Source organism: Rutidosis leptorrhynchoides, chromosome 9, assembly GCF_046630445.1.
Source record: "Rutidosis leptorrhynchoides isolate AG116_Rl617_1_P2 chromosome 9, CSIRO_AGI_Rlap_v1, whole genome shotgun sequence".
Lineage (NCBI taxonomy): Eukaryota > Viridiplantae > Streptophyta > Magnoliopsida > Asterales > Asteraceae > Rutidosis > Rutidosis leptorrhynchoides.
Window position 1 is genome coordinate 329,272,041 of NC_092341.1, and position 72,089 is coordinate 329,344,129.

A 72,089-nucleotide genomic window follows, 5' to 3' on the forward strand; every position below is an offset into this window, starting at 1 on the left:
TAAGGTTCACACCATGAAACATCATTTTCTTTATTTTTTATTTCTCCCCCTAATCTAGGAAACAATGTTTCATTAAAATGACAATCAGCAAAACGTGCTGTAAAAACATCACCTGTCATAGGTTCAATATACCTTATGATTGAAGATGTTTCATATCCAACATATATTCCCAACCTCCTTTGAGGACCCATTTTTGTACGTTGTGGTGGCGCAATTAGAACATATACTGCACAACCAAATGTTCTAAGGTGGAAAATATTTGGCTCTTGACCAAAAGCAAGTTGTAGGGGGGAATATTTATGACTTGCACTTGGTCTGATGCGAATCAATACAGCAGCATGTAAAATTGCATGACCCCATATAGATACAGGGAGTTTTGTTCTCATTATCAATGGTCTAGCGATTAACTGTAAACGTTTAATCAGTGACTCGGCTAAACCATTTTGTGTATGCACATGAGCAACAGAATGTTCAACAACAATTCCTATAGACATGCAATAGTCATTAAATGCTTGAGATGTAAACTCACCAGCATTATCAAGTCTCACCTTTTTAATGATGTAATCAGGAAAATGTGCTCTCAATTTAATAATTTCGGCAAGAAATTTTGCAAAAGCCACATTACGGCTTGATAACAGACAAACATGAGACCATCTACTAGATGCGTCTATTAGGACCATAAAATATCTAAATGGTCCACATGGTGGATGAATTGGTCCACAAATATCACCTTGAATGCTTTCAAGAAACATTGGTGATTCTTTCTCAACCTTAAGAGGTGAGGGTCTAGTTATCAATTTTCCAAGAGAGCAAGATATACATGGAACCATTGTATCATGAAGGATTTTTCTATCCTTCAGTGGATGTCCATGTGTACATTCAATAATTCTTTTCATCATTGTTGATCCTGGATGGCCCAATCTGTTATGCCATAAATTAAATACACAAGGATCAATATACTTTTCTTTAATCACCATATGTGCTTCTGGTACATTTATATGTATATAATGTAATCCAGAATTAAGTCTTGGCAGTTTTTTAATCACGTGATTCTTGTTAGTGATATTTAAATATTTCTCATTTTCTGCCGTTACTGACTGATAATCATATCCATTAAGGTATATGTCAGAAAAACTCAATAAATTTTTGATTGACTTAGGAGAGAATAAGGCATTATTAATTAAAAATGTTGTACTGTTTGGTAATATGAATTTTGCCTTTCCTATCCCTTCTATCAAGTTAGCAGCACCTGATATTGTATGTATAGTTCCTTCCGTTGGTTTCAAATCAATGAAATATTTTTTAGATTTAAGTATAGTGTGTGTAGTACCACTATCTGCTATACAGAGATCTCCACTACTTGATTGATGTTGTGTTCCAGCAGAATTCATATTAAACTTCATATATAAGAAACAAACAGTAAGTATATAAATGTTACACAAAATGTTTATTACACACAAATAGATAAAACTGAAACATTTGACATACATAGAATTGAAACATCAAACATAGAACTGGAACATTTAATAAAATATATAGAACTGAAACATTTGAGAAAACATGATGAAAAAGGTTAAATCGTTTTATTTATAAAAGAAACATATTAATTTAATTCAAGAAATCTTCATATAAATCAGATGGTTGCTCAGTGACTGTTGGATCAATATTATCCACAAAATTTACTTCCTTTTCTTTACCTTTCAGCGAATCCTGATACATCTTAACAAGATGTTTAGATGTTCGGCAAGTATTAGCCCAGTGGCCCATTCTACCACATCTGTAACAAGATTCTTCAGAATTTTTAGAAGAATTTTCTTCAACATCTTGTTTAGTGGGCTTGTTTTGTGGTTGATATTTATATTTTCGTGGATTATTATTTCTTTGACCACCACGGCCACGTCCACGCCCATTCCCATTACCATAAGGATGGTTTCTACCATAGTTATGGCTTTTGGCATGGTGATGGCGATGGTTATTATAACCACGACCTTGCCCGCGTCCTTGTCCCTGTTTATAATTATTTGCAGTATTTGCTTCAGGGATTGAAAGTGTACCAGTAGGACGGGATTGCTGATTTTTCATTAATAGCTCATCATTTTGCTCTGCAACCAAGAGATATGAATTAAGTTCAGGATATGTGTTGAACTTTAGCATTCTCAAATTTCTTTGCACTGTGATGTTGGCAGCATTCATTGTGGAGAAAGTTTTCTCCAGCATGTCTGCATCACTTATTTCATGTCCACAGAATTTAAGTTGTGAGACTGTATTATACAGAGCTGAGCTGTATTCATTTACTTTCTTAAAGTCTTGGAACCTTAATGTTCTCCATTGATCCATAGCAGCTGGAAGTAAAATTTCTCTTTGATTATTGAATATGCTTTTGAGACCTTCCCATAAAACATGGGGATCTTCTACAGTCACATAATTATTTTGTAAGCATTCATCAATATGTTGATGAATAAAGCAACATGCCGTTGCTTGTTCTTTTTCAGAACAAGTGTTGTTTTCATTTATGATTTCAAGAATGCCCATTGATTTAAGATGCATTTTTTACTTTTATAACCCATGGCATGTAGTTATTTCCCGTTGATTCTAAAGGAGTAAATTTAAGCTTTTCCAGATTCGACATTTTCTATTATCAAAAATTAAAACAAACAACATGATAAATTAGAGTCAATTTATATTCATAAGTATATAAACATTAAACATAAATTTAATATAACATAAATGATAAGTAGGCGACAGTATCGACCATATGTAAGCAATCATAAATAAATGTTATATAACATAAATGATAATTAGGTGACAGTGTCGACCATATAAATGTTAGATAATAGAAATATAAATGTTAGTAATATAAATGATAATTAGGCGACAGTGTCGACCATATATTATTCAGGTGGTATAATCGACCATATATCATTTAGGTGGCAGAGCCAACCATAATTAGTATTAAGATTATCGTGCTGATAACGTGTTATAATTCAGTAGGCTTATAACTACCTTTAGTGGTTTGATTCTTGATGTTATAATTCAATAGGCTTATAACTACCTTTAGTGGTTTGATTCTTGATTAAGAATGCTAATAATGAAGTGTAAGAACAAAGATGATAATGGAGAGAAAGAAAGAAACACTTTGTAAGTGTGAGAAAATGGTGCAAGTTTAATGCTTGCATTCATGGTTATTTATAGCAAAAATATCACAAGTTTAGGTAATACAATAATATTACTTTTGTGTATCAATAATTGACTATCCATTTATATATATATTTATATATTATAACAAGAATGACTATTGCCTTGTTTTCGTATGTGACCGTTAAAACCCTTTACCCCCAACTTGCATCCGTTCCAATTTTACCTCCTCTAACTTCGTATATCTATCTTAACGTAAACTCACTTTACCACGCAAAAGTCTCAAACACTTGTAGAATTAGGGTTCGCGATTTGATCTTGATTGATCAATCAATCGATCAGCTTTATAATCTTGAAAACAAAATCGACACTATATTAAATCAGATCCTATTCTCCGTACTTAAATCATAGATGGTTTTATCACAAAAGATTCACGAAGCATTCAAAACTACTGTAGAAAGACTTACAACTCATAGAACTGAATCTGCTTTCAAAGAAAAAGGCGTATTGACTGTCGATGAATTCGTTATTGCCGGCGATAATTTGGTTTCTAAATGCCCTACTTGGTCATCGTAGTTTCAATTTTCCTTTTTTTTTCCATTTAATTGTACATCTAGCTATGTATTGTTACTTGTAGCGACCCGACAAAATCGTCATTGACGGCGCCGTCTACTTAGGTCCCGTTACGTGGTCATAAGTCTTTAAAACAACGTTTGACCAAAAGATGTGTCGCATTCATTTCAAATGTAAAGATTGTTAAAAGTTTACGAGAATAGTTCCACCACAAGTTACGTTACAAAGTTATAAGTACAAATGAAACTTATGCGACACAATTTAAAAGTAGCCAAAAGACGCTCCATGTATGCATATATATACTCGACATCCAATGCAAGTATCAAAATAATGAGCAGAAGCATGTATCATGTATCGTTCAAGGACCTGAGAAAAACATAGAAATCTGTCAACGAAAACGTTGGTGAAATCATAGGTTTAAGTAAGTAAGTACAAGTGAACCACAAGATTTGCAACAATGAGATAATAGTAATACATTCCAAAAGTTTGTTTCACGAGCACCCAATTATCAATGCTTAACATTCCTTCCATTGAACCCCATCACTTAGTGCTAGAACATACACTGTTTCTCGAAAATATATTTCATTCGTAAACGGTAGCGAACCGTTTGAATGAGGGTTTGTCAAACCCATATGGATCCATACAACATAAGTTCTCGCTTACACCCGGCAAGTGTAACTAATGATAATCGAATTGAGGATTTTGTTCTAAACTCGTATGTAGAATGTTTGTTTTCCTGTACTTGTGTTCACTTAGTAAAGAAATGTTTATGTTTTCTCATCCCAAATGTAAGTTCAAAAAGAGTAAAAGTGGGACTATGATCTCACCTTGAGTGCACGAGTAGTAAAGTACTTCAACAAGTAAACGTGTGCAAAGAACAATGCTAGTCTTGACCTAAACAATAGGTTGTATCAATAACGGTAAACACGATAGGTCAAAGATGTTCAATTAGTCCTATGGCTCGTTAAGACTAGATCATAATAGCATGTGAATCAAATTGTCATGTTTCATGCAAGGTACAAGTATAAAAACATGTTAGAAAGGTTGCATAATCATTTGGTTAAGTTTGACAAAAAGTCAAACTTTGGTCGGTCAAAGTCAACGAAAGTCAACACGTTCGGGTCGGGTCCCGAACTATTTTTCTGAGGTTTTTATTCATATATAGGCATGTTAGAACAAGTCTCATGTGAATCGGAGGTCTAGAACGGGCCAAACATTTTTCACATTTGGGACAAGGAGGTCAGAACCTGGCCCCCTTATATGTCGCGCCGCGACAGGAAAGGGCCGCGCCGCGGCAAAGGCCGGGTGCTGGTGCCTGGCCAGTCCCAAATGTTCAAGTCTCAATCCAAAACCTTTTTGTGCATAAAACACAAACCGCTAACACTTAGGACTCGCACCTTATATCGTTGGAAAGCTCTTTTGACGTAGAATGCAACTAAACATAATTCATCAATCAAAACCTCATTTGTAACAACCGAGTTTTCAAACCAAGTGATCATTCAATGCACACATTAATGCTTCAAACTCACCAATGCACATTTAATGATTTAGGCATTCAATGCATACATATGACATGCCATTTTGTAGGTAATTGAGCATACAATACAACTAACAACTTACTAACAACAAATCATGGCAATCAATGCATCAAATAATCATTTCAAGTTCATTAAACCCTAGCTCAATTCCACCAAAAATCACTAAACAAGTTCTTAGAGTTTTCTCATGCAACCTATACATCAAAATGAAGCTAGTAACACTAGGAACACATTTAATACATGCATTTATAACATTTAACAACATTTAATCATCTAAAACTCAAGATTAAACACACCCATTTTGCTAGTTCATGCAAGTTACTTCCAAACAACAAATCAAACAATTCAAACACATAATCTTGTTAGACTAGAGCCATAGACACTAATTAACAACCTTGTAACTCAAAAAATCTCAAGAACACAAAAATTAGTGATTTTAGAAAGTTACCCAAATGCAATTAGATTGGTATGGAATCGAAGAGGAGATCACGAGGAGTTCAAATATGTAATTTGTTTGGCTCGAAGCTTGATCGATTTAGTATGGATGATGATTTGCTTTTTGATGAATTTAAAGAAAATATGAAAGTAGAGAATGAAAAGAGAAAAGAAAATGAAAAAATGGAGGTGGAAGATGGTTGACTAGTCAAGTGCTAGTCACCATTTTGGGGTTTTGGCAAAACAAGTCCCTCAAGTTGTAGTCGGGTGCGTTAAATTACCTGAACGAGATAATTTGAAACGCGTATTAACGGGAGATGTTATAAACATATAACGGAGTTTAAAATAGTTAAACGGAAAAGTAGACGGAAAAAGGCGGGATGTTACATTACCTACTCCTTAAAAGAAATTTCGTCCCGAAATTTAAGTAGGCGTAGTAGTCGTTGTTTCTTCCTCGAGATCTTGCGTTTCTGAATTCACGAATAGATGAGGATACTTCCTTTGCATTTGATCTTGTCTTTCCCAAGTAAACTCGGGTCCCCTTTTGGTGTTCCAACGGACCTTGACAATTAGAATTCGGCTTTGTTTTAACGTTTTGACGGAGGTGTCCACAATTTCAACCGGTTCCTCCACAAAATGAAGTTTGTCATCAATAGTAAGTTCCTCGAGAGGAATGACGATATCGGGTTCGGCAAGACACTTTTTCAAGTTAGATACATGGAAGGTAGGATGAACGGAGTTTAATTGAGGCGGAAGATCTAAATGATAAGCAACGGTTCCAATACGCTCCAAGATTTCAAAAGGACCAATATACCGCGGATTTAGCTTCCCGCGTTTCCCAAAACGGATTACACCCTTCCAAGGTGCGACTTTTAACATTACTCGGTCACCGACTTGAAATTCAAGATCGTTGCGTCGTTTGTCGGTATAGCTCTTTTGACGACTTCGGGCCGTCCTAAGCCTATCTCGGATTTGAACGATTTTCTCGGTGGTTTCGTGAATGAGTTCGGGTCCGGTGATTTGCACGTCGCCTACCTCGGCCCAACAAAGAGGTGAACGACATTTGCGGCCATATAGCGCTTCAAAAGGTGCGGCTTTAATACTCGCGTGATAACTATTGTTATAAGAGAACTCGGCGAGAGGTAAGTGCTTGTCCCAAGCTTTTCCGAAATCAACCACGCAAGCTCGTAACATGTCTTCCAAGGTTTGAATTGTACGTTCGCTTTGTCCATCGGTTTGAGGATGATATGCGGTGCTCATGTCTAAACGCGTTCCCAACGCTTCTTGCAATGTACGCCAAAATCTAGAAACGAAACGGCCATCTCGGTCGGAGATAATCGATAAAGGTATACCGTGTCGGGCTACGATCTCCTTAATGTAAAGTTGTGTAAGTTTCTCCATTTTGTCCGTTTCTTTCATGGCAAGGAAGTGTGCGGATTTGGTGAGACGATCAACAATAACCCAAATGGTATCATAACCGCCCGTCGTTTTTGGTAGCTTGGTGATAAAATCCATCGTTATCCTTTCCCACTTCCATTGCGGGATCTCGGGTTGTTGAAGTAGTCCGGACGGTCTTTGGTGTTCGGCTTTGACTTTGGAACATGTCAAACACTTGGAAACATAAGTAGCTACGTCCCTTTTGATGTTCGGCCACCAATATAGTTGTTTAAGGTCGTGGTACATCTTATTGGCACCGGGGTGAATCGAGTATCGTGACTTATGGGCTTCATCTAAAATAAGGCTTCGTAGGTCCCCATAACTAGGCACCCAAATCCTTCCAGCGTAATATCGGAGTCCGGTCTCCCTAATTTCGAATCGAGAGACGAGAATGTTCAAGAGCTCGTGTGAAAGGTTTTCATCCTTGAGGGCCTCATCTTGGGCTACACGAATTTGACTATTGAGGTTGCTGTGAATGGTGATGTTTAAAGCTCGGACACGAAGAGGCACCGCTCTTTCTTTTCGACTTAAGGCATCGGCTACTACGTTTGCCTTCCCGGGATGGTAACGAAGTTCGCAATCGTAATCGTTTAAGGTTTCAATCCACCTTCGTTGTCTCATGTTTAGTTGCTTTTGATCGAAGATGTGTTGGAGACTTTTGTGATCGGTAAAGATAGTACTCTTGGTTCCATAAAGATAGTGTCTCCACATTTTAAGTGCAAAGACAACGGCTCCGAGTTCGAGATCATGCGTCGTGTAGTTTCGTTCATGAATTTTGAGTTGTCGGGAGGCATAAGCAATGACTTTCTTTCGTTGCATCAATACACACCCAAAACCATGTTTCGAGGCATCGCAATATACAACAAAATCATCATTGCCTTCGGGAAGTGACAAGATAGGAGCGGTGGTTAGCTTTGTCTTCAAGATTTGGAACGCGGATTCTTGCTCGGTCGCCCAAATGAATTTCTTTCCCTTGTGAGTTAATGCGGTTAGAGGACGTGCAACCAAAGAGAAGTTTTCGATGAATCTACGATAGTACCCGGCGAGACCCAAGAATTGACGAATGTGAGTAGGAGTAGTAGGAGTCTCCCATTTACTAATGGCTTCGATCTTCGTGGGATCGACTTTAATACCTTGATCACTTACAACATGACCAAGAAATTGAACTTCCTTCAACCAAAATTAACACTTAGAGAATTTGGCATAAAGTCGTTCTTGTCTCAAGAGTTCAAGCACAAGTCGGAGATGTTGTTCGTGCTCTTCTTCATTTTTAGAATAGATCAATATATCATCGATGAACACAATAACGAATTTATCGAGATACGGTTTGCACACGCGGTTCATAAGATCCATGAACACCGCCGGTGCGTTAGTGAGACCAAATGGCATGACGAGGAATTCGTAACTACCATAACGAGTCCGGAAAGCGGTTTTGGAGACATCTTCCCCCTTAACCCTTAATTGATGATAACCCGAGCGGAGATCGATTTTCGAATATACACAAGACCCTTGTAGTTGATCAAAGAGGTCATCGATGCGAGGAAGAGGATATCGGTTCTTAACCGTCAATTTATTTAGTTCACGATAATCAATGCACATTCGTAGGGATCCGTCTTTCTTTTTAACAAACAAAATCGGAGCGCCCCAAGGTGAATGGCTAGGTTGGATAAAACCACGGTCAAGTAGTTCTTGGATTTGACTTTGCAATTCTTGCATTTCGGATGGAGCAAGTCTATACGGTGCACGTGCTACGGGTGCGGCTCCCGGAATGAGATCGATTTGGAATTCAACCGGTCGATGAGGTGGAAGACCCGGCAATTCGTCGGGAAATACATTGGAAAAGTCATTAACAATTGGCACATCATCGATATGCTTCTCATCGGATTCGACTTTCTTAACATGGGCAAGGATCGCAAAACAACCCTTACGGAGTAGTTTTCTAACTTTAAGGCACGAAACGAGGTTGAGTCTGGTGCAACTCTTATCGCCATAAACAATCAAAGGTTCACCATTTTCGATAGGAATTCGGATTGCGTTAAGATCACAAAGGATGTGAGATTTCATTTTGACTAACCAATTCATTCCGATTATTACATCAAAGCTTCCTAGTTCCATGGGTATCAAGTCAATTTCAAATTCCTTACCCAAAATGTTTAACGTACACCCCCGGTAATATGTGTCGGCACTTAATAGTTTCCCGTTAGCCACTTCAATGGTATAAGTGGTATCTAATGGAAGAGGTGGAGTGCTAAAAGAATGAGTCAAAGTCTTGGATACAAAGCATTTATCGGCACCCGAATCGAATAAGCAAGAGACATAAGAATTGTTGAGAAGAAACGTACCCGTGACTAGTTCAGTGTCATCCCGGGCTTCCTCGGTGTTGATGTTGAAAGCTCGGCCGCGCGTATTGGGGTTATCTTTCCTCTTCGGGCATGCATTTCTATAATGGCCCGTTTGGCCACATTCGTAACAAGTGCCCGTCTTTGGTGCATTGGGCCACTTTCGAGCGACGGGAGTGGCACTTTTACAATCGTTGGCCTTATGACCAATTCCTTGGCACCGATGGCAAATTAGCTTACTACATTCACCAAAGTGATGTTTGTTGCATTTGTTGCAAAGAGGTAGGTTCCCGGCATAACCTTTCTTGCCGTCGGAGGTGTAAGGCTTCTTAGCAAAGTTGTTGTTGCTTGATTGGGAGGGTTCCCACTTTCTTTTGTTGCCGCCCGATTTATCCTCGGCCTTAGGTGCCAGAACTACGATTTCGTCAACCGTTTCTATCAATTTACGGGCCATGTTCAAAGCTTCTTAATGATTATTGGGTTTGGATGACATTACTCCGTGTTTGATACTCTTTGGAAGACCATCCATGTAAAGTTCAACCCTTAAAGCTTCGGGGTTCACAAGATTTGGGCACATCAAGGCTAGTTCGGAAAATCGTTGATTATAAGCCTTGAGATCATTTCCGATCGCCTTTAAAGTTCTTAGCTCTTGTTCGAGCCTTCGGGTTTCCTCACGAGGGAAATATTCGACAATCATCTTTTCCCTCAAGTCGGCCCAAGAGAGGGCGTGAGCTTCATCGGTACCCACCGATTGTACATAAGTATTCCACCATGTAAGAGCGACACCGGCAAAGGTGTGAGTGGAGTATTTGACCTTGTCTTGGTCCCGACAACCGCTTATGCTAAAGACGGCTTCCGTTTGCTCAAACCATCGGGTGAGCACGACCGGTCCCCCGGTTCCATCAAAAGTGTGAGGTTTGCACCCCATGAAAGCTTCATAGGAGCATCCCTCGTTTGAGTTTCCGGCTCCATTGTTGTTGTTGTTGTTGTTGTTGTTGTGGTTGTTATTATTGTTGTTGTTGGATGAGTGACCGGCCATGGCCGCATCTACGGCGGTGGCTATCATCCGTTCGAGAGCTTATTCGGGAGTTTCATTGCGGCGTACACGACGAGGAGCCATTGTTCCTTCAAGACACAAGAATATCATTGATTAGTATTCTCAATAATACTAACCGTGATATAGAATAAAGATAAAGAGAAATTTTCCCCGACTCGCCTTAAATTCTTTATGTCATAATGTCGGAACGTTCATATGAGTCGCCGTAATATAATCCCGGAAATTATATTACCCTGATTCATATGTGCATTCGACATCATTTCATATAGTCAAGGTGGCGTGTCAATCAAATTAAACAACGTGAGATTAAGATGAACTAAGAGTAGATATGAGTAGAAGCGTTCGAGTATAAATGCACAAGTAGTCAAGTAATTCCTACTTCAAGTCTATATGCCGGTTGTAGTCTAGACTCACCAATGTACCCTATGACTCGGGGTCAACACCAATGAACTCTAAATCCCTACAACCAATGCTCTGATACCATCTGTAGCGACCCGACAAAATCGTCATTGACGGCGCCGTCTACTTAGGTCCCGTTACGTGGTCATAAGTCTTTAAAACAATGTTTGACCAAAAGATGTGTCGCATTCATTTCAAATGTAAAGATTGTTCAAAGTTTACGAGAATAGTTCCACCACAAGTTACGTTACAAAGTTATAAGTACAAATGAAACTTATGCGACACAATTTAAAAGTAGCCAAAAGACGCTCCATGTATGCATATATATACTCGACATCCAATGCAAGTATCAAAATAATGAGCAGAAGCATGTATCATGTATCGTTCAAGGACCTGAGAAAAACATAGAAATCTGTCAACGAAAACGTTGGTGAAATCATAGGTTTAAGTAAGTAAGTACAAGTGAACCACAAGATTTGCAACAATGAGATAATAGTAATACATTCCAAAAGTTTGTTTCACGAGCACCCAATTATCAATGCTTAACATTCCTTCCATTGAACCCCATCACTTAGTGCTAGAACATACACTGTTTCTCGAAAATATATTTCATTCGTAAACGGTAGCGAACCGTTTGAATGAGGGTTTGTCAAACCCATATGGATCCATACAACATAAGTTCTCGCTTACACCCGGCAAGTGTAACTAATGATAATCGAATTGAGGATTTTGTTCTAAACTCGTATGTAGAATGTTTGTTTTCCTGTACTTGTGTTCACTTAGTAAAGAAATGTTTATGTTTTCTCATCCCAAATGTAAGTTCAAAAAGAGTAAAAGTGGGACTATGATCTCACCTTGAGTGCACGAGTAGTAAAGTACTTCAACAAGTAAACGTGTGCAAAGAACAATGCTAGTCTTGACCTAAACAATAGGTTGTATCAATAACGGTAAACACGATAGGTCAAAGATGTTCAATTAGTCCTATGGCTCGTTAAGACTAGATCATAATAGCATGTGAATCAAATTGTCATGTTTCATGCAAGGTACAAGTATAAAAACATGTTAGAAAGGTTGCATAATCATTTGGTTAAGTTTGACAAAAAGTCAAACTTTGGTCGGTCAAAGTCAACGAAAGTCAACACGTTCGGGTCGGGTCCCGAACTATTTTTCTGAGGTTTTTATTCATATATAGGCATGTTAGAACAAGTCTCATGTGAATCGGAGGTCTAGAACGGGCCAAACATTTTTCACATTTGGGACAAGGAGGTCAGAACCTGGCCCCCTTATATGTCGCGCCGCGACAGGAAAGGGCCGCGCCGCGGCAAAGGCCGGGTGCTGGTGCCTGGCCAGTCCCAAATGTTCAAGTCTCAATCCAAAACCTTTTTGTGCATAAAACACAAACCGCTAACACTTAGGACTCGCACCTTATATCGTTGGAAAGCTCTTTTGACGTAGAATGCAACTAAACACAATTCATCAATCAAAACCACATTTGTAACAACCAAGTTTTCAAACCAAGTGATCATTCAATGCACACATTAATGCTTCAAACTCACCAATGCACATTTAATGATTTAGGCATTCAATGCATACATATGACATGCCATTTTGTAGGTAATTGAGCATACAATACAACTAACAACTTACTAACAACAAATCATGGCAATCAATGCATCAAATAATCATTTCAAGTTCATTAAACCCTAGCTCAATTCCACCAAAAATCACTAAACAAGTTCTTAGAGTTTTCTCATGCAACCTATACATCAAAATGAAGCTAGTAACACTAGGAACACATTTAATACATGCATTTATAACATTTAACAACATTTAATCATCTAAAACTCAAGATTAAACACACCCATTTTGCTAGTTCATGCAAGTTACTTCCAAACAACAAATCAAACAATTCAAACACATAATCTTGTTAGACTAGAGCCATAAACACTAATTAACAACCTTGTAACTCAAAAAATCTCAAGAACACAAAAATTAGTGATTTTAGAAAGTTACCCAAATGCAATGAGATTGGTATGGAATCGAAGAGGAGATCACGAGGAGTTCAAATATGTAATTTGTTTGGCTCGAAGCTTGATCGATTTAGTATGGATGATGATTTGCTTTTTGATGAATTTAAAGAAAATATGAAAGTAGAGAATGAAAAGAGAAAAGAAAATGAAAAAATGGAGGTGGAAGATGGTTGACTAGTCAAGTGCTAGTCACCATTTTGGGGTTTTGGCAAAACAAGTCCCTCAAGTTGTAGTCGGGTGCGTTAAATTACCTGAACGAGATAATTTGAAACGCGTATTAACGGGAGATGTTATAAACATATAACGGAGTTTAAAATAGTTAAACGGAAAAGTAGACGGAAAAAGACGGGATGTTACATTACTGTTATAAGTTGATATTATGTAAATGAAGGTCAAATATATTAAATTTGAATCTTGATTTTTTTTTTTTTTAAGATGTATGTTGAATGAATGTTGAATGTTGATATTGAATATTTGATTGATTTAGAGGAACAGGAAATATAAATTAGGATTTTGGTTTGAATTATGCTATATATGTTTGCTGTTCATGAAAATAGGTGACATGTGCACATTTACTCTATGTTGTCCAAGTGATGTGTGGATGTTAGATGTTAATATAAGTTGTTTATATTTATAACACACATTGAGGTATTACTTTCGTTACAACCTCTTTTTTAACTTCTTAATGTTGTGTTAAACGGATAAACGAATGTTAGCGTACTATTTTGATATTTTTTAATTGGTATGAGCAAACGCTGTGTGGTACTACAGTTCATTCAAGTGATGAAGGATTTGAGCAACATATGCCAATCTTGTCTTGTTATCGTTGATTTGTTTCTATTTCACCATCTTTACATGAAATGTAATTACCTGATAGACATCTCGCTTCATGTACACATTTCAATCTGCACTCTTTGACTAGATCGACTTGGATTTTGTTCAGCCTTTTGTTTCTAACTGGATTTTGCCTGAAAGTAATTTTCAGTGAACTTTTACTCCGAGTTGATAATAAGAATGACTAACTTAGTAACTTGTGAAGTTACACACATTATACATTATACCCTATAACCCAATTCATTTGGATTTATATTTATATATTTATATAAGGTCTTAAATTAGGATTACAAACTCTCTGACCAGAAGTTTGTCAAAGTATCAATGGGCTTTTTTTCTGCGTTATAGAAACTAGAATGAGTGAACACAAGCTGATCTGATTGTGGCTAAACAGGACTCATTAGAATGTTGGGGTGCAAACCTATCCCACATAGGAGGGAGACAAAAAAACAAATGTATGTATATAAGTCTAAGGGAAAGTCCCTCTAATACCAATTGGTTTTAGAAAAGGATGGACTCTTGGGCTTATATTGCAAAACATTGTGTTTGGGCTATGCGATCTTACAAATGGTATCAGAGCTAGGCTATAGCCCGATGTGGTGAACAACACAGTGGTGGTGCACCCCTAAGTGCACGGTGCGACATGGCACACCCCTCAGTTTGCCAACGATAATGGAGCCATGGTGCCTTATATCGAATGTCTTCCTTCCCAAGGCGTGGAAGTGCGACGTGTCCCGATGGTGAAAGAAAAGTGAAAGAAAGAGATCGGCGGTATAAGAGGCGTGTCCCGGTAGCAGGGCCGGCCCTAGGGTAGGGCCGGGGGTGCGACCGCACCGGGCAACAACCAACAAGGGGCATCAAGTTTTCCATTTCGAACCTGAGATTTTGTAGTCGAAAAAATGACTTTAAGTGATTAAATCTAGTTATATGAACGTTTATAGGCATATAATGTAAGGGTATATTGTTCTAATTTACAGAAGTTTTTGGAAGTTTTAAAAGTTATGGTTGTTTGAGAGAACATTTTGTTGAAGGTGATGCTATGAGGAAGACGATATGTGAGAATATTTTTAATTAGTTACCCCTTTATGTTATAGGACTAGTATAGTATAGGTCCTTAAATTTTTATGCTTAAAACAATATAGGTCCCTATAAATACTGGACAAGATGCCCCCTATAGATAGTCTACCTCGTAACATACGATTCGAAAGGATTACTCCGTACAATTAAAGGGTATTGATTTGATTAAAGATATATATACGTACTTAAGTATAACACAATTAAGATGCCTACTCCAATTGAAATTTCATTTTATCCTCTGTATCAAGCAACTATATCGCACGCCACCTTAAGCACCTTCTTTCCACGCTTTTCAAGTATCTTTTTATTATTATTAATCGTTATTGTTATTATCAATATTAATTATTATTATTAACAAACGAGTATAATATATGGACATGAAACAAGTAGCTTAATTAGATTTTAATTTTAAAAAAAGTTGGTTGACTTCTTACAAAAAATCATAGGGCATATTTTCTTTTATCTCGCACCGGGCATCAATAAGATCAGGACCGGCCCTGCCCGGTAGTGAAAGAAAAGAGACCGGTGATATAAGATAGCGAGAGTATCGTTGAAGGGGAGGCTCGGTGATGTGGTCTTCGGTTTGAGGGGAGGATTGTTGGGGTGCAGACCTATCCCACATAGGAGGGAGACAAAAAACAAATGTATGTATATAAGTCTAAAGGAAAGTCCCTCTAATACCAATTGGTTTTAGAAAAGGATGGACTCTTGGGCCAATTGGTTTTAAAAAAGGATGGACTCTTGAGCTTATGTTGCAAGACATTGTGTTTGGGCTATGCGATCTTACATAGAAGATGAGAGCATTGCTAACTACGGCGTTGTTTTTTGTTTTTTAATAGGGAGTCAGGTGATCCAAACAAGAGGAGGTCATATTTTCCATCTGATAAGCAGTTTTTGATCACTAGAAATGGTAAGCTTTTTATTTCCAAATTAAATGAATTATTCTTTTAATGTGAATAGTTTTATTAATATTAATTCGTACTGCATTCGGGTTTTTTTTTTTTTTTTTTTTTTTTTTTTTTTTTTTGTACACAAGCTCTTCAACTTTTAAGACTGTAGGGCCGCTTAAGTACATAACTCACATTTATGCTTACCAAGTATACAAAAATAAGGATAAATGAATACTTATAGTTAACATAAACTCCCTTTCCTATTCAAGTTTCAACATAATTGCAACGTTGAATTTGTCATCTTGCAAAATGTGTGGAGGGTTTATTTGTACCAAGACAAGCCCCATCCGCCGGCTTGGTTCTCACTTTGATATCGAGTTTTCATCAAATTTTAAAACTCTTTTTCGCTTTGTTCTGTTCATTTATGAAATGTCGTTTTTTCATCTGTTTTGGCCAAGTTACTAAATAACAACAGTTTATGTTAGTAATCGTCTCTTTGATTTCCCTCGGGTCTGTTCTTTTCATCTTCATGTATTCTTATCCTTATGTATGAATACTATATACTATATTTACATAAATTTATGTGCCTTTAATTAAGTTTGATAAGAACTTTATCCAGTTCCTTGTTTGCGAAGAGTTGCATCAATACAAGAAGAATATGAAGCAGCTGGAGGTGAGATTTTGCTTGATGATGAAGAAAATGATGGTTGGCTGGCCACTCATGGGCAGCCAAAAGGTATGTAACTATATAAAAATCTAATATAAAATGTCTCTCTCTCTGTTTTTTTTTTTTTTTTAAGTTGGTTTAACTATCTGTACAGATTCCAAGGTTGATGAGGAGGAAAATGTTCCTGCTATGGAAACTTTAGAAATAAGCACGAAGAATATCATCCAGCCAATTTCTTCGCATTTTGGCACTGAAGAGGAGGAAGACATCCCAGACATGGAAGAGTTTGAAGAACCCGACAACATTATTGAATCGGACCCTGTAAGATATTTACATCTATTGGTTATTAAATATGGTATAGTTTTTGTTGAATAATCAAGCGATATGTATTGAAACAACTTTATAGGCCACCCAAGTGGCCAAGTATGCATATAATATCTTCCATTGATAAATACATATATTGTGATATTCAGGCAACCCTTCAGCCTGCATATCTTGTTGCTCATGAGCCTGATGATGACAATATATTACGAACTCGAACTTATGATGTCAGCATTACGTAAGTTCAACTCCAATATATTATTCTATAGTGGATTTTAGTGTACAATCACATTTCATTTGTTATAGTTTTTTTTTGGATTTGTTGTTTATGTTGAAACATTTCATTTGTTAGATTTTTTTATTATTCTGCTTGTGATGTGATTTTTTACTCTCCTTCTCTGTCTTTTTTTCCAGGTACGATAAGTATTATCAAACTCCTCGTGTCTGGCTTACTGGTTATGATGAGGTTAGAGACATTAATCATATTGTGCAAATTTTAATTTAAATTTGCAACTTTTTTTGTTTCTACTACATTTTTATGCTCGTATAGTACAAGTTTATTAGCTAACATTGCTTGTACTTGTTTATTGATTATCATAAACTGATATTCTAGAACTGTGTACCTTTTTACAAATATGTGTATATGACATCCATTGAAGAGTAAATGTGCATTGATTATTTGAGTTTACTTTAATATATATTTGTTTCGTAATATAAAACAAAATTACCAATTTCCTATTACAGTCAAGGATGCTTCTTGAGCCAGAATTAGTTCTCGAAGATGTCAGTCAAGATCATGCTCGCAAAACAGTAAGCGGTACATGCTTTTGACATCTCGAATCTTTATGTTGATATGGTTAAGACAATTGCCACAGTCAGACATTGAGGCGGTAAAATGGGCGGGTTGGGTAACAGGTCAAGATAGTTTGCTAACAAGGTTTGTAACGGGACATGGTTTGAGTTGACTTGACTTGACTGCAGTACCGTTTTTCTCTAAACCACTTCACAATTAACTAATTAACTAATGTATAAAAAAATAACTTAATTTATAAAGTAATAATATGTAATAAAGGTAGTTTATATATATCACACTCAGGTAACTATTGAAGATCATCCGCACTTACCTGGGAAACATGCATCTGTGCACCCATGTAAACATGCTGCTGTGATGAAGAAACTAATTGAACCCCTAATTGCTGGAGGACTTGAACCGCAAGTTGACAAGTAATATTTTTCTTCCATCTTTACTAAATCAGTAATAATGCATAATTTTAAATTTAGAGATTAACGTCTACCTCAAATAATAACTAAAATCGGAATGATGTTTGTGCTTCTTCTTTCTTGTTGATATCAAAACGGTTTCTGCTGCAGGTACCTTTTCTTATTCTTAAAATTTGTAGCCACTGTTATCCCAACTATCGAATATGATTACACCATGGACTTTGACCTAGGGAGCTCCAGTACCTGAATTGAAGGAAAACCCATCTACTACTACTACTACTCTGCCGCTGCCGCTGTTATTATTATTATTATTATTATTATTATTATTATTATTATTATTATTATTATTATTACTATTACTATTACTATTACTATTACTATTACTATTACTATTACTATTACTATTACTATTACTATTACTAGTGAAAAGACCCGTGAAATCACGGGAATGTTTAAATGAAACAGTTGAATGATATGTTTTAGGCATTAAGCGAATATAAATGCTAAAGTCGTATAGTTAAGATTACGTTGACAATAAGATACACAAAAACATGCTAAAATAGAATTGAGTATTACATATTACATAGAGATTTAATTAAAGAGTGTAATTAAACCTAAACACATGAAAATGGTTACTTTCTTAAAACTAATAGCAGATGAGATTGAAAACGTGAAAAAAAGAATTTCATATGCTATCTTAGACAATAAAATCACAGAAAGCGAAGATTAGAATTCTAATCATAAAATTACGGGTTTGTTTAATATACTAACAAATAGATGTCAATTGATTAATAGATATCAATGCATTCGTAACACTTGATAGTGTTTCAGGAATAAATTGAATTTCTCTGTCATATGCATACTAAATACTAAAAATAAAAAATAAAATTACCAATAATTCAAATAAGTCACTCATATCCATTTAGACCATTCAGTTTTAAGTGAATTTCTAGAAAATATGTTCAAGATCAAAGCTTAAGTGAGATCTTCCTTGATGGAATTACATTTAGTATCAAAACTTGATTGGTAAGGATCTCTAACCCATTACATTTGGACACAAAGGTACTGTAATCATAAATGTTCAAGACATATAAATCAAACCGTTTGTCATTTCATGTAATGTCTTTGCAAATATAACCATTGTAACTTAAAGTGTTAGAATTATACATACAATATATAACCAACAAATAGAATATCATAAATAGATGACATACTGAAACACATTTTGAAGTTTTCTTCATATGTAAATGTCATTGATGAGTTTTCTTTATCCTCGTTACATTGTGAATCCTTGCATTTTTTTACTTTTGAGAAATCTTTCTTTATTCTCGTTACATTGCGAATTCTTGCGAATTTTACTTTTTAGAGATCTCATACATTATTGCATAGCGCCTTTGTAGTTGTACGGAATCACATCATCTGCATTAGAAAGAACGGGTCATAAACATATAATTTGGTCAAACTATATGTTTAAAGAAGTGAGGCGTGGAAACACAAAAAGTATTTAGAAGGTATAAATACATTAATAGCTGATTCATTTAAATGAGTCCAATGTAAATGGATGGGTCAACATAGAAAAAACGTAATAATCCATACAAAAAATGAAAATGGGTCAAAATAGAAAAAGGTCAAATCCAATACATGTTCACACTAAATATTCAAATGGCTAATTATACATGATTCAAAAGTTGGACAATCAATATATACTTACTTGTATAAGAAGTTGAACAATAAGAATAATCCACAAGAGCATTTTAAGGCTTTCAGGTGCATTGAAGCATTGATTAAACGAAACCAATAACATTTAGTTTAACTCACATTTTATTTTTACATCTGTAGAAGCATAATTAGACACAATTCAAAAACTTATAGAAGCATCATAGAATAGACACTACCCAAAAACGCACCGTGAAGACATTTGTGTTATTTGCTCTGAGTTGAGACTTGATATGTAGATGACTACAAAAAAACATGTTTTACTTGCTTACTCTCTAATTTTAATTGTATATTGGACCTATAAGTTACTGCAAAATAGACCATCTACCAACTAATTTCTAAAGATGACCCACTTCCATGCTCTTGGAAGCTACCAGATTTATAAGAACGGAAATTATAACAGCACCAAATATAGCAGCAACAAATACAATAATCAACAATGGATGTAATAATGAAGTAATAACGAATAATGAACTAATAACGAATATGTATTTAATTTTGTAAAGTAGAAATATAATAGAGTAATCAACAACGGATGTATCAACCATAAGTTGAAAAGGTTGTTCCGAACCTGAATAAGACAATCACATTAATCGAAACCTAACTGTAGAAGAAGTGAGGAAGCAAGGTGTGCCAACGGCTTCAAATGCCATACATGGATGAAAGAGAACTTTAACACAAAAATGAACATAAACGATTGACTATATAATAAACGATCACACAGCATATATGATGATAGATATAGCAACAAAATCGAAAATATTTGACAACCTGTATATGAAGAAATATTAAAGCAGTAGAGCTATTAAATCTAATTTCAAACGTACTATTCTTATAAACCATTTCAAATCTACATCATGAACACTTTAGAGTTGAAACTAAGATAAATTAAAATCTCTAAGAGTATTGCCATAACTTTAAGCACATAAAGATTACTTTTGGGTACAGACCCATTTTGAACAAATGTAAGCTTTCCAGATTAAAACATCTAGATAAAAACAGTAAATGGGTCTAGATTGGCACATCTAATACACGTGTTATTTGTTATTGAGTACAGACCAAAATTTGTTATCGAGTAAAATACCTTATCATTCATGACGATCATGGAGACATTATCATGTAGAAAGGAAAGCAACATCAGTGTCTTATCTGAAATCTAATGCCAAAAAATACCAATTAGAATCATAAGGAAAGTCAAAAGAAACTTTAACAAATACAGTAAAAAAATAAGAGATACCTTGAAGTATATCCAACTCATAATTGTCACCCTCACTGTTTAAGTTAACTTATAATCGTCACCCTCACCGTTTATACCAAACCTAAATGAAAACAAAAATTAAAGTCCATGTTTTATGGTCAGAGAATGGATCCAAGGTTAATGAAACAAAAAACAAAGTCCATGTTTTATGAGTCAGATGTAATGAATCTAAGGTTGATGAATGTGTGTTTTATACTTTTATATACAAACGAAATTTATCAATAGAGTATGACGTCTCAAATCAAATTTGGCAAAATAATAATTTATTAGGAGAAAATTGTTTCAGGTCACAAAATCAAGTCTTGATTGCCTTATCAATACATGAGAGATTGAGGGTAATACTATTTTCAACATACAATGATCCCGTACAATACCAGAAACTGCAAGTAACCTTACCTTAAGTTGTGTGTCAAACAAATGGACCCGTACAATGATCCTGAGTTACAACATCTCATCTATTTCAAAATTCAAATCTTCTCCACTTTTGTTAAATGTGTCAAAACCTACCCATTTTCGAGATAAGAAATCAACCTAATATCACAAAATTAACTATGTTTTGTCTGATTGTTCAAAGGCTCAAACAAAGAACACCCCCTTCCATATTGACATTGGGTGCATGTTTCAAAACTATTATTTCGGAAAGTGATATTCATACCTTTAGATGTCAGGTAAGATCATTAGCAAAAAGAATGTTGGCCTTGATATATATTGTACCTGTACAACATAACATAATCAAGTTACAGTGAATTTGAAATATGTTATACAATAATATACATGCTTAATAAATTATAAAAAAAGTATCACCTGGAACAATGAATAAGACAACTATACAATAGTTGAAGTTAAACATACTTTGCAAGAACATGTAGGCTTACATGATTTGTATCAAGTGTAGCTTAGTTTCAAAAAAATAATCCTCTGAATCAGCTAAAACGGATTAATGTATGCCCATGTTTCATACAAAACAATACGAAATCAGTCGATAAAAGAAAAGATATGGTCAATTTCAATTCTTCATATTTTATCAAACCTATTATAAATCGAAAAACCTGGAAACTTCGTTTTAACCACCACCATCAGTTCTGTCCAATATCGTAGGAGTCAATTTATAGTTCATACCATGTTCACTTTTTGTCTCAGACATTTCATCGAACACCTTTCATGCACTCAATAATCTCCATTTAACCACTAACCTTTTTGTACGGGTGTATAATCCATGGAAGACCTCTTTCAAACTTCTTAAGGTTGAGATCAACAACAGGTGCAACAACCACATCAGAAGGGACTGAACCGCTCCTATTTTCTGCTTCTTGTTCATTGAAAACAATGAATGTATAAGAAATTTTACGTATTTAACATCTAACAATTCATGAAATTGAGTATAGTGTAACATATTAAACCTAAACACATGAAATTGTTAATTATCAAAACTAAAAGCAGATGACCGTAACCTAAAAGGAAGACGAAGTAATAATCGAGTAATTGGAGAAAAGAAACCCTAACCTGAAAGGATGAAGACGAAGCTGCTGATGATTCGTTAGGAAGTATGCAAAGCTTAAAAAGAAACCCTAATCTGGAAAGGAAGAAGAAGAAGAAGCTGTTGAGTTGAAAGTGGCGTCTTTTTTCTAGAATTATTTTTATTTGACAAAAAAGAGCGTATCTATTTGACCGAATGAAACTAACGTAATTGTAAAGATTATATTTTTAATTATAAATTAAGTGATTAATGATGTCACCTAAGTTGTTTAGATTTTTTTCTAATTATTTTTTAATTTTTTTTAATGAAGGAAAAAGCTTATTTATGATGTCATCATTTTAGGAATTTAATAGAATCTATATAGATTATTATTATTATTATTATTATTATTATTATTATTATTATTATTATTATTATTATTATTATTATTATTATTATTATTATTAGGATTATGATTATTATTAGGATTATGATTACTATTACTATTATTATTATTATTATTATTACTATTACTATTACTATTACTATTACTATTATTATTATTATTATTATTATTATTATTATTATTATTATTATTATTATTACTATTAATGTTATTATTATTACTATTAATATTATTATTATTATTACTAGTACTAGTATCTTTATCATTATTATTATTATTTTTATTATTATTATTATTATTATTATTATTATTATTATTATTATTATTATTATTATTATTATTGTTAATTGTTATGTCTATACTATTTATTATTAGTATTATTATATTAATACTGTTACTACTACTACTATTATTATTATTATTATTATTATTATTATTATTATTATTATTATTATTATTATTATTATTATTATTATTATTATTAATACTATAGTACTCTTTGTTATTATTAATACTACTATTATTATTGTTATGTCTATACTATTTATTATTAGTATTATTATATTAATACTGTTACTGTTATTATTATTATTATTATTATTATTATTATTATTATTAATACTACTATGGACCGTGAGGTCAAGACCTTGAAACGCAACAAGATTCCGATCGTCCGAGTCCGATGGAATGCAAAACGAGGGCCTGAGTTTACTTGGGAGCGAGAGGATCAGATGAAGCAGAAGTATCCTCACCTCTTCACAACTCTACCGTCTACCTCAGCTTAAAATTTTGGGACGGAATTTTCATTAACAGGTGGGTAAAGTAACGACCTGACTTTTTCGACTTGCTTTTGTGCTTTGTGCTTTCACAAAACTGCGTTTTTGTTCGTACTATGCCATATTATACTCTGGGATCTTACTACATGTGGATTACTTTCGTTTATTTGTTTAAACGTGTCATTAAGTACGTAGGTTACTTAACTTGATCCCCGAATGCTTTTATGACCGTTAGTGTCACTCGACGTTTAGAACGAACTATGTACTGTGTACACGTTTAACTTTGGTCATAATCGGAATATTATGACTACGAAATACTAATTGTTATTTTATAATAACAATTACTTGGGTTTTTGGATGCTTAATTACGCTTAGTAATTTACTAGAGCACACTAGTTAGTCTTGTTGGACTTTCTACCTTGTTGGACTTTAGCCCACCCTACTCTAGCTTGTGGACTAGTTAATTAGCCCAATTATTAATGACTAGTGACCCAATTATATGTAAGATAAATGCCCATTTATTAAAGGAAACATACTAGCATTTTTGTTAACCATTATCCTTAATGTTGCATGGGATCCTAACATAAGCACCAACTTTAGACAACCATTAACCAAAAAGCAAAAATGTGTCCCTCTTGTCCCCTCCCATAACCCACGGCCACACCACCCCATCCCTTACTATAAATACCACACAAACCTCACCCATTTTACACTTGATCTCATTCACAAATTACACACACTTACTCTCTAATTCTCTCTAGTCTTTCTCACTCTAAAAAGTGTAAGTTTTAAACTTTCTTCTTCTTTTTCTTCCCTTCTCATTCACGACATCATCATCATCATCAAAGGGTCTAGCTTTTTAGCTTTTGATCTTGTTATATCTTGTAGATTCAAATTTGGATTTGAAGCCTTCAAGAACATGAAAGATTCAAGCTTTCTAGCTATGAATCTTCACTTATTTTGTTAGATCTAAATCTTTTAGCTTATAATCTTTGTATTTTGTTGTAAAGATTTGAACTTGTGTTTGTAATCTTCATGTAACTTGAAGATCTAGCTTCATGCTTCAAGGATCTTCAAGAACAATCAAGATTCAAGCTTTCTAGCTTTGAATCTTCATTTCTTTTGTTGGATCTAAGTTTTCTAACTTATGATCTCATTATTTTGTTATAAAGATCAAAACTTGTGTTTATGATCTTCATGTAACTTGAAGATCTAAACTTTATGCTTCAAGATCTTCAAGAACACCAAAGATTCAAGCTTTCTAGCTTTGTAATCTCATAACTTGTGTGAAAAGGATCCAAGCTCTCTAGCTTAGGGTTTCATTACCTTATTTGATCAAGTTTGTGTTCATACTTGTTTGATTGAAGGCAAGTTTGTAGCTTTAGTTGTAAATAGAACTTGTATTTGTGTTAAGACTAAGAATATGATGTAACCTTGGTTCATCATCCTTCTAAAACTCTTAAGTGAGTTGTATTCTTACTTGGTCTTAACATATTGTGTGTTGATCGTTGAATCTTGGTCAAAGTGATGCTAACACATCAATGAGTTGTACACTTGAAGCTACAAGCATCAAGGATGTGAACCGTGGTGAGCATCAAGCACCAAGAATCCCACCGGAGCACTTGTTTACTGTTTTTCGGGGTCTGATCAGACCCCTATACTTCTGGAAAATTGATTTTCAGATAGTTCGTTTCAAGTAGATGACTTTTTGTTTAGGCCTCGCCTAAATCCGATATACGGTTTAGGATTTATAGCCTTCCGAAAGTCACTACACCTTTGTAACGTTGTGCTGAAAATTTCTGACCTACTCGCATTTAAACCGTCGCCACGGTCAAACGAAGACGAGTTAGGTTCTGAAAATTGGTCAGTGGTTAAAGGACTCACATACAGAGCCATGGCCACTGACTACGCGTCTTTTCGATTTGTATAGAGGTCGTAACAGCTGTCCAAAGTCAGCCTTTTGTTTCGATCTCTATTCTTGTTAAACTTACCTTAGCTTTGATGAATGATGATGATAATGATGATGACACTTAAACTTAGTTTATTCACTTTTAAACTTATGGGGACAACATACTGACCTAGTGACCTTTGACTTAGGTTGACGACCTTTCAGACCGACTTACTACCTGCATACGTTTCATATAGACTTTTACTGCTTATTCACTGTGAGTTATAGCATCCCTTATGTGATGACCCGAAAATTTCTGACCAAATTTAAACTTAATCTTTAACGTTTCCGACACGATAAGCAAAGTCTATAAAACTGAATCTCGAAATTTTTGAACTACTTTCATATATTCAAATACCTTTCGGTTATTCTTGACGATTCGCGAACAATTATATGTATATAGATACATATATATATACTATAACTTGAAAATGTAACAATGTATTAATTGTTTGATACCGTGCATTAAACTTATTGTTTTAAATATTTATTTGGATATATATGATAAGTTGGAATATTAATTATATGAATAACTTGCGACGTATATTTAAAATGTGTTTATGAATGTTGAAAATATATATTAACTTGGTCATAAAACGATTTGTTATTATATATATATTAACAAATAGCGAGACAATGATTTATAGAAGTAAATGACCAAAACACTAGAAAGTTTAAGATACACTTTGAATGATATAGTTTATTGATAATTTAAGACTATATTTTGACAAAGGTACGAGTCACAAAACGTAAATTGCGAGTTTTCTAAGCGTACAAAAATGCGTTCGAGAAACCGGAACCGGGACATAAGTCGAGTGACAACGTACGGGTCATCGGAACGAAAATTACAAGTCAACTATGCACATGAATTTAATATAATATATAATTAATTATTTAAATTATATATATTATATATATTATATAATAATATGTCGACAAACAAGAAAACAAAAACATTTTGAGCTGGATCAGGCGGCCATGCGATCGCATGGCAAATACACTAAAAACCCATGCGATCGCATGGGCATCAGATTTCAAAAAGTTGCCTATAAAAGTCCAGTTTCTGCTCGAGTTCTTACACATATATTACTCCATGTGTAATATTATTATTATTTATTATTTATATTAATTATTATTATTATTATTATTATTATTATTATTATTATTATTATTATTATTATTATTATTATTATTATTATATTATTAAGATTATTATTATTATTATTATTAATCTTAATATTTTTAGTAATATTATACATAAAATACTACGACGAGGCCATGAGCTTGTCACTTTCAAAATGGTTTTTCGAGCGGGATAGAGCTAAGGAAATTATGAGTTATAGCTATGGAGGTTATGGGTATGATTTGGGGATTATGCTCGTAAAGTCAAACCTAGTGTTTATCATCTCCGTTACGTTTACGTACTTTCCTACAATATTGAATCTCAATATTGATACGTAAGCACTCATATTTTATCTTTTATATATTAATTGTGTATCCATGTCCAGTGCTCGAGTATATATATTTATACATGCTTGTATGCTAAATTTCGTCGTTAAATAGTTATAATGAATCACGAATTAAATACATATATTACTGGTAAAAGGTATATGATATACATGTTTTTGGAAAGCTGGAGAAAAATCAATAACTTTTCATTTAGATATCGAATAGCTTCGATGAACGGATTAAAAGATATGATCAACTGAATTATGATTGACGTTAATTGAAATTGCTTTTGAATCTGCAATTAAGATATAAACAACTTGTTTACGAGATTGATAAAATGGATTTTTAAATATTACCAACCGAGTAACTGAAATCTTATATAAGGCACGTCTCGTTTTATTGAACAATTGTCAAAACTGATTGTTTTATCATATTTTAAAGCCTTATAAAAACTATAGTTTAATTTTACAAGAATTGGAAAACTATGTGAAATATTAAAATGATTCGATTGCCATGATCATTCAACTATTGTATGGAGTCAGATTGACTTTTTGAAATAACTTTTGATAACTATTGTATGTCGATCTCGAGCATTAGGATTGTGATACACTATGACCTGACCTAGCTTGATAAACAATTATTGACCAACATATGTCCTCTAGGTTGAGATCTACGGTTATTTGGTAATCCGAGTTTCGGTCACATTTTGGTGAACGACTTTTTATGCGGCTAAGGTGAGTTTCATATGATCCCTTTTACCCTTTACATTTTTGGGCTGAGAATACATGCAAATGCTTTAATAACTGTTTTACAATAATTATAAAGTGTGAGTTTCATAAGATCCCTTTTACTCTCTACATTTTTGGGCTGAGAATACATGCAAATGCTTTATTAACCGATATACAATATTTATATGTGTGAGTTTCATTTGCTCCCTTTTTAATTGCTTTTGCAATATATATTTTTGGGCTGAGAATACATGCACTTTATTTAAACGCAATGGATACAAGTACATACTAAATTCTACAATGAGTTTGAACCAAAAATCCCTTAGCTTTGGTAACTGTTAACTGCCAGTTATAAGAACTGGTGGGCGCGAGTAGTAGTATATGGATCCATAGGGCTTGATATCCCCGTCCGAGCTAGAGCACTAGCCTTTTAACGGACGTATGCTATTTGAGAAGCGTACACGTTGGTTTGCGTGTATTATTAAGATGATTATACAAAGGGTACAAATTATATATACGTTAAGTTTAGTTACCAGGGTGCTCAATTTCGTAGAATATTTTGATAAACGTTTCTGGATTGAACAACTGAAATCTTGTGATCCACCTTTATATAAAGATTATGCGAAACACTAAAACTATGAACTCACCAACCTTTGTGTTGACACTTGTTAGCATGTTTATTCTCAGGTTCCTAGAAGTCTTCCGCTGTTTGCTTATATGTTAGACAAGCTATGTGCATGGAGTCTTACATGGCATATTTATCAAGGAAACGTTGCATTCACCAAATCATCACCATGTATCTTATTTTGACTGCATTGTCAATGGAAGTACTATTGTAAACTATTATTTACGGTGATTGTCTATATGTAGAAATCATCAGATGTCGAAAACCTTTGATTTAAATATTCATTTATGGTGTGCCTTTTCAAAAGAATGCAATGTTTACAAAACGTATCATATAGAGGTCAAATACCTCGCAATGAAATCGATGAGTGACGTGTTCGTCCATATGGATTTGGAGCGATCGTCACAGTTGGTATCAGAGCGTTGGTCCTAGTGAACTAGGTCTTGCATAAGTGTGTCTAACTGATAGTTGTTAGGATGCATTAGTAAGTCTGGACTTCGACTGTTTCTGCATGTCAAAAGTTTTGCTTATCATTTCTTGTCAAAAATTACCTGTCTATCATCTTAAGTCTAAACGCGTCTTATTGCATTGATTGGATAGATAGTGTATAGATAAAATTCAAATCTTGGCATATCTATTACAGTAAACTTTGACTGCCATCTTTCGAAAATTTCTCCGTAATTTACGGGATTTTGGTATTATATATACATATGTAAATTATGTGTTGAAGAGTACCAATCTAAATTCTATAATCTATTTCATATCAAAAATCATCCCTCTAATTATACAAGATGGATCCCGTATCTAGTTCAAATTCCTTAAATTCTGACAGCTATTCCGATATGGATATTCACCTGAACTCTGAAGAAAGTATAACCTGAATGGATCAACCAATCAGCCATCACCTATTCTGGATGAATTGGGGATGGGTTCGTAGCCTACTTAATCATTGGAGACAAGAAGAAGGTGATCCCTTCCATCCACCACATTGCCATCTTGGCGAAGAACCTGAAGCACTTACCGGCGAACCTATTCGAGACACCATTTTCTCTCTCATTTCCAAAGTGTCTCGTCACGATTATATATTATCTCAAATTCTAGATCTTATTCGTTCACTCGTCCGAACCGACAATCACCCCGGTGTAATAGAAGAAGTCAATGAGCTTCGCGCTCGGGTAGTGGCTTTGGAGAATGTGGTGCAAAGGTTACAAGCACCAGCAGCAGCACCGACAGCAACAGTACCACCATCAGCAACACCAACAGTACCATCACCACCACCAACAACAACATCCGCACCGCAAGCCTCAACATCACAATCTGTACCTCGAACATCAACGTCATACGCACCATAGATACCAAGGAATACCAACAACAACAACAAACGATGAGGTATTGATTCATAACTTCATCGAAGAAATATTCTGTAGAGAATATGTAGTTTCTAAAAGTTTTAGAGATTATATATTCTAGTCCTAGTCAAAAACCAGATGAGATTAATATTATGTTAACTCATTTAAATCATGATTACATCTAAAGAAAATATATATGTAGGTGTATTTTCATAAAGAATGTAATTAAGAAAACTCTTTTGTACAAACTGTTAATGGTGAGAATATTTTAACGGATAGGTAATACACGAGAGATATATAAATTCACTATTAATATGTTACATTATTCGATTCTGATTCAACAAATCATCAACTATACTCACCACTTTCACAACAATATATATTCTTTTATAAAAATCAAAACAACCATCCTCATCCAAATTTGATTACATATTTTGATTTCGACAAATCAAAATCCAAAGTCAAGATTTAACAAAAGACATCATTCTTAGATTCCTACATCTTTCGAAGCTATACTTTGACTTCAAAACTGTGCTAGAACATCATATAACCCAGAAAAGTATCTGTATCATTCAAATTCCTAGAACATCATAAGAATATTAACAATTACAATCTATGTTCAAATCCCTCGAAATTCCTGAAGACACTTCAAATAATGAATCATCGAGATGATGATCCAACCACATGTTAACCACGGTCTTGTACCTGAAAAACCCTCGAAACTAAAGTCATAGTTTAACACGTATCCGTATCAGACCCTTTGGCATGTATTAGCTAAAATAACTTTTCAATCCCTTTTCAAAATAGACAGTTTTGTCACTACTTCGGCAAATCACCCTCAATTGTTCATTCGAATAAGACTTATTATAATGATTACCCCTTCATCATTGTTACCGAGGAACCTTTCATATTCCACCACATTAGCAGTAAACTTATCAACAACTACATTGATCATTAAGCCTCTCCGAAAAAATCACGATAATTATTCATTGAAACTCTATCAAGTACCCATATACAACTTGTAACAACAATTGTCATACCAACTACTGGGAATTAGCAAATCAGTATTTTAAATTTCGCAGCAATTTTTCACCAACAGTTATATATACATATAACGTTTACCTTCAAGACTTACAGACTTTGAATGTGAAGTTTCTGAAAAACACCTTAAACCGCAAACTAGTTCTCGAAATCTTGAAAAATGCTGATGAAGCAGCAAAAACTGTAAACGACCTTAACAGTAAAAAGTTTGATGATAAAGGATAGTGTGCTAGCAAAGCTCAGAAAAAGAGAAAGTTTAGAACTGGAAAACGGATTGAGCAAAGTGTGAAGGAGGCTGTGGATAAATCATAAGGATGAAACCTGCCTTCAAAGAATCCAAATGATTCAGTATCTGCTGAAGCCATTAACAAATACCTTGCTTCCGAATCTAAACCCTTGCGGACAATATTCTTCATCATCCTCTGATATTAGAAATTCTAAGATATCATCGTATCTTTCATTATAAATATCCTCCATATTTCTGGAGATAATTCCATAATCATTCTTATCGAAAATCAATTTTCTCCTTGCGATATCTGTGTAACATCATAAAAGAAACTATTTTAGTTTCTAAATTCTGAAACCTTCGAGTTTAAAATATGAATATTTTGAAGTGGTGTTGGGAGCTGAAACATGAGTTAGTATAATATAATGACACTTGATCAACGTGATTATATTACAGTAAGTCATGCTGAGTTTCTAATGGAACGTGATAAAGGTTCACAGATCCCACCCTCATCATGAACCATGTTACATAACTCTTTCATTTTATTTAATATCTAAACATATCAAGAAAATATTTTTCTTGATTATTCGGTCCTTTTTTGAGGTATTCTGGTAATTTGACAAGTCAGATTGTGCCATTACCATTTCTTTCTTAGAACATTAATTATGTTCATTCCGAAATCCATATCTATGAATCTGGACCATTATTCGCTTGACTTAAATTCGGGAAGAGAAAACGAAAGCATGAAGCTCCGAAATATAATGGAAAATATAAAGCCCTATAACAACCCCAAAATTACAAACCGTGTATATCAATGCGTATAGCAATATAAAGACACGGGAGAATGAAAACGCTATAACCCCAAGGTAATGGTAGAAGAAAATAACTTCCTCTGGTGGTAGATGAAAAAGAAGAATGACAGATATGAAAGTTAGGAGTATATCAAGAATCAGAACTGGATGAAGCATTTCACAATCTTTTGGAAGTATGAAATGAAGAAGAAGATGTAGGAGTGGTGAAAATAATGAAACGGAAGTGTTTAATTTATAGCAAAATATCAGACATAGCAATCGAGGCAGATTACGCATTTAATCAAAGAAAATTCTAATTTTCGCAAATTCCGAAGAATCAAATCTTATTTAGATAATGAAGATTTTCTATTCCTTAAATTCCGAAAATCAATTGTTACTACGTCAACAGTTAAAGCGAATCTCTATTCCTTCAATTCACTATTTTACGATAACTTCTCTCATATGCTTCGAATAATCGGATTGTTTTATCCATATTATTCAACGGTGATAAAACTCTATTTATCAGCACATATACGTCATGAAAACATTTTTATTGTTAGTTATGACGACCTCACTCAAATTTCGGGACGAAATTTCTTTAACGGGTAGGTACTGTGATGACCCGAAAATTTCTGACCAAATTTAAACTTAATCTTTAACGTTTCCGACACGATAAGCAAAGTCTGTAAAACTGAATCTCGAAATTTTTGAACTACTTTCATATATTCAAATACCTTTCGGTTATTCTTGACGATTCGCGAACAATTATATGTATATAGATACATATATATATATATACTATAACTTGAAAATGTAACAATGTATTAATTGTTTGATACCGTGCATTAAACTTATTGTTTTAAATATTTATTTGGATATATATGATAAGTTGGAATATTAATTATATGAATAACTTGCGACGTATATTTAAAATGTGTTTATGAATGTTGAAAATATATATTAACTTGGTCATAAAACGATTTGTTATTATATATATATTAACAAATAGCGAGACAATGATTTATAGAAGTAAATGACCAAAACACTAGAAAGTTTAAGATACACTTTGAATGATATAGTTTATTGATAATTTAAGACTATATTTTGACAAAGGTACGAGTCACAAAACGTAAATTGCGAGTTTTCTAAGCGTACAAAAATGCGTTCGAGAAACCGGAACCGGGACATAAGTCGAGTGACAACGTACGGATCATCGGAACAAAAATTACAAGTCAACTATGCACATGAATTTAATATAATATATAATTAATTATTTAAATTATATATATTATATATATTATATAATAATATGTCGACAAACAAGAAAACAAAAACATTTTGAGCTGGATCAGGCGGCCATGCGATCGCATGGCAAATACACTAAAAACCCATGCGATCGCATGGGCATCAGATTTCAAAAAGTTGCATATAAAAGTCCAGTTTCTGCTCGAGTTCTTACACATATATTACTCCATGTGTAATATTATTATTATTTATTATTTATATTAATTATTATTATTATTATTATTATTATTATTATTATTATTATTATTATTATTATTATTATTATTATTATTATTATTATATTATTAAGATTATTATTATTATTATTATTAATCTTAATATTTTTAGTAATATTATACATAAAATACTACGACGAGGCCATGAGCTTGTCACTTTCAAAATGGTTTTTCGAGCGGGATAGAGCTAAGGAAATTATGAGTTATAGCTATGGAGGTTATGGGTATGATTTGGGGATTATGCTCGTAAAGTCAAACCTAGTGTTTATCATCTCCGTTACGTTTACGTACTTTCCTACAATATTGAATCTCAATATTGATACGTAAGCACTCATATTTTATCTTTTATATATTAATTGTGTATCCATGTCCAGTGCTCGAGTATATATATTTATACATGCTTGTATGCTAAATTTCGTCGTTAAATAGTTATAATGAATCACGAATTAAATACATATATTACTGGTAAAAGGTATATGATATACATGTTTTTGGAAAGCTGGAGAAAAATCAATAACTTTTCATTTAGATATCAAATAGCTTCGATGAACGGATTAAAAGATATGATCAACTGAATTATGATTGACGTTAATTGAAATTGCTTTTGAATCTGCAATTAAGATATAAACAACTTGTTTACGAGATTGATAAAATGGATTTTTAAATATTACCAACCGAGTAACTGAAATCTTATATAAGGCACGTCTCGTTTTATTGAACAATTGTCAAAACTGATTGTTTTATCATATTTTAAAGCCTTATAAAAACTATAGTTTAATTTTACAAGAATTGGAAAACTATGTGAAATATTAAAATGATTCGATTGCCATGATCATTCAACTATTGTATGGAGTCAGATTGACTTTTTGAAATAACTTTTGATAACTATTGTATGTCGATCTCGAGCATTAGGATTGTGATACACTATGACCTGACCTAGCTTGATAAACAATTATTGACCAACATATGTCCTCTAGGTTGAGATCTACGGTTATTTGGTAATCCGAGTTTCGGTCACATTTTGGTGAACGACTTTTTATGCGGCTAAGGTGAGTTTCATATGATCCCTTTTACCCTTTACATTTTTGGGCTGAGAATACATGCAAATGCTTTAATAACTGTTTTACAATAATTATAAAGTGTGAGTTTCATAAGATCCCTTTTACTCTCTACATTTTTGGGCTGAGAATACATGCAAATGCTTTATTAACCGATATACAATATTTATATGTGTGAGTTTCATTTGCTCCCTTTTTAATTGCTTTTGCAATATATATTTTTGGGCTGAGAATACATGCACTTTATTTAAACGCAATGGATACAAGTACATACTAAATTCTACAATGAGTTTGAACCAAAAATCCCTTAGCTTTGGTAACTGTTAACTGCCAGTTATAAGAACTGGTGGGCGCGAGTAGTAGTATATGGATCCATAGGGCTTGATATCCCCGTCCGAGCTAGAGCACTAGCCTTTTAACGGACGTATGCTATTTGAGAAGCGTACACGTTGGTTTGCGTGTATTATTAAGATGATTATACAAAGGGTACAAATTATATATACGTTAAGTTTAGTTACCAGGGTGCTCAATTTCGTAGAATATTTTGATAAACGTTTCTGGATTGAACAACTGAAATCTTGTGATCCACCTTTATATAAAGATTATGCGAAACACTAAAACTATGAACTCACCAACCTTTGTGTTGACACTTGTTAGCATGTTTATTCTCAGGTTCCTAGAAGTCTTCCGCTGTTTGCTTATATGTTAGACAAGCTATGTGCATGGAGTCTTACATGGCATATTTATCAAGGAAACGTTGCATTCACCAAATCATCACCATGTATCTTATTTTGACTGCATTGTCAATGGAAGTACTATTGTAAACTATTATTTACGGTGATTGTCTATATGTAGAAATCATCAGATGTCGAAAACCTTTGATTTAAATATTCATTTATGGTGTGCCTTTTCAAAAGAATGCAATGTTTACAAAACGTATCATATAGAGGTCAAATACCTCGCAATGAAATCGATGAGTGACGTGTTCGTCCATATGGATTTGGAGCGATCGTCACACCTTACTACTTTTTTACTATTTTTGGGACTGAGAATACATGCGCTTTTTACGTTTTACATACTAGACACGAGTACTTAAACTTTATGTATGTGTGGGTTACAAAATGGCACAAAGATTCCCCTTAGCTCGGTAACGTTTAATTATTGGTTTCCTAACCGTGAACGCGAATCTTAGATATGGATCCATAAGGTTTGACAACCCCACTCGGGCTAGTCGGGCTAGCAGACAACGGGTGTTTAATACTTCGAGGACAAACGCACTCGCCAAGTGCACTTTTAGGGGGTGATATACATACGTTAAGTCTAGTTACCGGGTGCCCACGGTTAAGCATATACTTTTCATACTGATTTAAACTGCTGATTGAAGCACTGAAATCTCGTGGTCTACATTACTTTACTGATTACAAACTATAGTTCACCAACATTCGTGTTGACTTTTAAGCGTGTATTTCTTAGGTGCTTAGACGATGTTGCTTCCGCTGTTAGAATTGCTGTCTTGGTGTTATAGACTTGCTGTTATGGACCTGCTATGTTAGATTTTTGCTGCATTACTTAGAGATGTCTCAATCATGAAACTTTTCTTTTGCATTCGTAACTTACGTTATTTTCAAACAATGGCTTTGTAACGACCTTTGGGTCACGTACTTATGTTAATGCTTCTATTCATAGGAAACACGTTATCTTTTGTAAAACGCTATCTTTTTATGAATGCAAAACTGGTTTTAAAACATCATATAGTGTTTGACCTTGTAATGATCCTGTTGTTGATGAACCGTACACGATGGTTTTGTACTGGGCGTCACATATTATTAGTATTAATTATTAATATTATTAGTATTATTAATATTAATACTATTAACTATTATTTACTACTACTACTAATATTATTATTATTATTATTATTATTATTATTATTATTATTATTATTTTTATTATCATTACTATAATTTTTAGGTACTACTACTATTACTAGTAGACGAGTAGGTTTTGTATGTTTGTGTTTGTATGTACGTATGCATGGTATGTACGTATGTTTATGGATGTATGTATGTAGGTTTTATAATGTAGGTTCCTTTTGTGTATGTATGCAGGTTTTGTAATGTAGGTATCTTTGTCTAGGTATGTATTTTTTGCATATGTATGTATGTTAGGTTGTTATGTAGGTATGTATGTATGTTTTGTTTGTTATGTAGGTATGTACGTAGGTATGTTTCATGTAGGTATGTAGGTATGTGTTTGCACGGATGTATGTAGGTATGGATATAGGTTTATGTATCTATGGGTGTGTGGGGGGTGTGTGTGTGGGTGTGGGTGTGTGTGTGTGGGTGTGTATCGCATCGTTCGGTGCATCTTGGGGTCATTATGGCTGAGGACGACCTTCCTTGCTCCCGAGCTTGATTGGTATTCTTTTAGCTTTGTGTCTTTGGGGATGTCTAACGTAAAGGTGCATGAGTGGTGTTCTGGTTTGTTACGGGTGGTTGGCTCTTTGCTCGCGCAACAACTTCCACCTGACATACCTTTCGAGTACTGTTTACAAGGTCCCTTGGCTTTATTTTTTGAGGCAACACCAAGCGTCGATTAAGTGACGACTTGACTGCCGCTTAGAGCCCAAATTGATGTTTCAGGCAGACTTTTTAAACCCATGGAAATTTGATTCTACCGTTTTCATGGCGTCTCCTTTTTTATTTTTTATTTTTTATTTTCTATTATTTATTATTTAATTTTGTTTTTATTTTTATTTTTATCTTTATTTTTATTTTTAATTTTTAATTTTATTTTACTATTTAAAAAAAATTATTTTCCTACTTTTTGGCTGGAGATCCACTCGGAAGCAATCTCTTTATCCGTCGAATGAGGAGAGGGATGACTTTCTTTACTTTCTGTGTGGAGAAATGACTTGTTCTCTATTCTCGGATAGGGGAAGGATTGTCTACATCTCACCTCCCCATACACCACTCATGTGTTATTGGGTTTCATTGTTGTTGTTGTGTTGTTATTTTAATTATAATTTTTAAATTACATATCTGACTAACAAGTAGTAATATGAGTACATGACACACTATATCGTATTACTAGAGATATCTTGGTCCATCTGTATTCGGTTCCATAAAACCTCTTCTTGGGGTTTTCGTATTAGACCAAACATTATGGGGCTTTTCAATGCCCGTCGAATCCCAATGTGGCATACACATAACTTCCCTTCGGGGCATGGTTAGGAAAATAAAATGGGAAGTGGCAACTATCAAAGTATCAACGCAAGAAAAATTGTACTCCGTATATCATATTATTATATTTTTTTTGTTTTATTTCTTTCACCACTTTTTTTTTTTTAACCAATTCTACATTTCTACGTTGACACATCATTTACAAACTTCCACAACCCTCTTTCACACCATTTCTCGATAAATAATTTTTCTTCGTGCCATTTTATCCTACTAATCCCCTACTATTATAGAATTATGTGATGTGTCTTCCACCAACTATTCTTAATTTTTCATTTGTCATTACGCGAGTAACGCGAATACATACATACGTACATTATGATATTGATTTTTGAGTAGCATAATATGATTCGTAAGTTAGTAGGTCGATAAATCTTTATCTCACAACTCCCTTTGAGCCCAATAGACAGTCAGCTCGGAAATAATGAAAAGCCCAATACCAAGCCCAATCATTTCTGAATATATGTCGCCACTATCATAAACCCTAATTCCAGCAGCCCTAGCCGTGCAGTTCGTAGTCACCAGAGAACGCAACAATGGGTAAGATTTCTGCAAATTTCTTGCATAATTTTATATCATATCAAGCATCTAATGCGAAACTGTATCTATCGTTAGCTAATTGATAGTTGCCTCGTTTTAATATGTTTGATTGTGGATACGTAGGGTTTTGATTAGGTTAAAAATGTTTGTGTGTGGTTTTAATGGTGTAATGAATAGGTGCTTATACGTATGTGAGTGAGTTATGGAGGAAGAAGCAGTCAGATGTGATGAGATTTATGCAGAGAGTTAGGTGTTGGGAGTACCGTCAGCTGCCTTCCATTGTTCGGGTCACTCATCCAACCCGACCCGATAAGGCTCGCCGAATGGGTTACAAAGCTAAACAGGTAGCTGTAATGATGTTACATTTTATGTATTATACTGGATCACATGTACGAAACTGTATGCATATTTGGATGTTTTGTATTTAAACATATTGAGGTATAATATTCCGAGTAGAAGATAATTGTATTTATTGATGAATTGATGATTAATGAAATATATAATTGTATTCCTTTATCTATTTTTTTAGTTTGAAAGATGTGTAAGGCTGTTTGCTTTTTTATTTTGATTTAAGTTTTAATACCTTAAATTACTCTGAGGGCTTGTAGTATACTAGTTTATGATATCAATGGATTTATAAGTTGTTTAGCATACTGAGTTGTTAAATTGTAGACTGCATTTATTCATTTTGGCTATGTATTTATATAAATATAAATATGAATTACTACATTGTTCAACGCCATCATAAGTTATTTCATGCATGATAAAAGATGATTTACTTTTTGTTTTTCAACCATAATGTGAGTCGAACAGTTTTATAATTATTGAATTTGAATATTCTAACCTCTTTTTATGTGAATGTGTACAAGTGAATATAGAAAATTGTTTAATGTTTGAATTGTTCATAGGGTTATGTTATCTACCGAGTTCGTGTGAGACGTGGTGGAAGGAAGAGGCCAGTTCCAAAGGGTATTGTGTATGGAAAGCCAACAAACCAGGGTGTTACCCAACTTAAATTCCAACGTAGCAAGAGGTCTGTTGCTGAGGAACGTGCTGGAAGGAAGTTGGGCGGTCTTAAGGTCCTTAACTCATACTGGCTCAATGAGGTATACCAGTGACTTATTTTATCAATGTTCTTCTATTTCAAATTTCTCTTTTTATGGTACATGTGCATCTATCTGAGGTGCATTTAGACTATCTGAGTGTGGAATATTTAATTTCGATCATGTTTTAGCTTTAACAGGTTGTTAAGTCTAGTGAAAGAGTTGGATGAGTAAGAATGGGTATTTACAGGTCGAAAGTTGCAATCTGTCTATTTTAATCTATAAAACACTTATTTTTGCAAAGATCTAAGTTGCTGCTGCAATAGTTAGGTGTCGTTTGTTTTTCGGTCTGCATACCTTATTATGTTTTATGTCTGCGCACTCACATTTTTACTGCAGACTGTTTGTTTTTATGAAGACATACGATAAAATAATGTCTTATTCTGTCTGCAATCTCGCAGACTTAGAAATGTACTTCTAAGTGCTGCATACAGAATTAAGTTATTTTGCAGAAATAAAAACAAATAGTTTTCAGTATTCAGAAAAAACATTTAAAAAACAAACAACACCTTAGTTTCTGGTTAATTTAGGCATTATTTTTAAGAAAGTAATATATAATAAATTGATCACACGAGGTCTGCTTAGACTGGTATTAGATATGACATAGTTTTAGCATGCTTTCTGTTGATCTCAATTAAATTCAGTTGTTCACTTGCCTTGTGGCTACTGTTTTTGTTGAATGGGTTATTAGTTGGCTAAATAAGATGTGCAAAACCTCTTTTTGTTACTACATTACACAAAATTAAGTGCTAATTAAAATGTTGGATTGCAGGACTCAACTTACAAGTACTTTGAGGTGATCTTGGTTGATCCAGCTCATACTGCTATCCGCAACGATCCACGTATCAATTGGATCTGCAACCCAGTGCACAAACACAGAGAGCTACGTGGACTCACATCTGCTGGTAAGAAGTACAGAGGTCTGCGTGGTAAGGGACACTTGAACCACAAGCAACGTCCTTCAAGAAGGGCAACCTGGAAACGAAACAACACTCTATCTCTTCGCCGTTACCGTTGATAACTTCGTGCTTTTGCTTTATTGTGGTATCTGTCGCGTTTTCACTAGTTTTAAGCTTTTGTTTTTGAGGATATTGAAAATTGTTATTTGGTGGTGCTTCAGATGTTTTTGGTTTATTGTCAGAACAAAGATTCAAGCTTGTCATCATATTTGATTTTATCAATGTTTTGATACATCACTGCAACTTGTTTACTGTTTTATTTGCGTTTTGAATCAAATATTTGGGTTATCAATTGTTATAAAGGTGATTACATTCTCTTGCTTGCGTCTGTTAACCAATTTATATGGCGTTTTTACAAATCACGATATGCAAGCTTTTTATCTGGATGGTTCGCTTGGTCTGCTAACATGGATCACGTTTTTAATTAGGGGTATGTTGTACTGTTTGTGTATCGAGTTTAACAGTGTTGGGCCATTTGGATTAGTGGTGAGGTGATGCAAAATCTTTTTTGGCGAATGTCTCATCTTATTGGTGCTTCTAATGGCTAATGGTGCTAGCACTTCGTAAATTTCGCCCGAGGTCTAAAATGTTTTCACGTATCTTTCAAGCACGGGTGGCAGGCAAATTTCAAAAGACGGGCTCAAAGGATCGTAAGGTTTAACTTGGTGTGCTCTCACTTTAGTCTCGGATGTTTGTTTTGTTGTTGGTTTAGTCTTTTTAGTTTAGTTGCTTGCGTGTTGTCATTAGTTTGTTTCCGGGTTTAGGGCATATCATATTGTGGGTCTAGATAGTTTGCTTGTTTTGTTTTTTATCTGGTTTCGGTTGGTTCTTTCATTTTTTATGAAAGATCCGCGTGTTATAAAGTTCATGCTATTTTCACGCCACGAGGGAAAAAATCAGTATTGTGAGCATATATTCAATTTCAATAATATTATTTTGATCAAAAAATACTTTTCTTTGTGAGGAAAAACAGTATGAGAATTCTTGGTTTATTACGAGTTGATTTTTGCAGATCCACCACCCTTGTGGTTAAATATGAATCCAATCAAACTTAACAAAGGAAAATAAAATGAATTAATACTACTTATTCGAACAAGTAAAAAATCGATCTTTTATTCAATTCTGGGTTCTATAAAATTCTGCATCAACGTGATTAAGATTACAATATTTTGTGTTGTTTTGTCAATTGTCAACTACAAAACCATTTTTTTGAATATGACGTCACCCAACTTGAATTTCTTGGACAATATATGAAAATAAACAATTTGGACCCACATAAAAGTGCCGTTAGCACTTACCCTCTGTTTGCTGCAAACCCGCATTCAAAAACCCAAAAACAGAAAGATAATTCATTAAAGAGCTCAAAATCCATCAAACCCTAAACAATAACAAAGACTACAAATTGATTCCAGAAATCAACAGCAATTAAATGTGAAGTGATATAGCAATTGTAGTTGTAATCTGAAAAATGTCTTCCTGTTCTATCGAGAATCAAAACCCTAATACTTCTTCACCATGGTCAAACCTCTGGTCAAAGAATAAAAAAGCTCTCGATCAAGTCGTATTCTCCACCATTCGCCGCCGTTCATTTTACCGGAAACCACCACCCACTCCACGGCGACGGTCTTCACCGCCACCACCCTCACCGCCGTCACGTCAGCCGGAGAATTTAACTCCATTTCCCCCTTTCGAACAAACCCTGAACAACGAAACTGAAATTTCCAATTTCACCCAAATTCCACCTCATGATTTCATTTCTCTCGTATCAGACGAGACGCTGATGCAAATCTTATCGAAAGTTGAGGGGCCAGCACAATGGAAGTCGAATTCGTTAGTATCGAAATCGTGGTTGGATCTTCAAGGGCGTTTAGTGAAGTCAATTAGGGTTTTCGATTGGGGTTTCGTTAAGTCTGGTCGAATGTTTATAAGATTCCCCAATCTTATAGATGTTGATTTACTTCATGGAAGTGTGGTTTCTAGTAATTGTACAAAAAGCTTGGGTCTTTCTTTAGGTTGCGAATTCGGTCCTTTTTGTATCGATTCTGACATTTTCTTAGTAAAGAACCGTACTTTATTACCTGTTAATGAAGTAGATTTAGGGTTGAAGAGTTTAGCTAGTGTGTTCCAGAATCTGCAAAGACTTGTGGTTATGAATTGTAGTGAGATTGGGTTATTAGATGTTGCAGAAGGATGCCATACATTACAAGAATTGGTTTTGCATTGTTGTAATGATCAGGTTTTACGTGCGATTGCAGCGTTTAAGAATTTGCAGATATTGAAGCTGATTGGGACTGTTGACGGGTTTTATAGTTCGTTGGTTTCGGACATAGGGTTGACTATTATGGCACAAGGGTGTAAGAGGTTAGTGAAGCTTGAGCTTAGAGGATGTGAGGGGAGTTACGATGGGATACGAGCGATTGGTCAATGTTGTCAAATGCTCGAGGAGTTGACTTTGTGTGATCATAGGATGGATGATGGGTGGTTGTCGGCTCTTTCGTATTGTGAGAATTTGAAAAGTTTAAGGTTTGTTTCGTGTAAACGAATAGATCAGAGCCCTGGACTTGATGAGCACTTGGGTCGTTGTAGAATGCTTGAAAGATTACATTTGGAGAGGTGTCAGTTGAGGGACAAGCTAAGTTTGAGGGCGTTGTTTGTTGTGTGTCAATCTGTGAGAGAAATGGTTTTAAAAGATTGTTGGGGATTGAAAGACGGCATGTTCCTTAATGCCAGTCTTTGCAGGTATTATTGTATTTTTTGATATATTTCGTTATACATCAAAATCTGCCTTTTCAAGTGTTCATTTTACTTTCTTTACTGAAAGTGAAAGTTATTTCATGAGACTGTAACTAGATAGTTTGATTTCCTTACCTGGCTTTTTAGCATTAGCATTATGAACAAGAAAAATAGGATTATTTTTCTTGGTATTATTTTGACTTAGATAGTCAGATCGTAGGTTAAATTTAGAGTGTAGTTGCCAAAAAACAAAATGGACAGCTTGGGTAATAGACTAATAGGTCACTTTGGGGTTGGGCTAAACGGGCGATTTACAAATGTGGGAAAAGTTGACGAGCCAGTACTCTTTATCTATCCTTCTCTTTTTTTTAAAAGAAAAAATTCAGTGTGTAAAAGTTGAATCTAAATTTGTGTTTTCTGATAGCAGGAGGCTAAAATTCCTCACACTCGAAGGATGCTCGAGGCTAACAACAGAGGGCCTAGAATCTGTAGTCCTTTCTTTAAAGGAGCTCGAAAGCCTCAGGGTAATATCTTGTAAAAACGTTAAGGAAGATGAAGTGAGTCCTGCACTCTCGACCTTATTTTATACGCTTAAAGACCTGAAATGGACACCAGATAATAAATTACTTCTTTCAACAAGTCTCTCTGGGTCCGGAATGGGCAAACGAGGGGGTAAGTTCTTTAAGAAGTTGCAGATTTGAACACCTGAAACCGGTAGTTTAAAGCCGTGTTTGCCCCATAAATGAAGCAACCAAAGCTTCTTTGTTGATTGTATAATTTATATACATGTACAATGTACTTGCATTCTAGTAGCATTATTGTTGTATCAAGATCGTCAATACTTTATGCTATTGCTACCTCTATTGGTCTCGAAATAGATTCATTGATTGCAATTGAGGCACAGTCAGGTGCTGAATGTTGAACCATTCGGCATTCAACGTGTTTGTTTCTGACCTCTGACCTTCGAATGACATATGGTTCAGAATTCAGTTCTCAACCATTCAGTTCAGAGTTGAAACACTTTCTTAACCATTAAACATCTAATTTTTCAGTAATATCCTGCTCAATCATATCCCGAACGTTTAACCAATTGACATATTATATTTATTATTCATGTAACACGTTAATAAGGTAATTTTACTCCATTCATATCGTTCATTTAAAATGATTACCAAAGAGCTTATTTTCATTCAGAACACTTTATTCAGAGGATCTGAACTATTCAAATTCTGAACCATTCAGCGCTAAATCATTCAGTTTTATCAAACGCACCCAAAGTTAAATATGAAACAATATGAATCTTATAAAATGTATGTGAAAAAAAAAAGTCAAGATGTTAGCACTGTGCTATGTTCACACACTTGCATTTCTATAACAAAAAAAAAAATTTATGATAATGTTATTGTTCCCATATGTATTCCAAATTATAGGGGTGGGTCTTAAAAGTACCATTTGGGTCTGGTTTCTTCTTCTTTCTCAGTCAAATCTCGATATTGATACCATTCTCCTCCAAGTTTCCCTACTGGAAGTGGTGGCTGCACAAAAATTTCGACTGGTTTGGGAACATGAACATCTAGTGAAATCTCCATGGCCTCTCGTTGTTGTATTAATAAATCTGAATTTGAATTAGGATCTTTGAGTGTTTGACTATCTGGTTCAATCGTTATCCATCCAAGACCCGAGATGGCCACATCACAAGCAGGTCTACAATACTCAAACAAATTTATAACATGAGTCCAGTTTATATCATATAAGAGAGGCTTTAATGTGAAACTATTTAAAGTAGATGTGGCATGACAGGCACATTAGACAGGCCAAAGTTGAAATGGGTCAAATTTATCATGCACTAAATTTAGATCTTTATACTATAATGATGCCATAGATTATGATTACAGAAATAATCTTATTACAAAAAATAATGATAATAAACCAAATCTTTAGAAAAACCTGATTTAGGAAGTAGGTATTAAAATGAACTTCAGGCAGACTTTCAATCTGTTTATCACTTCACATTTTCAGCTAAACCTTTTTTTGACCCATTTGATTTGTTTGAGATATAATTCAACCCAAATTTGACATGTTTAGGAGTTATTAGGTCCAATTGTGACATCCATTATGGATTACATACCTTTGTGTGTCATCGAATCTTATTCGTAACTGGCGGATAGTCTCGAGTCCTGTCCATTCAGGAACCTGTTCTCCACTTGGAGGTGTTAAAAGAACCCCAACTTCTTTCTGCATATGTTACAGGATTATTAAAAAGGTTACATCATGCAATTGTCGGACTCGGATTCATAAACAGATAATGTTTATATGAAATGATACCTTGTAAAATTCGTTTGCTTTAGTTGTTGGTATAGTATTAAGTTTCAGCGCCTTGGGTCCATAAAATGTTAAACATGTCTCTGGAAGAGCCTAAAAATGAAAATAAAAAAAGCAAAAAGTAAAATGATTGAAAAAAAAAAAAACTTTATATACAAGACTGCAAGATTTAGCGCTGTACTCTGATAGTATTACAAATATAAATACCTTCAAAACATCAATTCGGACCAGACCTCCCCAGAATATGGAAAAACCCGTTAAACCATCAAACTCCATTTTCTCACTTACCCACTGATCCATAATTACCTGTTTCTGTGGAGGCCAACAAAAACACAAGATACATGAAAATCAAGAGCGTATACATAATATTTCATCGTATTTTCACCCAAAGAGATATAAACTTGAGGATATCATTCTGACCCATTTATAGGTAAGTGGTCAATTTATGTTTATTTGTCTCCGACGATTAAATGGGTAATAATATATTAAACCTCCTGATAGTTTTATGTCAGAAATTAGATTTTAACTTTTACACATTTATAGAATCAAAGAAACAAAAGAAAATGTATATGGGCGGCCCGATCCAAAAGGTTTACCAAACAGCACCCGTCTAAATAAAAGGTACATACCGTAAATGATTGACCCCTGAGTCGACTCCTAGGAGCAAGTGCAGGTAAATCTTGTGAATGAACCACCGCAGCTTGCCTATGATGAAGATGAACTCCCGGTGTGTCGTATACTTTCTGAATTACATCAGTTTAAACTTCATAAAATTAGTTCAACATGATTGAACAAAATTTTAACCAAAAGAAGAAAAAAAAAATTATTTTCAGATTTCAATTATTCGGAACGTTCAAAATGAATATACCCCTCCTCCTAGAAACGCATTGATTTGAATTGGGCCGACTGTAGTTCCAGGAACAGCAGATTGTATGGGTTTGTACTTTCTTGCCATTGCAGCAACCGGATCTTTATATGAAAGCATCTCTGCATTTTGGAATTACTACAGTTACACGATGACAGGTTTTGGCAATTAAAAGTAATTAACAACGCATAATGACAAGCACAGCATTTAAAAAATGTGAAACAAAAAATTGCATTAGTCATGAGATGGAGCAACAAATTAACTTACTCAATACTGCATTGATAAACGCAGATTTCCCGACATTAGCTGCTCCCTGAAGAAATAAAAAAGATAAATATTTCATTTTGAGGGTCCCTTTTAATGGAGAAAACTCGTATAAACAAATGTTCTTATGCTGGACAAATGTACTCCGTATTACGTTGGCTGTAAACAACGTGTCAGCACATAAACTACTGGTGTCGATGTAGTGAATTTACTAACCAGGATGTACACGTCACGCCCCTTTTTTTCCTTCTGAATTTCAGAGACGACTCCAGTAATTCCAACTAATGACTTTGAACTTGTCAAGTGAACACTTAAAACACTGCAACCATAATTTACATTACAAAAATATAATAAATAAAAGTTACAAAATGACGTGGCATGAGAGTTTGAACAATCAAAGATTGTGTTTTTTCTTTCTTCATTTTCTTCCTTCACATGATTGGTCCACCTCATCTTGTATACAATTTTTTTTGTAAAATTCCGTAAGTCTAGCATTGCTCATAAGTTGTATAAACTTTTCATAAGTCTAGCATTGCTCATAAGTTAGATGTCTTAATCTGTTAAATCTGTATTGTTTTGTAACTTAAATATTTAAGCAGTTTATGTATGACCGAAGCTGACCCACTTTAACAGCAATATATTCAAACCTCCAACTACAGTTTTAAAATGGAGGTCAATACTTACTTGAGCTTCTTTTTCATGGTGGCCTCAACGACCCAATCACCAACACAATTAAAATCCGTCCCTTTAGGAAGAAGATCAACCTTTATCAACATGAACATAATTATAAATATTAGCATGAATCATGCTTGGTTTTCATCCACTGGAAAAAAAGAGGGAAGAAGTTTATACCTTAGTTATAACTAATATGATTGGATTTGAACCAGCGAGATCACGTACATGAGCTAAAAAGCTGCCATTGAAATCCACTATATCAACCTGAAAGTGATGAATCATAAAACCTTGAATCATTAGAACTATAAACTAGATAGAATCATGAATCTACATTGGAAATTTTTGACATTTTCAATCTTACTAACACATTAATAAGTAGAAAAAAAAAATATTCAAAGAAATGAACAAAAAGTGGTCAAGGTCAACCAAGGTTTAAAGTCTTTATTGAAAAACTTTTTCATCATTTACCCAGCCTGACCCGCCCATCTACCCAAACAATTTAAATGGTTAAAAGGGTGGCCTTACCAGTTTTACAATCAAAGCATTCTCATGGCGCAAGTGACGTAACTTTTCTCTAAGCTCTTCGGCAGTAACAAATTGCTTTCCACCAGTATAACCACCATTGCCGCCCACAGCGGTGACCATGTGCCCATGAGACAATAGGCGACACCTTCCGCAAAGAATTGTTTTAAGTTGACGGTGTTTCTTCTTCTGCAAATACACAATCACCAAATAAATTAAGACAACACAGCATCACGAAAGCGCAAGGTAAAAAGTAGCTCTATTGATTTTTACATCATCATAAGTGATTACTGTAAGTTACCCATAGCTAAGTTTACACATTTAGTCCTGAATTACCAACTAGCTTTGAACAATTGTACAATTAATGATATCTTTATATCTTTTTTTTTTTTTTTTTTTTTTGATTAGCCTGGGTTTCCTCCTCGCTATGCGAGTCGACTATATCCCAGGGCGACTACCCGCTTTGCGGGCAGCCCGGAGTCATCGCGGGTGAACCTCCGTGGCCAAGATGGGGTTTTTAATTGCTTGCATGGATTGATATCTTTATATCTTCATAGTACTTATACGAGGTATATTTTATCATCATCATTTCAAATGACCAATTAACTTTGGACAATTATACAATTAATCCTCAGGAAAATAAAAAAAGTATCTAAATTTTGTACCAGGTCATAAGTATCCTGGTCAACATAACCCGGAGCATCCGTTTCCAAAATCTGCAATGGAGCTCCACACCCATAACAACAAAAAGTTGCTGAATTAGCAGCTTTTAGTGACCCACTAACTTTATCCTTCTTTTTTTTCTTCTTTTTCTCAAGAACCAAAGATGAAGCTGCCAAAAGCTGCTGTCTTTCAAGAAATATATCACCTCTGGTCGGAGCAGCAGCTCCGGTTCCTTGTGATTCGGGTACAGAAACTGACAATTGGGGTTCAAAGTCAAATTCTTTTTGGTTTTGTGAATTGATTGATTTGCAAATGATTATAACCCGACCCGGACCGTGCCCCTGACCCTGACCCGGATTGCAGGATTTGGGGGTTTTTAAATGGTGAGGAAGGAGGAATGGGGAGAAGAGGGAGAGGGTTTTAGGAGTCATTATCTGAAAATTATGGTTTCTGGGTTGTTTTTCCTGAGTTGTAAATGTTTTGAGGTAATTGTTAGCTTCTATTGCCCCCTACACTTTTGTCTTTTTACATTTTGCCTCCTTGTACTCTAAACTAGGATGGAATTAATCCTTGCATAGTGACCAATGATAACAAAAAGGTAAATATCCAATTCATCTATGTCTAATGTAGCAACTTAATAACTGTAAACATCAGATAATGAAATCATATAGGTTGCATCTCCAGGTTGGTATGATGTTCATTGACATTTGTTGATGACGATGATAAAAATGCAGAAGACGAGTTGTGATTGTCTTGACCAAAGTTCATTTATTGTACTGGAGGGGGTAGGGTCATTTGGGTCACAAAGTTATCAGATTTTTTTTTTTTTTTTATTTTTTTTTATTTTTTTTTTGACTAAATAACGAATACTAATATAGAAACGAGGTTGTTTTCTAAAAGAAAACGCCCTAAACGGGAATACAAAAGGACGTGGGAAACCAATGCAAGAAACGGTGCACACAAATTGGTTCGCAAGGTAACTTCTACAGTTTCCTTAAGAAGAATGTCATTGAATTACAAGATTTACACATACTTTTTACATAGTAATTAAAAAAATTATGAAGTTGTGAAGAAAACAATTGTCTTTAAGTTAATATTGGAAATTGGAAACATTTTACAGCTGATGAGAAACTGTAGTTACCTCAAGATAATAAGGTCCTGTATATACATGTTAATATGGCTTTATTCTAAAAAAAAAAAAATGAAACTTATGTTAAAAAATGTTATTCACTAACAGCTACGAAAAATATCTATTGTGAGAAATGTTGACTAATTCAAGTCAACATCTAGGAAGTATTTGGCCAAATCTTTCATAGCAATCTTGCTTTTATGAGCTTACACAGCAATCTTTCCCCATGAAAACACACCTTAAATACTCATCTTATTCAACTCTACTATCAACTCATTTCCAAAAAATGGTGAACACTAGAGCCAAACTTGGAAAAACCCAAAACACCCTCAAAATCTGCTTCTCCAAGTCCCAGACTTCAACTGCAGAACCCGATCACCTCTCGACTCAGTCTGGAGCTTTAATCGGTTCCAACGATGACCTTTTAACCAAAATCCTCCATCGACTTCCCGCTACCTCCATCTTGCGTTTCAAATCTGTTTCAAAACACTGGCTTTCGCTTTTAAGCCACCGTCATTTCACTTTGTTGTATGACAACCTTGCAATCTCTCCTGGCCTTTTTGTTCGAAACATCTATATTCCGTTCGATGCTGAAACCCAAAGCAGTCCACCTTTTCGTCGCCTTGATTTCTATATATCATGAAAGTTGCAGAATCAGAATTATGCAATCTTGTAACGGATTACTTCTTTGTCGTAGTGATAAAGGGAACGAACGCGATCATAAATACTCTGTATATAATCCGACTACCAAGCAATTTACGATGAAGGTTCCAGGAGGCAGGGAGGTTCTCAGTTGTGTCCGTTTTATGTGTCTAGCGTATCATCCAACAGATTGTGTGCACTACAAAATTGTTTGTGTTCATCGCGTAACACCTTATGGTGAAGAGTGTCGTGTTCAAATCTACTCATCCTATACCGGAAAATGGAAGATTACAGATCAATCTTTACCCGATACATATTTTATCTGCGGTGTTTATTGGAAAGGAGCGGTACACTGGGCCCCATCGTGTACTGATCCGTTGTACTTTAAGCTTGATACAGAACAGTTGCAAAAGTTGCCATGCCCCGTGAAAACGTCATCTAGGGAAAAGTATTACGACAGGTTGATACCACTTTATTTTGGGGAATATCGAGGCCATTTGCATTTAATGGAGACAGTGAAAGATGAAAGCTTTTTACACTTGAACGTGTATGAGATGTTGAGTGATCATTGTGGGTGGTTTTTCAAGTACCGGGTGGAGCTTGATGAGCTTCCGGCTGCATACCCAGAAATGATCAATAGCTACCCGCATCTTTCGAGCCCATTTTATTATGAATTTTGAAATATTTGATGTGGTTAGATGTGAGAAGGAAGAAGATACATTCATGGTGTTAAGAGTTTCTGGGATAATGATTAGGTACAAAGTTGTTGACAAGAGTTTCAAGATGATATTTGATCTCATCTCACTAAAGACTTCTATGGAAGAATTGGGCTCGATAATGTTCATCGCTATACCGAAGCCTTAGTTTTGTTCTGATATAAAATAACCTTTAAAGATGACTACGTATAATTATAAGTAGTTGTTGTTTCCCCAATGCTGATTAATACTAGTACATAAAAACTTACAGTACTACACTTGTATTACAGATCAAAATGGTGAACAGTTGAACACCATAACCAAATTCAAAAAGATCCTGTAAACCATCCAAATTTGTTTCCCCAATGCTTCTGCTTCCTTGGGAGACCAGTACAATCATCAATTAACCTAGTGAACCTGGAGAACTTATTGGTTCTAACGATGATCTTTTGACCGAAATGGTGAAATCCTACATGTGTGTATTTGAACGATATATTTTGAGTTGAAGTCGTTTCACTCTCATGTAAAACAAGCTTTTGATTTCGCCAAGTCTTTTTATACGAGTTTTGTACGTTCCCTTTGATCTTGAAAACCAACTAAACCCCTCCTCCTTTTCGTAGTTTGGATTTTGATCCAGATATTCAGTTGGTACGAAAGACAGGAAAGCAAATACAGTATGAAAAATCACACGTGTATTACATTAACTTTTTGCCATAAATAAAGAATCATACATAAAACAAAGGACGTTCAAATTGGCATTACATCGAACACTTAGAGTGCAGTTATATAAAGCTACAAAACCAAATTCGTATACATAGAACATAATCAATCAAAATATATACTCGATTTTCAGAAGAGAGAAAAAACATCAAAAGTTTGTAGATAAATGTGTGTTTTATGGGTCTCGTATCATCCAAGAAGCCTGTGCGTGTGCGTGGCGTGGGTTAAAGTTTGTAGCTTCGCGAGTGATGGATTCATACAGGTTCATGGGTAATGAATTTGGTTCGTGGTTTCAAGAGATTTAAGGTCCCTTTGTTCGTGGGTTACGGTGGTTACAAATTCGTCGTTGTTTAGTTGCATCTCGTGTTTTGTTGTGTTGTGGTCATTCTATCATGGGTTGTTTCTTGTTAATCATCTTGACATATTACATTATCACCATTCGATTTGATTGTGTGGTTTGGATTATATGTTTTGGAGTTCGCGGGTTTCGTGATTGTTGTTTGTGTGCTTAAGTTTCGTGATTGTTATATGTGTGCTCTGAGTTTCGTGGTCGTCGTTTAAGTGCTCTGATTCCATGCTCTGATTCCATGATTCCATGATTATGTAATGTGGTTTGGATTGAATAGCGATAGATTTTCCTTGATGGTTGGATCTTCTGTATGTCGTGCCTTGTTAAAAATGGTGTTTAGGCTACTTCGAGTGAGTGCTTTAAGAATACATGGTTGTCGTGTAATGTTTAGATTAGTGTTTCATAGTCGACTTGGGTTGAAGTCTATTGTATCTCTTAGCATTTTGCTGTTGTTATATTAATATAATTATTATTATTATCACTATCACTATCACTATATCACTATATACATTAAAAGAGAGTCTAGATTAACTAATAAATGTTTTCAAAACCCCCTTAATTGCCATTAGATTAGAAAATTACATTTTAATACCCCTCAATCCAATGGTCCTTAATCATTCACTAAAAATATTAGCTAATAAATTAATTTTACATACGCTTCATCCCTAAAATATCCTTTTTTTAATAATTAAAAAAAAAACACGGGCCGTTTCCAACCCTAATCGCCACCCATCATCTTCTGGAGAAAATTACAATCACTCGCGATATTCATTCAACAATAAAGCCCTAATTTTCTCCCTTCAAATCTTCTCCTAAATCTATTTAATCGATCATCAAATAGATTTCGATTCATGATCATCATCTTTATTCATGATGATTATTCTCAACTATACTCGTTGATTTTATAGTGTCAAACCCTATATCGACATCAAGTTCGTTAGTACATTTTGTAACTTTAAAAATTTCAAGCACTAATAAAACATTTGGTTTAATGTTCATCTAGAAATAATAATAGTTTTTTAATTTATATATTTAATTTTATAACTTAAATGATTATACTCTTCAAAAATCCCGCGAAACCCCGGGTCTTTAACTAGTCATTGCATTAAAAAAAAAGTATTTTGCAAACATGCACGATGGATGTTCGGATCTAGGTGGGGTATGGGTAATGTTGGAGGCAAACTTTTATTCCTCAGCCACCCAAAAACTAAGACAAGCCGATATATATATATATATATATATATATATATATATATATATATATATATATATATATATATATATATATATATATATATATATATATATATATATATATATATATATATATTGGTAGGATCAATAGGGAAGTAACCAATCGGGGAGAAGCGGGGGAAGCAAAAACGTTTTTTTTTTTTTTCGTTTTTTTGAAAAAAACTTTGTTCACGAACATTATAAATGAGATAAAAATATAAACATTTAATAAAGACACTTTGTGATAAATGTTTTTATTTTGGCGGGAAAACGCTCGAAGAAGTAATATATAACAATTATCGTGTTTTTCGAGCGTATGTTGAGGTTTTAGCTATTAGGGTTTAGATATTAGGGTTTAGATGTTAGGGTTTATAGGGTTTAGATATTAGGGTTTAGAAATTTAGGGTTTAGGGTTTAGATTTAGGGTTTAGATTGAGTTTTTAACACGAACGGTTTAGAGTTTAGGGTTTAGGGTTTAGGGTTTGGTGTTTTGGGTTTATGGAATAAACCCAAAACACCAAACCCTGAACCCTTAACTCTAAATCGGGCTAAATTTTACTTCACAAAACATGAAGAAGAAAAAAACGTTCACATTCTTCACGAACAATATTATCTTGAATGTTATTTTTGTCGATCGTTTTCTCGCATAAATAATAACATTCATCACGAAGTGTCTTTTCTAAATGTTCATATTTTCGTGTGATCTTGATGCCGGAAAAAAAAATCCAAAAAAACGAAGAAAAAAAAATTTGCTTCCCCCCGATTGGTTACTTCCCCATTGATCATGCCCCTATATATATATATATATATATATATATATATATATATATATATATATATATATATATATATATATATATATATATATATATATATATATATATATATATATATATATATATATATCCATGTATTGGCTTATTTGGTTTTGGTTTGGTTTGTTGGTTTCACCCGAAAATATTTACCGTTTTCGGTTTGGATTTAGTTTGTAAAATCAACATTTGGTTTCAAACCGAAAAACCGAAATAGACTTTTGTTTATGGAATATATATTAAATATTAGATATTTATTTTATATTCTTTTGGATTCTAAGTATGTGTTATCTTTTATTTGTTGTCGTTTGAGTTTAATGTTTATATTCGTTTGATTTCACTTTAACAATTGAATTTGTTTATCAATTACTCCATATTATGAACTTTTTATATCTGGAAACTTAGCTGCTGCTAGTTTCGTTTTTATATTTGTGCCTCTCAATTCATTGATATTGTTTAAATTGTATATATATAAGTGTTATACTCATGGGCTACTTCTCATACTGCATGCTTGGCTAGAAATATTTTATCAATTGTATACTTATAGTTTACTCAATAAAATATGTATACTTTTTTTTAAAAAAAAAATACACACTTTTTTATCTAAAAGTTTTAATTTGGTTTAACCAAAACCAATCCATGTAAACCGATATCTTATTTGATTGGATTGGTTTGGTTTTGTCAAATTTGGTTTGGTTATTGGTTCTCAAAAATATTCTTGAAAACCGAATAAACCAAACCGAATAAACCACGTAAACCATAAACCAACCGAACGAACACCCCTTTTATATATATTATATTGTTTTCTTAAAAAAAAATAATCAAAAACTAATCTTTGTGATATTTTCTATTGTAAAATTATTTGTTGTTCGACATATTTTAAATTTTATTTGAATTTAAAAGATAAAATATGTTAATATTAATAAATAAACTAGTTTTAGAAAAAACATGCGGTGATTTAAAAAAAGCCAAGTAAAAAACCACAAAAAGTGAACGAGGGTGATGTTTAATTTTTATATCTTTCACTTATCGTATGCTATTGTCACAGCCCACAGGTATGAAGTGGGTTTAGAATTGAAAAAGAGACTTTAGACTGCTCTCAACGGGACCGTCGTTGGCCTGTCGTACATGCCACCGTTCAACGGCGCCATTGCTTGCAGGCGTGCTAGCGGCCGCCGTTGAACCCCGTGGTTCAATGTGTTGTGCTTTGACTTGTAGTACGACGATGGAAAATGGCATTTTTAATTGAAAAATAATAATAATTAAACTTTAAAAACTATTCGTTGAACCCCAACGATTTGTTTTCTTTTTCTTTGTTTTTTTTTCTTTTTAATTTAGACTTATTTACTTATTTTCTATATATATACACTACTCCATTTTAAACATTACAGACACTACATTGTCACTAAATCATACACTACAAACATTATCTCAAACACTCCAAACACTATCACAAAATGTCTTCATCAAAGAGAACTTTCAAACAAAAACAAACACCCGAACAAAATTCATCGGATGTCGATCGTGATATGTGGAATACACTTCTACAAAATACCGCACATCACAATATTGTCATTCCGAGACCCGCATCATCTTCTATCCCCAAACAACATTTCACCCGACCACAAGGCGGTTTCGGAATGCCTCAACAAAATTTCGGTTACGGATACGGATCTCCAAAAAATTTCAGTTTGACAAAATTGCACGGATGGTCCATCATGTGTAACATCCCGCGTTTTTCCGTTAAATTTATTTTAACACCGTCTTTTTTTTAGATAATATCTTTCGTTATCTAAAATCGTATCTCTCGTTAACTAACGTTCTTAATATTTCCGTTATTTGATTTAACATCTCTCGTTTACCCTAGCGTTTTAAAATATTTCGTTTAGGTAATTCACGCACCCGCATCCGAAATCGAGGGACTAGTTTTGCCACTTGACCAAAGATGTGGCTAGTAGTTGACTAGTCAACCACCTCACCACCTCCACTCATTCATTCATCTCTTTCTTTCTTTCTTACTTCCTCTTTTTCTCTCAAACACTCAAACAAGAAATCATCATCCATTTCACATCTAGGAAGCTCACTATAAATCCGACTACATATTTGAAATCCTCTCTTCATCCTCTACAAGTTGATACCAATTTCATCCATTTTGGGTAACTTTCTAAAATCACTAGATTTCTTGTTCTTGATGTTTTTGACTTGAAATGATGTTAATTAGTGTCTATGGCTCGTGTCTAGCATGAATATATGATTTTTTTGCTCGATCTTGTTGTTTTGCATAAACTAGCATGGACTTGAAATGGGTTTGTTTAATCTTGAGTTTTGAGTGATTAAATATTGTTTAAATGTTAAAGTTCATGTATTAAATGTGTTACTAGCATCATTAGCTTCAATTTGATGTGTTGGTTGATTTAGAAAAGCTTCATTTGCAAAATGGTTGAATTCATGATTTTGGTTAGGGTTTGATGAACTTTGAAATGAACTTTTGATACATTGGATGCTATGACATGTTGTTAGTAAGTGTTTAGTTGCAATGTATGTTTAATTACCTTCGAAACGGCATATAGTACATGTAAATTGGTTGCCCGAATCATAAAATACGTTTTACGAACTTGAAACATCAATGATGAACTTTTAACAATCATTCGAAGAGGATTTGGTCATTTTAAATGATGTATTTGTTTGATGATATGTGTTTAGTTGTATTCCTCGTCAAAATACCTTTCCAACAATATAAGATACGTGTCTTGAGTGTTTTCGGTTCATAATTTTTGTTTGTTAGAAGTTGGGTTCGTGCACTTGTGTGTCTCAGCAAAACAGGACCTGGGAACTAATCTAGACTCCGTCCAGATTCTTGGACGCCGTCCAGGCCTTCACATCTGGACGCCGTCCAGCCATTATGGACGCCGTCCAGATGAACTACCAGGTTCTGATTTTGGTTGGTCGTTTACCGTTAAATTCTAACTATGCTACGCACTCCCGATTGACAAGTAACTTGTTCTAACATGCTCATATATGATTAAAAACCTCAGAAAAATAGTTCGGGACCCGACCCGAACGTGTTGACTTTTTCATTGACTTTGACTTGACCAAAGTTTGATATTTAGTCAAACTTAACCAAATACTTAGGCAATCGTTCAAATCGTCTTTTATACTTTTTTCTTGCATGAAACTTGACAACGTGATTCACATGTTATATTAATCGAGTCGTAACGAGCCATAGGACTAGTTGAACACATTTCGTCCGACCTTGTGTCGTAACCGGTTAATTGATACAACTTACTTGTTTAGGTCAAGGCTAAGCAACTTTCATGCACACGTTTACTTTGTGAAGTACCTTTATACTCGTGCACTCGAGGTGAGATCATAGTCCCATCTTTCAACAACTTTTATACTTTTAAATCATGGGATGAGAAACATATACAGTTTTATACTACATACTTTTATACTTTGAACACAAGTACGGAAACAAACATTCCACAGCGAGTTAGAACAAAAATCCTCAATTCGATTATCATTAGCTACACTTGCAGGGTGTAAGCGAGAACTTATATTGTGTGACCATACGGGTTTGACAAACCCTCATTCGGACGGTTCGCTACCGTTATGCGGATGAAATATATTTTTGAGAAACAGTGTATGTTCTAACACTATTGTGACGGGGTTCGTGAAACGTTAAGTCTTGATAATTGGGTGCTCGAGAACATACTTTTGGAATGCAAACGATTTGGATAATCAACTATACAAAATCTTGTGGTTCAAAAACAACGTTTACAAACACCTATGATTTCACCAACGTTTTTCGTTGACAGTTTTCTGTATGTTTCTTAGGTTCATACTTGGCTACTTGATACATGCTTCCGCACACTTTGATTACTTGCTTGGGGTCAAGCATACATGCATACGCTAGTGATAGCACCTTTGGATTCAAACTTAATGTTTACATGCATACGCTATTTATGACAACCGTGATTTTAAACTAATTGTGTCGCAAGTTATTTCATTTATACTTTATAACTTTTGTAAACTTAAATATGTTGTCGAACCGTTTGGTAACTTAAAACTTTATAAGTCTTGTACGTTTCAAATGAATGCGACATAATTTTGGTCAAACGCGTCTCATTTAGGGACTATGACCACGCAGCGGGACCTAAGTTAACGACGCCGTCAATGACGATTTTTTCGGGTCGCTACATCATGTTTGTATCAAAATGCACGGTTAACCTTTACCTTTTTTCGACCTAGATGACCTTGAACTATCACCTTTGAACTTGGATGACCCAAACACTAACACCCATTAACTTTTGAACGTTAAGTACGCTCACATGCCAAGCACGTGAGGGCAATTTAGTCCACAAATGTTTTTTGATTTGTTGGAAGCTCTTTTTGTAACAACCCTCACTTTTCGACTTCTAAATTTACTGAATTAACCCTAGAGTTATATGTCTGACTATATGTATTAAGGGTTGTTATATACAATTAAATATTGACCGAATAGTAATTTTTAGTCAACAATGTACGCTTAAATAAATAATATATTATTAATTTATATAATTTGACATAATTTAACTAAGTATATAAACTTTGTATCACTTTTATTGTTTAGTTAATGTATTATATATTTAACTATATAATAAATCTAATTATATATAAATGTAATAATATTTACAAACTTACTAAAACTATAGTTTAATAATTAAAATCATAATTATTATTAAAAATACAAAATACCGAATTATTTATTATTTTTATGCAAAATTTGTATTTATTAATTAAATAAAAAAAATAAAAAAATAAAAAAAAAATATTATTGACAAATATTCTTGGAAAAACATTAAATCAATTTGTTTATTTATATAAAAAAAATCCTTAAAATAAATGAAAAAAAATAAATAAATAAATAAATAAATTACTTTTTAATTAAAAATTGTAATGGAAAAACTACTTTTATTATTTTATTTTGTGCATTATCCCATGACCTAACATTTAATACTTTTTAATTTTAAAATCCCATTAAGAATTAAAATATTTCATTTTCTTTTAATTATTTTATTCTTTTTACCTAATTTTTTCAAGTATAAATACCCCTCATTTCTCATTCAAACTCACACCAAAATTTCTCTCATTCTCTCTTTGAAGTATTACTACTAGTAAGTATTCTTTTCTTACTTTTTATTTTTTTTTTACTTTTTACTTTTTACTTTTTACTTCGGTTATTATTTTTACCGAAACATGTAAATAATGTTATAAATTATATGCAATTAAAAATAAAATAAATAACATGTATACACTATTACTATTACTAGTACCTATAACCTACTACTTATATTGTAACATAAAAACATTTTGGAATATGTATTAGAGATGTATAAATCTTCGAACTTTCTTGACGAATGGTTTCTATGAGATTCTAGGCAGAGGGTTTGGATTTCCGATTTAAAGGGTCCTATGGCTCAAGCCCCTAGATCTAAATTAGCCATTCGAAGGGAAAGGGGTGATTGGAAGCTTATCTAATACGGCAAGTATCCTAAAATGGAAAACACTGATAAAAGTAGAAACTCTCTAGTCATAGAAACTTAGTAAAATAAGAAACTTTCTAAAAATGAAAACTTTATAAAAATAGTAACTTACTAGGAATAGAAACTTAGTAAAACAAACACATACTTAAACTTAAACATGGGCAAAACACTTAACTACTCTTAAATGTCAATAGGTTGCCTTTCCTGCTCACTCGTTCAATTCTTTATTCCGAGGAATAACTCTCTCTACTTACTAAGGTGAATTCATAGCCCCTCTTTATTGCTAGCAAACTTACTTACTTTTACTTGGGGTGAGACACATGTTGTTTTTACTTTTTACACTTTAGACACAAGTACCAAACTGTTAAACTATGCTATACCCGGCTATGTCCGACTAAGTCCCTACAGTGATATTTTTAATTGCTGCGGCATGCTTAATTATTGGGGGTAGGCCTATCGGGAGTAACGTCCCCGATACATTTGACCAAGTCATTGTATTACTTAATAATAAAATTAAACCGACAAGGACAGACACAACTTGTCATGGGGCAAAACTTGAACGTTTAGTCTAAATATCACGCATTGGCATAACTTTTTGATCCTGCGGGAGATCAACTTTACAAACTAAATCTTGTGGTCTAAAACAACGACAAACTTTTTGTTAAACCTATGAACTTCACTCAACCTTTTTGGTTGACACTTTAGCATGTTTTATCTCAGGTGCTGTTTGATTCAAGCTCTTATACTTACCGCTTATGTGATGCTACTTGTACACAGGATCAAGAGATATCGCATTTATTACTTCTGCATGTGAACATTTACGATATTGTTATTCCTGTCATTGTAACGACATTTCATTTTCCGCTGCGTACTCATTAAAGTTAAATTCATCATTTAGTATTGTTCTCGTTTATTATAATATGTTGGTATGTTTTGATATTAGTGACGTTCCTTCCAGACCCTATTGGGAGGACGTTACAGATTGGTATCAGAGCATAACCAGGCTGTTATAGAGAATCAGGATTGCATTTTTATGTGTGCCTTACTTGTTAGCTAGGGTGCCTTAGCAATCTAGGAAACTATAACCTTTCCTGCCTTAGAATTAAAGCACTTAGGATTGCCCCATAATCTTAACGATTATGCTTTAATAAACTTGACTTAAAGATTCTAATCAAAATATCCTTCCTAATGTTAGGATGTCTAATTATCATCAAATGACCAAAATGAATCTTTTCATGCCAACCGAAAAAGATACTGAAAGGTCTTCCACATAAAGACCAGTCCAAAGTCCACCTTATAGCTTTGGTGGTCCTCCCTCACCAAATTATAGCCCAAATACTACTCTAAAGTTACATGGGTCTCCTGAATACTATCCAACCCCGAGGAATAAAGACAAGAGGAAATGTCTTGAAGAAACTGGGCCGTCAAAGAAAAGATCCCGATCTCCTTTCTACGATGAAGTTGATGCCAAGTACGAGCTCATGAATCTGCGAAAAACTACCGATGACCTAATTCGCCATATTGCAAGGATTGATTTTCAAATGAAGGAAAAAGACCTAGCGATCAAGAAGCTCATGGAGGAAAATGCTGAACTAAAGAAAGAGATAAAGTTGGTAAAGTATGAAGGTGATAGAAATACCCGATGGGGAAAGCAATCTCTCTCCTACCTAAGAGAAGATGTTGACCTTAGATTGAAGATGGAGGAAAACTGCGTGAATAATCAACTTTCTATAAGGGACCACAAGTACCATGTAATCAACAATGAAGTTTCTAACCTTTATGATAATCTCGAGTTCCTGCATGAGAAACAAAAGGCGAGGAACGAGAAAGTTGATGAGTTTATGAAGTAGGTGGAGGATGAGAAGAAGAAATATGAAGATTACTTCAATCTTAATATTTCCTAGATTATTTTTCCAATTCCTTGTCTATGTAAAGGCTATGCCTTAAACTATTTCTATTTCCGAATCGTGTAATAAAGGCTTATTTAATGCCTCGTTCTAATAATATAAAGTGTTTTATTAATATCATGCGATATCAATACTTTATTTTATTCATACTTGTGATTGCTCAAACTTATAACTTGTTAAACTTATCAAACATATGTTCACTTTTATGTAGTGACATCATGGTTCGTTCAGCTGCACCTACCGTTAACAATGTTGTGTTAACTACTGAACAATTCCAACAGTTACTCGCTGCCGCCAAAGGCAACGCCCAAGCTAATCATGCTAATACTCAACCGAAACCTTGTTCCTATAAGGATTTTTCAAACTGTCATCCTCCTGCATTTAAGGGGACTGAAGAAGCTGTCGAACTAGTCCGTTGGTTCGAGAAGACGGAATCTATTTTCCGTATTTGCAACTGTGGTGATAACGATCGAGTAAAGTATGCCACTAGCTCATTGGGTGGCAGTGCTTTAACTTGGTGGACTGCTTATGCCAAGTCCGTAGGAATTGATAATGCTAATGCAATTCCATGGGATGAACTCAAAAGCATGATGGTCAACAAATTCTGTCCTCGAAGTCAAGTTCAGAAACTTGAAGCTGAGTTATGGGAACTCAAGGTCAAGGGTACTGACATTGAGAACTATACTAATCGTTATCTGGAGCTTTCTACTCTATGTCCTGAAATGTTTCCTACTGAAGCTAGAAGAATTGAGCGGTATATTGAAGGTCTTCCCGAGGATGTTCAAGGGAATGTTATTGCTGCTGAGAAGGTTACTTTGGATGCTGTGATTCTCATGGCACAAAATCTCATGTTGGCCAAGAGAAGAAGGGCGTCGACCAATAAGCAAGTTGAAACCAAGGGTAATGATGGTAAGAGGAAGTTTGAGCCATCTCAAGGTTCGGCTCAGAATGATAATAAGAAGTCTGCGGATGGTACAACGTCGAATTATAAGGGTACTTATCCTTTCTGTATTCGTTGTGAGAGGCATCACCCGGGGAAGTGTACTGCGGTTTGTGTGTTGTGTAAGAAAGTGGGACACGTTGCTAAGACGTGTAAGACTCCTCTGAAGGATAAGGCTATTGTTCCGGCCAAAGCTCCTCCTACATGCTATACTTGTGGAGAGAAGGGACACATTAGTCTGAATTGTCCTAAGAAGAAAGATAATCCCGCTACTGGAGCTAATGCTACTGCTGCGAAGGGTCGTGCGTTTGTTATTACTGCTGCTGAAGCCCGAGATGAAGATGAAGTTATCACGGGTACGTATCTTGTCAATAATTTCTATGCAACTATTTTATTCGATACTGGTGCCGACAGAAGTTACGTGTCTAGTGATTTTTGTACCCTATTTGCTGAAAAGCCTCAACCCTTAGAAACTAAAAGATTAGTAGAAGTAGCCAATGGAAAGGTCATGCAAGTCGATAAAATCTATAAAAACTGCAACCTAATCTTAGCCGATAAAGAATTTAAGATAGACCTTTTGCCGGTCAAACTCGGAAGTTTTGACGTCGTAGTTGGTATGGATTGGTTACGTCCATTACATGCTGCTATCATGTGTTACGATAAAACTGTTAATGTTCCATTGGGGAATGGAGATACTCTCATCATCCAAGGTGAAAAGAGTGGTTCTAATCTCAATATCATCTCCTATATCAAAACCCGCAAATACCTTATGAAAGGTTATCCAGCCATTCTAGCCCACGTTAATCTAATCGAATCGGAAGAGAAGCGTATTGAAGATGTACCAGTGGTTAGAGACTATCCCGATGTATTTCCCGAAGATCTTCCTGGTCTTCCACCTCCTCGACAAGTTGAATTTCAAATTGATTTAGCTCCCGGTGCTGCTCCTATTGCTAAAGCACCATACCGTTTAGCACCTTCCGAAATGAAGGAACTTTCCAACCAGCTCCAAGAACTATTGGATAAAGGTTTCATTCGTCCAAGCTCGTCCCCATGGGGAGCTCCTATTCTATTTGTTAAAAAGAAGGATGGTACGTTAAGGATGTGCATTGATTACCGCGAACTTAACAAGCTTACTATTAAGAACCGTTATCCGTTGCCACGTATTGATGATCTATTCGACCAACTTCAAGGGTCAAGTGTTTATTCAAAGATTGATTTGAGGTCCGGATATCACCAACTTAAAGTCAAGGAATCTGATATTCCTAAGACTGCTTTTCGCACTCGTTATGGGCACTATGAATTCTGTGTCATGCCTTTTGGTTTGACCAATGCTCCTGCCGTTTTCATGGATCTCTTGAACCGTGTCTGCAAACCTTATCTCGATAAATTCGTCATTGTTTTCATTGATGACATTTTGATCTACTCCAAGAGTGAGAAGGAACATGAGCAACATCTGCGCGTGAATCTTGAACTCTTACGAAAGGAACAACTCTACGCTAAGTTTTCTAAGTGCGAGTTTTGGCTCAAAACCGTACAATTTCTCGGACACGTTGTTGATAATAATGGAATACATGTCGATCCAGCTAAGATTATCGCTATCCAGAACTGGGAGATACCAAAGACTGCGAAGCATATTCGTCAATTTTTGGGACTTGCCGGTTATTATCGGAGATTCATAAAGGATTTTTTCCCTTCTTGCCAAACCTCTTACGAAGCTAACTCAAAAAGGGAAGAAGTTTGAGTAGTCCGAAGAACAGGAATCCGCTTTCAAGATTCTGAAAGAGAAGTTGACCACATCCCCGATTCTATCTTTACCTGAAGGTACTGACGATTTTGTTGTTTACTGCGATGCCTCAAAGCAAGGCTTTAGTTGTGTTTTAATGCAACGTGAAAAGGTTATTGCCTACGCATCTAGACAGTTGAAGAAACACGAGGAGAACTATACCACACACGACTTTGAGTTAGGTGCCGTGGTATTTGCATTAAAGATATGGAGACATTATCTATATGGTACCCAGTTTACGGTGTACACTCACCATAAAAGTCTTCGACACATCTTTGATCAAAAACAGCTGAATATGAGGCAAAGCCGATGGCTCGAGTTATTGAACGATTATGACTGTAAGATGGAATATCATCCTGGCAAGGCAAACGTAGTTGCTGATGCCCTTAGTCGAAAAGGCGATGTTAAATGTGTTCGTGCCTTAAACCTAAAAATCAAATCAAATCTTATATCACGAATCTGCGAAGCTCAACTGGAAGCTATTAAACCAACACTTATCGAAGGTGAAGGACCTATCGGTTTCGAGAACCAACTCCAAGTGAAAGCTAATGGTACACGGTACTTTGGCAATAGAATTTGGGTTCCTCGCTTCGGTAATCTCCGTGAACTAGTCTTGGATGAAGCACATAAGACTAGGTATTCTATTCATCTGGGTTCCAGTAAGATGTACCACGATGGGAAGGAATTCTACTGGTGGCCTAATATGAAAGCCGACATTGCTACTTATGTTAGTAAGTGTCTCACTTGTTTGAAAGTCAAGGCTGAACATCAAAAGCCTTCTGGTCTGTTGACACAACCCGATATTCCGCAGTGGAAGTGGGAATGTATCGCTATGGACTTTATTACTAAATTGCCCAAGATTTCTAGTGGCAATGATACTATATGGGTCATAGTAGATCGTCTTACTAAATCTGCTCATTTCTTACCGATCAAGGAGACCGACAAGATGGAGAGATTGTCACAACTGTATATCAAAGAAATTGTCTCTCGTTATGGTGTTCCTATATCAATCATACCCGATCGCGACAGTAGATTCACTTCCAGATTCTGGAAATCCTTACAAACTGCTCTTGGAACTCAACTCGACATGAGTACTGCTTATCATCCGCAAACCGATGGTCAAAGTGAACGAACCATTCAAACATTGGAAGATATGATTTGCGCTTGTGTTATCAACTTCGGCAAAGGCTGGGATAGACATTTGCCTTTGGTTGAATTCTCTTACAATAATAGTTACCACTCAAGTATTAAGGCTGCACCTTTTGAGGCCTTATACAGACGAAAATGTAGATCCCCACTGTGCTGGGATGAATTAGAGAACAGACAGTTAACTGGTCCTGAAATCATAAACGAGACAACCGAAAAGATAGTTCAGATTAAGAAACGAATAGAAACTGCCCGCAACCGACAGAAGAGCTATGCTAATAAAGGTCGGAAAGATTTGGAATTCCAAGTTGGTGACAAAGTCATGTTGAAAGTATCCCCTTGGAAAGGCGTCGTTCGTTTTGGTAAACGAAGCAAACTAAGTCCGCGTTTTGTTGGACCCTTCAAGATTACTGAAAGGATCGGACCCGTGGCTTATCGATTAGAATTACCTACTGAACTTAGCAGCGTACACAACGTATTTCATGTCTCGAATCTTAAAAAGTGTCTCGCTGATGACACTCTCGTTATTCCTTTGGATGACATTCGCATTGATGATAAAATGCACTTCATAGAGGAACCCGTAGAAGTCATGGACCGATCTGCTAAACGCTTAAAACAAAGCACCATACCTATTGTTAAGATCCGTTGGAATTCATGACGTGGCCCCGAGTATACCTGGGAACGTGAAGACCAAATGAAACAGAAATATCCCCATCTCTTCTCAACCGCTGATGCATCCGAGAAGTCTACCTAAAACTTCGGGACGAAGTTTTTATTAACGGGGAGGTACTGTAACAACCCTCACTTTTCGACTTCTAAATTTACTGAATTAACCCTAGGGCTATATGTCTGACTATATGTATTAAGGGTTGTTATATACAATTAAATATTGACCGAATAGTAATTTTTAGTCAACAATGTACGCTTAAATAAATAATATATTATTAATTTATATAATTTGACATAATTTAACTAAGTATATAAACTTTGTATCACTTTTATTATTTAGTTAATGTATTATATATTTAACTATATAATAAATCTAATTATATATAAATGTAATAATATTTACAAACTTACTAAAACTATAGTTTAATAATTAAAATCATAATTATTATTAAAAATATAAAATACCGAATTATTTATTATTTTTATGCAAAATTTGTATTTATTAATTAAATAAAAAAAATAAAAAAGTAAAATATTATTGACAAATATTCTTGGAAAAACATTAAATCAATTTGTTTATTTATATAAAAAAAATCCTTAAAATAAATGAAAATAAATAAATAAATAAATAAATTACTTTTTAATTAAAAATTGTAATGGAAAAACTACTTTTATTATTTTATTTTGTGCATTATCCCATGACCTAACATTTAATACTTTTTAATTTTAAAATCCCATTAAGAATTAAAATATTTCATTTTCTTTTAATTATTTTATTCTTTTTACCTAATTTTTTCAAGTATAAATACCCCTCATTTCTCATTCAAACTCACACCAAAATTTCTCTGATTCTCTCTTTGAAGAATTACTACTAGTAAGTATTCTTTTCTTACTTTTTATTTTTTTACTTTTTACTTTTTACTTTTTACTTTTTACCTCGGTTATTATTTTTACCGAAACATGTAAATAATGTTATAAATTATATGCAATTAAAAATAAAATAAATAACATGTATACACTATTACTATTACTAGCACCTATAACCTAATACTTATATTGTAACATAAAAACATTTTGGGATATGTATTAGAGATGTATAGATCTTCGAACTTTCTTGACGAATGGTTTCTATGAGATTCTAGGCAGAGGGTTTGGATTTCCGATTTAAAGGGTCCTATGGCTCAAGTCCCTAGATCTAAATTAGCCATTTGAAGGGAAAGGGGTGATTGGAAGCTTATCTAATACGGCAAGTATCCTAAAATGGAAAACACTGATAAAAGTAGAAACTCTCTAGTCATAGAAACTTAGTAAAATAAGAAACTTTCTAAAAATGAAAAATTTATAAAAATAGTAACTTACTAGGAATAGAAACTTAGTAAAACTGTCATAACCCGACCTTAACCATAAGGACGAATACAATAACATATGATTTCATCGCGAGGTATTGACCTCTGTATGCGACATTTTTCAAAAACTGCATTCGTTTTTACAATACAAACCATAGCTTTTATTACAAATACAAGGTTTAAACAACTTAATAATGATTATCGTTTAGCGATAATCTTAGACTTACAAACTTTACATGTGATAATAACAATACGACCTCCAACATATTTTACATTACAAATCCTCCGATATGCAGTTTTATTTTTGACACAAATATGCATACTCAAGATCTTGCTTAAATTCAACATGTTGCAGCGGAAGCTTTTAGTTATCACCTGAGAATAAACATGCTTAAAATGTCAACAGAAAGTTGGTGAGATATAGGTTTAAAGCCGGCAGCATTATGAATATAGACCACAAGATTTCATATATAAACGTTTTAATAAAAATATTCTAAGTTGTTGAGCACTTGATAACCATACTTAACATTTAATCAACGTCGCATATTCCCTTTATTATGAAATCTTACTACACCGTACCAAGTGTAGTCACCGAAACGAAGTACTGTGCAACCGTTGAATACTGGTCGTCAAGTCCGGTTGGGGTTGTCAGGCCCGATAGATCTATCAACAGGATTCGCATTTACAATACCTCATGTAAATAGTAGTTACCAAGTTACAGGGAAGTATGCCAGTGGTACAACTCAACGTAGAATATATTTTTTTAATCATTTGTGTCCATAACGTAAATCATAAAATGCATGTATTCTCATCCCGAAATATTTAGAGTTTAAAAGTGGGACTATATACTCACTTTTGTCTTGAAGGTATTTAACTCGACTTGGTCTCCGATAGATATCACGAACCTAACCATATATATAATATATCAACATATTTTCTTTTCAAGTAATCGTTACATATATATATATATATATATATATATATATATATATATATATATATATATATATATATATATATATATATATATATATATATATACTTTTAATATTTTTTTAGTCCGTAGTTAGCAGTCCGATGTTAGTGGTCCACAATTAGTTGCTTAAATAAAATAAATAAAGACCCCATCGTATTCGTGTTGATCAAAATTAATCTTGACCCATGGTACCATGTTGTCAAATGACGTGTTGCGTACAATCATGAGGTCTTATGATTAATCTTCTCGTGTTGTTTACGGGTGGTCCTGAAATATATAAAATAAAATCATAAGTAAATATATATTAAATATTATGTTAATTAGCCAAGATATGATTAACCAGATTTTGTCATAATATGATATATTACAGGTCTTGAAGTGTTTTTAAAAATCAAATTAGAAGGATCTATTTAGTTTGCGAACAAGTTTGAAATCACTCAAACTATGTTCTTGTTGTTAAAATTTTATAACACAAAATAAAATAGCTATATAAATATGAATCGAATAAGGTTATGAATAAGGTTACTACCTCAAGTTACTTGGACAAAGCTACTGGAAAAGGTAAGAAAAATCTTGGAATCAAAAGAGTGGTGGAGTGGGATTGAAAGATTGGAAGTAATCTCCTTGAAATCGGATGACTATATTGATACGTTCTTGAGTAGGTAAATGAAGAGAGATTAGGGAGTGAATTAACTTGAAAGAAAATTGGAAATGAAATTGTATGTGTGTGTGTGCAAAATAGCATGATTATGGGATGGATATATAGGAGATTTTGTTTGTTTTCTTGCACAAAAGTCACACATGAGGTTAAATGGCTGGTTTCCACATGTAACATCATGTCTAGTGGCTGATCATTGAAGTTTATTGTTGGTATATACCAATAGTAAATACGTATAGAAGCTATGTATGATACGGTTACATATACCCTTGATATACTTGTAGAAATTTTGAGGAATCGGAACGAGAATTCAAATATGGACGGGTTTATAACTGTAAAAGAGGCTCAAAACTGGGCTTTTATTTTTGGGTCAAACCGGGCCAAAATAAAATTTTAAGACATTTTTAATAAAGCAATGTTAGCCCAAAAAAAAATTTCCAAGCTGACGACCCCAGCCAGGGGCTCTGCCCCTTGGACCCCGCCAGGGGTTGCCACCCCTTGGACCCCGCTTATCGGGGGCGCTGCCCCCGAACCCCCGTCATAATCAAGATAAGTTCAAACAAGTGTGCACTCCACACTTCCCCAAACTTGTTCGATATTTATCAAGATTATTTTGGTTACAAATTAATCGCATTACACTTAAATCATATTGGTGACATAGATCACCAACACATTATATATTGTAAGTATATATGTCAAAGAATGTTACATATAGTTATCGTTTTGATAACTTAAGTTAGTGGTCTCAAAGTATACTTATAACTCATTGTTGTTAGTTCACAATGAAATGTTAGACCATCCTTAAATCATGTTAAATATGTATAGATATGTACATATACATAATCGTATAATTATCGTGTGTTATATAGTTCGTGATATCATCGGTCAAATTGGACGGTCGAACGTTGTGTGAAACTCTTTTCAAAAACATAAGTCTCAACAGTTTGGATTGCTTATCATGTTGGTAAGGTTTATTTTATGTAAATATTAATCTCATAAGTATAAAACGATCGGAAAAATCCGGGTCGTTACAAAAACAAACACATACTTAAACTTAAACATGGGCAAAACACTTAACTACTCTTAAATGTCAATAGGTTGACTTTCCTGCTCACTCGTTCAACTCTTTATTCCGAGGAATAACTCTCTCTCTACTTACTAAGGTGAATTCATAGCCCCTCTTTATTGCTAGCAAACTTACTTACTTTTACTTGGGGTGAGACACATGCTGTTTTTACTTTTTACATTTTAGACACAAGTACCAAACTGTTAAACTATGCTATACCCGGCTATGTCCGACTAAGTCCCTACAGTGATATTTTTAATTGCTGCAGCATGCTTAATTATTGGGGGTAGGCCTATCGGGAGTAACGTCCCCGATACATTTGACCAAGTCATTGTATTACTTAATAATGAAATTAAACCGACAAGGACAGACACAACTTGTCATGGGGCAAAACTTGAACGTTTAGTCTAAATATCACGCATTGACATAACTTTTTGATCCTGCAGGAGATCAACTTTACAAACTAAATCTTGTGGTCTAAAACAACGACAAACTTTTTGTTAAACCTATGAACTTCACTCAACCTTTTTGGTTGACACTTTAGCATGTTTTGTCTCAGGTGCTGTTTGATTCAAGCTCTTATACTTACCGCTTATGTGATGCTACTTGGACACAGGATCAAGAGATATCGCATTTATTACTTCTGCATGTGAACATTTACGATATTTTTATTCCTGTCATTGTAACGACATTTCATTTTCTGCTGCGTACTCATTAAAGTTAAATTCATCATTTAGTATTGTTCTCGTTTATTATAATATGTTGGTATATTTTGATATTAGTGACGTTCCTTCCAGGCCCTATTGGGAGGACGTTACACTTTTATCCCTCCCACCTGAATCACCGATGGTTGAAATCATTGGTTCTAATCATTGGTTCTCATGGTGGTAAAGATCGTGTCATTTTTACATCACATAAACCGGAGAGTGAAAGCTATTGCGATTGATGATGTAATCTACTGATGCTTAGTTGCTCCTTGTTCTTATGTGATTTTGTTCCGTCAAATCTTTTGATTGTTTATGTTTTTGGCTTCCAAGCTATTAGTTTCATGTTAATAAAAGGACATAATCAAACTAGCATATGTGAATATTTAGCAAACAAATACACACACATACATACGTGCATACCATCAATTAGCAATTACGTACCACGGACAATTAGTATACATAACTGGTTAAAATTTTATACACTCGTAAGCTATAATAGAAAGTAAATTCAACAAATAAGTTACCGGTTCATTCTGGTAGGAGGCTTTGACTGTAAATGAAGAAGAAGATGTGGTGAAATTTGAAGCAATCTTCAAGTTTCTAGGTTTTACGAAAAACATAACTTTTGGTGGTGATGAAGGGTAATGATTTCCGAAGTGAGTGATGATGTTTGAACATGAAAATATTACTGCCGTTGATTTTGATTTCCTGCAATTAATTTTACAAGGGTTTTGGGGGAGAGGAAAAGGGATTTGACGATGTGGATATATATAAATATAAAATATAAATATTAATATTAATATAAATAAAAAAAGTTTCAAAGTAGATCGGTTGCTCGTGATTATAGATATGTGTGGTTATTCTCCAATAAATAATATAGTTGTGGACTAAATTGTCCTCACATGCTTGACATGTGATCGTATTTAACGTCCAAAAATTAACGGGTGTTAGTGGTGAAAGGACCCGTCCTAATCCATCCGGACGAAATCCATATCGATTATAAACGATTCACAACAGTTGAATTCATCGCGAGGTACTTGACCTCTATATGATACATTTTACAAACATTGCATTCATTTTTGAAAAGACAATCTTTTATTACATCGAAAGTTGACAGCATTTATACCAATTCATAATACCTCTAACTATAATTGACTTAATAATAATCTTGATGAACTCAGCGACTCGAATGCAACGTCTTTTGAAATATGCCATGAATGACTCCAAGTAATGTCTCTAATATGAGCTAATGCACATCAGAAGATTTCTTTCATACCTGAGAATAAACATGCTTTAAAGTGTCAACCAAAAGGTTGGTGAGTTCATTAGTTTAACATAAATAATCATTTCATAAATTTAATAGACCACAAGATTTCATATTTCCATTTCTCATAAACATACGTCCCATACATAGAGACAAAAATATCATTCATATGGATTGAACACCTGGTAACCGACATTCACAATATGCATATAAGAATATCCCCATCATTCTGGGATTCTCCTTCGGACATGATATAAATTTCGAAGTACTAAAGCATCCGGTACTTTGGATGGGGCTTGTTGGGCCCGATAGATCTATCTTTAGAGTTCGCGTCAATTAG

At 34.3% G+C, this 72,089-nt stretch overlaps 4 protein-coding genes and 1 pseudogene across 4 annotated transcripts; 4 read left to right on the plus strand and 1 right to left on the minus strand.

Annotated features, from left to right (window-relative positions):
• The first annotated feature begins 3,546 nt into the window (after positions 1-3,546).
• Positions 3,547-18,200, plus strand: LOC139867465 (autophagy-related protein 3-like). Its single transcript, XM_071855830.1, has 9 exons — positions 3,547-3,707; positions 15,694-15,764; positions 16,364-16,480; positions 16,566-16,732; positions 16,885-16,970; positions 17,147-17,198; positions 17,477-17,542; positions 17,829-17,956; positions 18,104-18,200. The coding sequence occupies exons 1-9, from the start codon at positions 3,547-3,549 to the stop codon at positions 18,198-18,200; spliced, it is 945 nt and encodes a 314-aa protein (XP_071711931.1).
• A 19,822-nt stretch (positions 18,201-38,022) lies between these two features.
• Positions 38,023-40,369, plus strand: LOC139866550 (large ribosomal subunit protein eL15-like). The gene is made up of 4 exons (XM_071854813.1): positions 38,023-38,079; positions 38,257-38,423; positions 38,988-39,185; positions 39,955-40,369. Exons 1-4 carry the CDS (start codon positions 38,076-38,078, stop codon positions 40,198-40,200), a joined length of 615 nt encoding a protein of 204 aa, XP_071710914.1. The 5' UTR covers positions 38,023-38,075; the 3' UTR covers positions 40,201-40,369.
• Positions 40,370-41,609: 1,240 nt separating this feature from the next.
• On the plus strand, positions 41,610-43,575 carry LOC139867635 (F-box protein At5g51370-like). Its single transcript, XM_071855998.1, has 2 exons — positions 41,610-42,880; positions 43,302-43,575. Exons 1-2 carry the CDS (start codon positions 41,610-41,612, stop codon positions 43,573-43,575), a joined length of 1,545 nt encoding a protein of 514 aa, XP_071712099.1.
• A 577-nt stretch (positions 43,576-44,152) lies between these two features.
• LOC139866200 (putative nitric oxide synthase) lies at positions 44,153-48,621 on the minus strand. The gene is made up of 12 exons (XM_071854355.1): positions 48,188-48,621; positions 47,526-47,711; positions 47,178-47,264; positions 47,010-47,089; positions 46,542-46,644; positions 46,329-46,374; positions 46,065-46,183; positions 45,826-45,939; positions 45,404-45,508; positions 45,200-45,289; positions 45,003-45,109; positions 44,153-44,578 (listed from the first exon to the last, which is right to left on the minus strand). Exons 1-12 carry the CDS (start codon positions 48,614-48,616, stop codon positions 44,314-44,316), a joined length of 1,731 nt encoding a protein of 576 aa, XP_071710456.1. The 5' UTR covers positions 48,617-48,621; the 3' UTR covers positions 44,153-44,313.
• A 924-nt stretch (positions 48,622-49,545) lies between these two features.
• Positions 49,546-51,788, plus strand: LOC139866826 (F-box protein At5g07610-like; annotated as a pseudogene).
• Positions 51,789-72,089: the final 20,301 nt, after the last annotated feature.

Excerpts from the sequence above, each read along its gene's own strand:
- LOC139867465 (XM_071855830.1), top strand. The coding sequence starts at position 3,547 with ATGGTTTTATCACAAAAGATTCACGAAGCATTCAAAACTACTGTAGAA. Across the intron at positions 17,199-17,476 it reads GGCTTACTGGTTATGATGAG|TCAAGGATGCTTCTTGAGCC; the intron begins GTTAGAGACATT and ends TTCCTATTACAG. Across the intron at positions 17,543-17,828 it reads AAGATCATGCTCGCAAAACA|GTAACTATTGAAGATCATCC; the intron begins GTAAGCGGTACA and ends TATCACACTCAG.
- LOC139866550 (XM_071854813.1), top strand. Across the intron at positions 38,424-38,987 it reads TGGGTTACAAAGCTAAACAG|GGTTATGTTATCTACCGAGT; the intron begins GTAGCTGTAATG and ends AATTGTTCATAG. Across the intron at positions 39,186-39,954 it reads ACTCATACTGGCTCAATGAG|GACTCAACTTACAAGTACTT; the intron begins GTATACCAGTGA and ends GTTGGATTGCAG.
- LOC139867635 (XM_071855998.1), top strand. The coding sequence starts at position 41,610 with ATGTCTTCCTGTTCTATCGAGAATCAAAACCCTAATACTTCTTCACCA. Across the intron at positions 42,881-43,301 it reads CTTAATGCCAGTCTTTGCAG|GAGGCTAAAATTCCTCACAC; the intron begins GTATTATTGTAT and ends TTCTGATAGCAG.
- LOC139866200 (XM_071854355.1), bottom strand. The coding sequence starts at position 48,616 with ATGACTCCTAAAACCCTCTCCCTCTTCTCCCCATTCCTCCTTCCTCAC. Across the intron at positions 45,290-45,403 it reads TCCGAATTGATGTTTTGAAG|GCTCTTCCAGAGACATGTTT; the intron begins GTATTTATATTT and ends TTTCATTTTTAG. Across the intron at positions 45,110-45,199 it reads AAGCAAACGAATTTTACAAG|AAAGAAGTTGGGGTTCTTTT; the intron begins GTATCATTTCAT and ends TAACATATGCAG.